Below are 72,089 nucleotides of genomic sequence, written 5' to 3'. Positions count from 1 at the left end.
CTCTGATCCAGCACTGCTTTTCTTGTGTCTTTAATTCTCTGGAGTGTACAACTTGCCCGTGACAGGAATTTCACATCAAGCAAGTCAATATGAAAAGGTTCCCACACTGAATATAAACTTTCAAAAAGCATTGATTGAGCATATTTCCATTTAAGTCACAGTGCATGAATGGATAGTCATAGTGTGAGCTCTGAAAACGTTTTTATGTGTGTGTGCCGATCATACAATCCCCAACTGCCATGGTATCTGAAAGATTCAGATCCAAAAAGAAATGTTTCCAAGCTGTTTCATTTTGGTTAGTAAAGTTCAAACTCATAGCTATGTTTTTTAAAAGATGTAATGCAAGCATGCTAATCATCATTATCAGCATCCACCCAGAATAATTTGTAATTTGTAATAGAGTGGCCTACAGATGTTATTAATAATGACTCATGTATTGCTGTTTCAGAAATTACGAGAATCACTGGATTCAAATTACAGGAAAAGAGATGTCACTTAAACATTACTGTAAAAGCTATTCAACATAGGTAGAATAGATTGCTGTGGAGGGTGGTGGACTCTTCCTCCTTTGGAGATCTTTAAGCAGAAGATGGATAGTCATGCCTTATTCCTATGTGGCAGGGGGTTGGATTACACAATGATGATGATGATGATGATGATGATGATGATGATGATTATGATTATTAGCACCCCTCCACCATCTCCCCGAAGAGACTTGGAGCAGCTCACAAAGCACTCCAAACTGCCGCACATACAATACACAATAAATAGATATTGAAACAATAATAACATGAGATCACAATCGCAAACACATCATAAAATTATCACATAAAATATTACAATTCATAAAACGCAGTGATGACTGCGGATAAAATTGGTTGTTTCCATTTCATGAACCAAGTGCCAAAGTGATGCCTAATCCTTAAAATCTACACAAGGTCAAGGGCTTGTTTAAATAGCCATGTTTTTAGACTGGATTGGAAAACTTGAAGAAAGGGGGGGGGGGGTAACCTAATTCCTCTACAGAGGGCATTTGAGAGCCAGAGGGCCACCACTGTGAAGGCCCCCTCTCTCGTCCCCACCAACCATACTTGGGATGGTGGTAGGACTGAGAGAAGAGCTTCCCTGGCAGATCTCGAAGATAAGTTGGACTCGAAGCAGATCTTCCAACTCGAAGATTCTGTGATTCTGTAAGTCTAATAAATAAATTAAATAAATATAAAAACTTACTGATAAATGTGTTGTTAAAAATCCCTTAAAAAAGGGATGAGCAAAGTGCAGCCTAAAGGCCACACACAGCTTTCAGGTATGCTTTTGTGACACCCATGATCAAAACATACACACACAACCAAAGAAGTTTGAACATCCAAAATTGATCTCTAGGTGGCATGGAAGACATTTTCACCATATTTAGAGCTCCCTTAAATTCCCGAGGAATCCAAATGAATGTTTTAATTATCTCAAAATGCCTCCTTAGCATCCCAGGAACACATCAAAACATATCTTCATGTTCCTTTTTGCTGGAGCTTGATAGAGAATTTTGTTTTGTTGTTACTGGAGCACTGTAATGCCCCCATAACCTCAAAGTATCCCAGTCTTTCCCCCCTGTGGTAAAAGACCAGAAGTATTCCCTGAATTTCTGGTGTGCTTTAGTTAAGGATTCCAGTTTATTCAGCAAATCCATTGCGATCTACACACATCAGCAGTGTTAACCTCATACTTCATTTCCACCTCTCACATGATCTTGCTGTTTAGAAGAACATAATTTTTAATATGTAAAATGGGAGCCAACAGCAATTGGCTCTGCCTGGAACTAGAGAACATAAACATAAGCTAATCTAATGTTTGTGATTCAACTCGGTTTCTCGTTTTCACAACCTGAAGTTCAATTCCCATCAATTCTGTACTGTTGCAAGTCATAAGAAAATGTGTATGGCTACTCATATGTATTTCATAATGCATGATAATGGACATATCCCTACCTATATTTTCCCCAAATATACAGTTTATTCTATACAATTTTTCTTAGAATATCCAATAATATTCATGTTTTGCACACTTTTCTGAATGCATGCATTATTATGCCTTTTTAAACTAGAGACTATTTTGCATAATTCTGAGAAAGTGTGTGTTTTTGTATACAAGTATATTCATTCTTACAGAAGGAGTGTTTGCAGTAACTTTGTATGATTTTTTTTAAAAAAAACTTGCATATATGATAGGTATGTAAGGATGAATTTCCATTACACTGTAATAAATAATGTAAAGGCACTCATGATATTTTTCAAGGGAGGATGCTTATAATGCATACATACAGGCATGTAGCCAGGGGGGGGCTCGGGGGGCTTCAGCCCCCCCCCCCCGAAATTCTCATGGTGGTTCGCGAAAAGGCCTTACTGGTGCATTATTTAAACTGTTATGTTTATTAATATCATGATTTGATCACCATTCTCAATATATCCCATATGTATGGGGGTATTGGGGTAATGATACAAAAGGTTTGCTAGGCTAGACCCTCTTTCACTCAGACTCAGCCCCCCCCCGAAACTCAGCCCCCCCCCCCGAAACCCCCCCTGAAAATTTTTTAGCCCCCCCCGAAACGAAATCCTGGCTACGGGCCTGCATACATATAATGCAAAATATGTTAGATAAATTCCATTGTAATGTGCACACACAACAAAAAAAGCATATACAATAATGCATAAATGCACACAAAATGCACTCAACTGTTTTTCCTACTTGTCCGATTTTGCCAAATTCACAGGGAGATGCAGAAACAGGCAAAATGCATATTCAGTTAGGAAACTGAGCAGAACTGAAATTGACAGATTTGCCCTTTCCTACTGTGTTCCTCCCAAATTGTTGGAGAATGAGTCACCCTACTGGAAAATATTTAGTGAACTCTTTTCTTTTTTGCTTCTCGAGGTAGACAGAGATTTAAAGAGATTGAGGAAATGAGAATGGTGTGGAAGATTTCAGGAGGCTATTTCTCCTCAGCTCTTTATTGCCCTTAGAGAGCCAAGAAAATTGTAGTGAATGCAGTGTGGAAGATGTACATCATCTGTTTCCCATCCTCAAACCCCTGAGTGCTTATTGGAAAAAGAAGTAAGGGCCATGTGTCAAGTCATGTCTGCTGCAGTGTCAAGTCAAATAAGGATCACGTTGACTAGGTTTTTTCTTTATCAATCTTACAAGTGGTAAGATGCACTATCTGATATGTTCACTTGCCAGTTGCCTGTGAAAACCCTGTAGAATCAAGGCTGCATCTTTTATTTCATGTCATCCTAGACAGATTTTTTTTAATTTAGGGAGAATTGCTCTATATAGAAAGCGGAATATCAAATTCAAGATCTGGTAACATAATATTAAAATTGCCATTTGAGTGCCCATCTCCCTATAAAGATACTGGCTTACCATGCTGCTGGAATCAATCTTTCAGAAATATTTGAAACAGCATATAAATGACAAAGTCTATGCATGCAGGAGCTTTCCGTCAGCTTTTTTCAAAACACTGAAGTAACTAGTTCCCATAAGCCATTCAAATCTAAACTGAGACAAATACAGAGCACTATTTCATAGCAAATCCCCTCCAGAATCTAATGTGCTATTGGTGTACTTCAGTCATTTTCAGCAACAGAGATAAACAAACCCAGTGTGCTCCAAATATTCATTCACAAACCCCAATCAACATGGCCAAGGATTGTGGGTTATAGGACTTATAGTTCAAAACCTCTGGTTGCTTAGTCTTGTTGTACTACATCTGCCTAGCTGGTTAGACAGAAGCTCCTATAGCAATAACCATTCTTGCACTGTTTTTAACTTTTTTTCTCTCTCTTTTTTCATATTGTAGTTTGTGTTTTGTTAATCTTTATTGGAAAATTAATAAAATGTCTAGAAAAAAAAAAAAGAAAAAATGGGCTAAACTAGCCTGAGTGCCCCAGGTTCCCTAAGGAGATTTTGCTTCTGGTATTTCTCATAGCCCAAATACAGCCTAGGGACAGATATTGCTTGGTATGCTGCCAACCAGAGCAGCCCACAATGGTTTTGCCAATGCCTCAAGTGACCATGGAATGTTTAGCCTGAACTAAGCCTCAGAAGCAGCATTTAAACTAATGGCAGCAATCTGCCAAGAATGTATAACATGTAGGTAATATCCATTTCTTTCTAAGCTTGAGATCTTCCTGGCATACTGTACCCAACATAATTTCTGAACTTTCTTACTTCACTCTTCCCCTATGCCTGCAGCCATTTTTCCCTTCCATCACAGGAACCTATGTCAGCATAATTAAGATGGAAAAGTGGATTTCAGCTTTTGAATACTTTGTACTACATCCGCCACCTTACAGTTAAGCTAAGGGCCAATTCACCAGCAATGTAGATATTGTAGGTATACATCTAAAGTCCTAGGGGTCCCCAGGGGCGCAGTGGGTTAAACCCTTGTGCCGGCAGGACAGAAAACCTACAGGTTGTAGGTTCGAATCTGGGAAGAGCACAGATGAGCTACCTCTCTAGCTCAGGGACATAAGAGAAGCTTCCCACAAGGATGGTAAAACATCAGAACATCCCAGCATCCCTTGGGCAATGTCCTTACAGACAGCCAATTTTCTCACACCAGAAGTGACTTGCAATTTCTCAAGTGGCTCCTGACATGGAAAAAAAATCTAAAGTCCTCTTAATTTACTCATTTATTTGGAGACTCACACCTCCATCAGTTCAACTTTCTTGCTATGAAAAATTACTCAGCAGCCACTGATGTAATGGTCCATGTTGCCTCGCAGGTGAGGAGACAGTCCCCATAAGCATAAACTCACAGAAAATCAACAACCTGTATTGATCCATATCAATCAATGACTGCCAGCAGTTTCTATCTACATCATGAACAGGCTCTTTGTAAAGCCATTGGTTCTTTTAAAAAAAAAATACTGAATTTTTAAGGGGAAAAGAAGAAAGAAAAGAGAGAGAGAGAAAGGGGAGGGGTAATGGGGGGTGTAGGAAAGTTTTACAGGTAGGAAAGAGGGAGGAGGGAAGAAGGGAAAGCTAACTATGGTTGAAAGGGTATGGAGATATCCCTACTGATGGTGATGGGAGTGGAGTGATTTATTGGTTCTTAACAACACATTTATGGCCAAGTCCAGGCTACATGTCAGTTTAGACAAACTCAGCCTCAGAGGAAACAAGAAAGCCTGGAAGGGACAGGAAGTAGATGATGGCAACATCTCTCCCATAAAGATACTCTGGCAGTTACACCCAGAGAAACCTAGTTTCACTATGAGTATGGTGGCAGCCATCCAATTCCATCTCACTTCTGCCACAACTGAAGGATAAAAAGAAGAAGGAAAATGTTACACACCATGGCAAGATACAGGAAGAACTGAGGTTGAAGCAGGCTAATTCTGGAACCACCTTGAGACAGCAGAAATGAGGTTTCATGCAAACTGTGATCACAATCTTCTCATACTGCTCAATTATAGTGCTATAATTCACTCCAACTATCCAGGTCTCATCCTGTGGCATCCTGGGATTTTCAATTTAGGAAGGAAATTCTCAGTCAGAAAACTTTAGTGCCTTACCAAATCCAAAATGTGATATTCCATAGGATGTGGTCGTGCCATTTAATGAGGAATCACAGCAGTATAGTCGTCTGATGTGCAAGGACTCAAGTTACACTGACCCAACCAACAACCTGTAGATCAGGAAGAAACTGAAGACATTTGGATGGCTAAGCAAAGTTTAAGAGACTGGATGATGTTCTTGAAGAAATTCTAAGCTAGAAGGATTTCATATGTTCTATATCTTGAACATGTGAGGTGCTTTGCTGTTATATGTAGAGTGCACAGACAAATATAAAGAGTAAGTAAGATCAAAAACATGTTTGCAAGTAAACACATTAGAAAGCTAGGTTTGGCTATGGGTTTCCATCAAGTGCCTATCAATGCTAAAGGTAAATGCTGCCGGGTTATTTTAATTGTGTCAGAAGCAACTTGAGAAACTGCAAGTCACTTCTGGTGTGAGAGAAAAGGCCATCTGCAGAGATGTTGCACAGAGAATGCCCATGAGAGAAGCCATGGGAGGCTTCTCTTATGTCCCTGCATGAGAAGCTAGAGCTTCCCTTCTCATGGATTCGAACCACTAATCTTCAGGTCAGCAGTTCAGCCGGCACAATGTTGCTGGTACATACTATATACATAACTGAATTGACCAGCTAATTCTTAGTCCTCCTCTATACTGGCTGATTAGTCTGAGGCCAACAGAAATACTCCACACTGCCCCCAATCTGCAGCAGCAGCAAGTCAAAGTCCAGATGAGTCAAGACTGCATCAGCCCCACTGAACTGACATCTTATCATCCATGTCACATTTGCTGCTCCTTGGCATTATAATAATAATAAAACTTTTTTACCCCGCCCTCTCTCCTCGGAGGAACTCAGGGTGGTTGCAGGACATTGCAGAGCCCCTGACATCAGCAAAGGAAACCATGCGAACAAGAAAAAGGAGGTGGGCAAACTCAAGAGCATCCCCCAACTTTTTCTAACAAAGAGACTATAAAAGACTTAACATGATTTACCCCACAATACTCTCCAGAACTTGCAGAATATCATGGGGACAGCCAGGAGTGACTGCACAGGGAGAACCAGTTATTTAAGCCCATGTAGTTGAGCCCTCTCCAGCAAAGGATCACCGCCTTGTTGTGGCGCTGGAGCTTGAGCACCTCAATGATGACATGAGCGAAACCGTGAAGGGCCACCCAAGACGGGACGGTCGTGGCAGAGAGGTCAGACCAAGCGTGATCCCTGGGGAAGGCAACGGCAAACCACCCCAGTATCCTTGCCAAGAAAACTAAATGGACCAGTACAACCAGAGATATGTCGGTATGCCATTAGATGGGACTCCCAGGTCGGAAGATGGCCAAAATGCTACTGGGGAGGAGTAGAGGATAAGTTCAACTAGCCCCAGATGTGATGACGCAGCTAGCTCAAAGCCGAAAGGAAGGCTAGCGGCCGACGGTACTGAAGGTGAACGACGAATCCGATGCTCTAAAGATCAACACACCATAGGAACCTGGAATGTAAGATCTATGAGCCAGGGCAAATTGGATGTTGTTATTGGTGAGATGTCAAGACTAAAGATAGACATTCTGGGAGTCAGCGAACTAAAATGGACTGGAATGGGCCACTTCACATCAGATGACCACCAGATCTACTACTGCAGACAAGAGGAACATCGAAGAAATGGAGTAGCCTTCATAATTAATAAGAAATTCGCTAAAGCAGTGCTTGGATACAACCCAAAAAATGACAGAATGATCTCAATTCGAGTGCAAGGAAAGCCTTTCAACATTACAGTGATCCAAATATACGCCCCAACCACAGCTGCTGAAGAAGCAGAAGTAGATCAGTTCTATGAGGATCTGCAGGAACTACTGGATAATACACCAAAAAGAGACATTATTTTCATTACAGGAGACTGGAATGCCAAGGTGGGAAGTCAAATGACAACTGGGATCAGAGGCAAGCATGGTCTGGGAGAACAAAATGAAGTGGGACGCAGGCTGATAGAATTTTGCCAGGAAAACTCGCTGTGTATAACAAACACTCTCTTCCAACAACCTAAAAGACGGCTGTACACATGGACTTCACCAGATGGTCAGCACCGAAATCAGATTGACTACATCCTTTGCAGCCAAAGGTGGCGGACATCCATCCAGTCGGTGAAAACAAGACCTGGGGCTGACTGTAGCTCAGATCACGAACTTCTTATTGCTCAATTTAAAATAAAACTGAAGAGATCAGGGAAAACACACAGACCAGTTAGATATGATCTCACTAACATTCCTAGCGAATATACAGTGGAAGTGAAGAACAGATTTGAAGGACTATATTTAGTAAACAGAGTCCCAGAAGAACTATGGACAGAAGTCCGCGACATTGTCCAGGAGGCGGCAACAAAGTACGTCCCAAAGAAAAAGAAAATGAAGAAGGCAAAATGGTTGTCTGCTGAGACACTGGAAGTAGCCCAAGAAAAGAGGAAAGCAAAAGGAAACAGTGATAAGGGGAGATGTGCCCAGTTAAATGCGCAATTCCAGAGGTTAGCCAGAAGAGATAAGGAACTATTTTTAAATAAGCAATGCATGGAAGTGGAAGAAGACAACAGAATAGGAAGGACAAGAGACCTCTTCCAGAAAATTAGAAACATTGGAGGTAAATTTCAGGCAAAAATTGGTATGATAAGAAACAAAGATGGCAGGGACCTAACAGAAGCTGAAGAGATCAAGAGAAGGTGGCGAGACTATACAGAAGATCTGTATAGGAAGGATAATAACATCGAGGATAGTTTTGACAGTGTGGTGAATGAATTAGAACCAGACATCCTGAGGAGTGAGGTTGAATGGGCCTTAAGAAGCATTGCTAACAACAAGGCAGCAGGAGACGACGGGATCCCAGCTGAACTGTTTAAAATCTTAAAAGATGATGCTGTCAAGGTGATGCATGCCATATGCCAGCAAATATGGAAAACACAAGAATGGCCATCAGACTGGAAAAAATCAACTTATATCCCCATACCAAAAAAGGGAAATGCGAAAGACTGCTCAAACTTCCGTACAGTGGCCCTTATTCCTCATGCCAGTAAGGTAATGCTTAAGATCCTGCAAGGAAGACTCCAGCAATACATGCAGCGAGAGTTGCCAGATGTTCAAGCTGGGTTTAGAAAAGGCAGAGGAACGAGAGACCAGATTGCCAATATCCGCTGGATAATGGAGAAAGGCAGGGAGTCTCAGAAAAACATCTATTTCTGCTTCATTGACTATTCTAAAGCCTTTGACTGTGTGGATCATAATAAATTGTGGCAAGTTCTTGGTGGGATGGGCATACCAAGCCACCTTGTCTCTCTCCTGAGGAATCTGTACAAGGACCAAGTAGCAACAGTCAGAACTGACCACAGAACAACAGACTGGTTCAAGATTGCGAAAGGCGTACGGCAAGGCTGCATCCTCTCACCCAACCTCTTTAACCTGTATGCAGAACACATCATGCGATGTGCGGGGCTTGATGAATGCAAGGCTGGGGTGAAAATTGCTGGAAGAAACATTAACAACCTCAGATATGCAGATGACACCACTCTGATGGCCGAAAGCGAGGAGGAGCTGAGGAGCCTTCTAATCAAGGTGAAAGAAGAAAGCGCAAAAGCTGGGTTGCAGCTAAACATAAAAAAAAACAAGATTATAGCAACAAGAATGATTGACAACTGGAAAATAGAGGGAGAAAATGTGGAGGCCGTGACAGACTTTGTATTTCTAGGCGCAAAGATTACTGCAGATGCAGACTGTAGCCAGGAAATCAGAAGACGCTTACTTCTTGGGAGGAGAGTAATGTCCAGTCTCGATAAAATAGTAAAGAGTAGAGACATCACACTGGCAACAAAGATCCGCCTAGTCAAAGCCATGGTATTCCCTGTAGTCACCTACGGATGTGAGAGCTGGACCTTAGGGAAGGCTGAGCGAAGGAAGATCGATGCTTTTGAGCTGTGGTGTTGGAGGAAAGTGCTGAGAGTGCCTTGGACTGCGAGAAGATCCAACCAGTCCATCCTCCAGGAAATAAAGCCCTAATGCTCATTGGAGGGAAGGATACTAGAGACAAAGTTGAAGTATTTTGGCCACATCATGAGGAGACAGGAAAGCCTAGAGAAGACAATTATGCTGGGGAAAGTGGAAGGCAAAAGGAAGAGGGGCCGACCAAGGGCAAGATGGATGGATGGCATCCTTGAAGTGACTGGACTGACCTTGAAGGAGCTGGGGGTGGTGACGGCCGACAGGGAGCTCTGGCGTGGGCTGGTCCATGAGGTCACGAAGAGTCGGAGGCGACTGAACAAATGAACAACAACAAGTTGAGCCCTTAGCCACTTTTTATAATACTTGGTATTCAGTAACATCAGAGTCAAACAAGATGCCTCTAAACAGAACTATTTTGACCAATTTGGCACAACTCCTTTTCTTTCTTTGTAATACAGAAAGCTGTTTTGAACATTATTAAACCACAATCCTACTGTCATTTATCATTATTAGAGCTGGATGCTGCACAAATGATTGAAACAATGAAAAATTGAAAAGCTCTTAACACTCAGCCCCAAGATTATTTCTAAGCTATTGAAGTATGCTGTGCAATCCGACACATGGTTAAGAACATGTCTTATTACAGGCTAGTATTTAGTACTCGTCTAGCATAGTATTTCCTACATACCTGACAATAACCCTCCGGAGTCTCAAGCAAATATCACTCAAAGTAAGTCCTGTCTGAAGATGGGAAATCTTTAGCTTTCTAAATGTTTTGGGTTACAACTTCTATAATCATTTACCATCAGCCATGCACTATAGAGCTGATAGGAGATTACACCAGCACATCTTGTCCTAACAGATTGTTTCAACTAGAGGGGTCCTAGATTGAAACCTTGAGCCTAAAATGTGGCACGTTCTCCTTTGAAAAATATCCTCAACTGAGTTTACTGAAGTTAATCTGGGACAGACAGAATAGACATCCATGAGAATGTAGACCAAATAATCCAGTACTGAGAGCGAAAGGTATGAAAGCATTTTTTATATCCCTGTCCCAGTATCCTGGATCCTTCTTTGACCAACAGACATTGAGACTGTCATGTTATGCTCTCTACAAACTCACCTCATCTAGACTTTTATCCAGGGTTTAATTTTCCATTTGCTACCAACCAGGATTTTTCTCTTCATATTTTTACCAACTAATAAGAATAATAACTATGTAGTGGCTTTTGACTGACAGCATTAGGAGATGTAGTGAGTTTTGCCTTTGCCACCAAGTAAATTGCTTTTTGAATCCCTGATAGCAACAAACAGCTGTTCGATGACAGAAAAGGTGAATATGTATTTAGACGCTTTGTTGGGTACTTGTACAGTTCTCACAGCTTTGAAATGGTAGATTGGTCATGCCTGTGCATGCTACTTTTATTTATTGGTTTCTGCATAATAATCCTTAGGAGTCCATCTTCTTTTGGCTTCATCCTGTAGAAAGCAGACTCTAGCACAGGACTTTCTATTGTTAATTATGAGAAATTGGAGTGCTGATCAAAGATAATATGGTAGAATTAATTGTTTCAGTTCTACTATTGGTGGTGAGATTATGATGGACCCCATCACGAAAAGCCTGTGATAGTCTCTACTTTTAGTATTTATTACTAGCTTAGTTTACAGCAGTAACATGTGTCAATGTCCAATACCAAATGAAGTCTGGACTAGGACTGGAAACATATACAGTCCCAGAAAAGAACAGAAGCTGTTGTCACTCAAACTGATACTATATCAAGATGTTACCTTTGTCTATTCTGTCTGTATTCAAACCAGATTATCACATTTCTAAGGAAAGGAGCAAACCAGGCTTCTTTTTTTCCTGAAATGTGGTCTTCTCTGAGGATCCTTCTACACTGCCATATAAAATCCAGATTATCTGCCTTTAACTGGATTATATGGCAGTGTAGACTCATATAATCCAGTTCAAAGAAGATAATGTGAATTATCTGATTTGATAATCCGGATTATATAGCAGTGTAGAAGGGGCCTCAGACTTTCATTTGAGAGCCATTCCCTTATCAATGCAAAGGTCCTTGACTATTTTGTTTGTGCCATCAAGATGATTTCATGGTAGACTTCCTGGGTGCCCCTTTAAGACATGTCCCCAGTTTAGTGCTGGAATTCTTATCTCTTATGAACACTGAAAATCCCTTATTTTTATTTTAAGGTAGTTGCTAAGAGGGTCTTTTAAACCAGCATTTCCCAACCCAACTCTCTCCAAATATCTTGGACTAGGAAAGTAAGCCAGTTTGGAATCTCATTAGAGTAAATGTAGGAGAACTAATATTAAGTATGATCTCCCCAATTTCTCTGGTGAGCAGTACATCCTAAACTTGAAACAAAAGAGAAAACCAACTGTGATAGAATTCAGCTCAAATTACATGTCTTAGCCTTCCAAGTGAAGCAGCTTCGCACTTTCCTGGGCCTTTCCAGAACAACGCTGACAGCAGCAGTAAGGGCTGAGCTAGGAATACTCCCAGTAAAAGCTCAAATTCTAATGAGACAGTTTAATTACTGGTCAAAAGTAAAGTCTATGGATCCCAGTAGACTTCCTTGCCTATGTCTAGAGGATCAAGTCCAGCATGACCAGAAGTCATCGTGGATGGCAGCTCTGAATAATGAGCTGGCTGGATTTGGTCTGCCTTTGCAATTTCTGGGTGTTCTGGGTCCAGGGGCAGGGCAAGTGCTCAAGCGGCGCATTAGGGATGTCTATGCACAGCTGGACCTAGAGAGCATAGGTAGGTCTTCAGCCACAAGGTTTTTAGCTTCCCACAAAAGGAAGAACCAGGAAAATAAGATTCTGACTTATCATCTTGTTTTTTACTCATGTTCTATTTTGAAATGGTCATATGACTGATCAAATAAATAAATATTATTATTGTTATTGTTATTATTATTATTATTATTATTATTATTATTATTATTACATGTCTTGAACTTCCTTTTCTGTGTGCCCAAAGGAGAGGATTTATTCATGATGTAAGTGTGGGTTTTTTTCCCATGTCTGTTTCAAAAAACACAAGATCTCCAGACTGGGAAGGCAATGATTTCTTCCCCTTCCTAGCTCTCAGCTAAACTGAGAAATTCTCCAGTTAGTTATGCTGCAAAAGCAGCAAGACAGGAAGTCTGCAGAATAATCAATTAGTGATATAAGCTATTACACACATATACATACATGACATTTCTGTCATGATAGTCCTGGTATGTGGACTCTTGCAGCCTGGCTTTTATTCTCCCTGTAAACTATGTATCTTCTGATTGTTTTTGTCAGTGCTCTAAAATTAATAACTGAAGTAACCATCTTCTCTCATTGTCCGCATATCAATAAGTGTCTGATCGATAAAGAACATCTTTCAAAAACACCTAGAAGTGAAAAATGAGAAGTGTAGAGCCTGTTGATGGGTGGAAGAAAATGATGACTTCAAGTCTTCAGCGCAGTGTTTAAAAATAAGACAAATCTTATTTCAAATGTCCTTTGGCAATAAAGGAATTATGCCAGCACAAATCATAACTCTTTTTGTATACATCGCTGGGAATGACAACTGAGGGGTGAGACATACCACCTTGATTCTAAGCCTTTCCCAGGTCTCTGACAGGCAAGAATTCAACAGCTGATTATTAATATTAGGAATACTTTCATGCTAATAGTATCCTAGATCCTTTTTTGAGCATTCTGTCCACCAATGTGATTACAGGAAACGAATAAGAAATTAATTTCCAAATCAAAAATCCATTGCAAGCCAAGTATGTTTTTCATTTGTATGACCAGAGCTGGAAATACAAAAGCGATTCTACCAGTTTACCTTGCTCAGGGCCCTCCAGATTTGTTGGACTACAACTCCCATTATGTCTGTCCAGCAAAACTATAATGGTTCATCTCAAGGGCATCATGCTGGAAAAGACTGGATGAATGCATGACCTCTAGAAACTGACCTTTCCCTTTTCTGTGGCTAAAGAGCACTGATAATACATGCTATCATAGACAATTTGCTTCCTTTGAATAGTGCCCTCAAATCAATTTATTGGAGGGTGACCAGTAGTCTTCTATCTCATCCATTTCTTATGGTTAGGATTTTCAAGGCTGCATCACGTTGTGCATATAAACATATACAGTTAAATGAACAAAAGGGCAGCATTTCAATAACTCCCAGCAGAGTCGTACTTATTCAGAGCGTTTATTGGTGGAGAGAAAAGTATTGCTCCCCAGTGAGCCATTCATCTATGCTGAAAACAAAAGAAGGAGGAGGGAGAGATATCTGTTGGCCCATCGGATCACAGGGAAAATAAATACAGCTAGTCCTGGGGGATTCCCTCAAGAGTGGTCTCTTCAGCCCAGTGTAAATTATTCCAGGTCAGCTAAGTGCAGTTTTGAGCCATCACAGTAATGGACAGGATAATTGTGACCCTGCCCTTCTTGCTGAAGGCATAATTGATTTATCCCAGGCTTTTCACTGACACCCTCACCACTCTCCTCTGCTTTATTGAAACAAATCACGCAAGTAGTTGTCTATTTGTCGGTGTTGTGGGCAGAGCACATGGCAGGGGGTGAATGGTGTCACATGAGGACAAGGGGCAGTCTGTGAAGCAGGATGATAGTTTCGGAATGCCAAATGAGATAGGGGAAGGGAGACCAGACTAGAATAAGGGTGGCAAACGTGATGCTTGAGATCTTTCTTGGTGGCTGAGGTAAAACTGGAGACTGAACTTAATTTTGGAGCAGCAGAGAGACAGCAAAAAACAAGTTGTTCCCAGAAGACATCACAGCTCTGTTTCACCATTGCCTCACCACCAGCTACTTTCAGTGGGACAATGAATTCTACGAACAGAAAGATGGAGTAGTTATGGGGAGCTCTCTCAGCCCAGTCATAGCTAATTTCTACACTGAACACTTTGAAAAACAAGCCCTGGAAACAGCAACAAAAAAAAAAGCCCATGATATGGTTCAGATGTGTGGATGACACCTTCACTATTTGGAGCCATGGAGAAGAAGAACTCAACAGGTTCCTGGACCATCTTAACAGCATCCACCCAAACATCCAATTCACCATGGAAAAAGAAAATGAAGGAAGACTGCCTTTTCTAGATGTCCTAGTCATCGGTAAACCAGATCAACAATTGGGTCACACCGTTTACAAAAAACCCACACACAGAGATAGATATCTACATAAAAACTCCAACCATCACCCAAGTCAAAAAAGAAGCACCGTTAAAACCTTGGCAGACCATGCAAAAAAAATCTGTGAAGCCCACCTCCTCCAAGATGAATTGAACCACCTAAACTGGGCTCTACAGGCCAATGGATACTCCACCTCAGACATCAAAAGAGCTGCAAAACTGAGAATTTATTTATTTATTTATTTCGCGCATTTCTATCCTGCCCTTCTCAACCCCCGAGGGGGGACTCAGGGCGGCTTACAAAAGACACAATTTGATGCCAACAACAGACAATAAAATAAAACATGTATCAACAGCAATCATAAACAATTAAAACAATCAAATTATACATCACAATCAATAAAAACCAATCTAGAACAAGCCACGAGAGTCAAGACAAAGACCCACCCAGAGGAAAAGTGTTCTTGCCATACATCAAGGGAACCACTGACCGCATAGGGAAGCTGATGAGGAAACACAACATACAAACAATCTACAAACCCACCAAGAAAATCCAACAAATGCTACGTTCAGCAAAGGACAAGAGGGATCCTCTCACCTCTGCAGGAGTCTACCGTATACCATGCAGCTGTGGACAAGTCTACATAGGGACCACCAAACGCAGCGCCCAAACACGGATCAAGGAACATGAAAGGCACTGCAGACTACTTCAACCAGAGAAGTCAGCCATAGCAGAGCACCTGATGAACCAACCTGGACACAGCATATTATTTGAGAACCCAGAAATGCTGGACCACACCAACAACCACCATGTCAGACTACACAGAGAAGCCATTGAAATCTACAAGCATGTGGACAATTTCAACAGAAAGGAAGAAACCATGAAAATGAACAACATCTGGCTACCAGTATTTAAAAACTCAAAAATTAAAACAGCAAAACAGCAGAGGGAAAATAATCAGGGACATCTAATCACCTCTCAACAAAAGATTGCTCCAGGCACTGCCAGGCCATCAAATGCTAATCAAGGTGGTCAGTTGAAACATTCACACTTAGCTCCAGAAGACAAGAGTCCTTTGTCCCACCCTGGTCTTTCCACAGATATATAAACCCATTTTCCTAGTTCCAACAGACCTCACTACCTCTGAGGATGCTTGCCATAGGTGCAGGCAAAACGTCAGGATATAATGCTTCTGGAACATGGCCATATAGCCCGAAAAAACCTACAACAACCCATCTTGAAAATGGGTCCCAAGCATGGAGTTTATGTATGTTTTATATACACCTCGTGTACATAACCTGAAGGTAATTTTATGCACAATTTTAATACTTTTGTGCATGGAACAAAGTTTGTGTACATGAAACCATCAGAAAGTGAAAGTGTCATTGTTTCAGCCACCCATGTGGACAATTTTCATATTTTGAAGTATTTTGGATTTGAGAATTTTGGATTAAGGATGTTCAGCTTTTACCTGTGTGTGTTCACATGTCCACCATGCATATGCACATCTCAATACAGCACTGGAATCCCTTTATCCAACCCCTTCTCAGCCCCAGTTATTATCTTCCTATGGTGTTTCTTTTCTCCATTACAAACTTTCCCAGAAGCCATTGTTTGGCAGGAGGCTGAAAAGCAGCTCTCACCTGCCACAGCAGCTGTGTTTAAACAAAAGAAGGTAGAAAGAAATCATGTCCCCATTTAGCAGTTGGGAGAACTCTGTAGGTGTGGGAGGAGGTTGCTGAATTCAAATAATATATTACCCTAGAAAGTCTATAGAGCAACATAAACAATACTGACAAGGTCTCCTTTGTATGCTGCATTTTCATTCAGGAAACAAAAAATAGCCTAGTGTGCTCCATTGCTTTGGTTGTCCATGACCTCAAAGACTAAAAGAACATTTTTTTTCTTTTATAGATAAAGTTGAAACTTTCTTTTTTAGACACCAGAAAGGAAGAGAGGGATGTAATTGTATTTAATCAACATATACCACCACAAAAGAGAGAATCAAATTGGGCTCTTCTCATTTCATGCATATATTTACAAGATATACCCGAAGAAGTGGAGTAGCATTGTGAGAGATATGAAGGGAATACCAGCTAATGAGGGAAAAGAGTTTATTTCCTTTGCTACTTCTCTATTCCAGGGGCTCATTCACACTGCACAATTATAGTGCTATAATTTCACTTTAACTGCCATGGTTCCATCCTATGAAATCCTTGGGGAGGGACGATTGCTTGATAGGTTTCTGGAAGAGAATTTGAAGTAGCTCTTCCTAAACAACAAATCCAAGGATTGCCCAGGATGGAACACTGATGACAATTCTTGAAAGCCATTGGGCTCAGCGAATATTTGCAATGATAAATAAGTATGCATCAGAACAGAGTCATATCCTCCATCATTTCACAGATGAAAACCAGAACACATGTGGCCAAGCAACATCTGAGTGTAGTGAAGACAGCAAGAATGTGAAAGGACAGACAAGTTGCTTTTGTTTGCTCCTACTGGGGAGAATAAGATTCTCCTTCTTTCTGTCCTCTTCCTCAATTGAATTAATTGAGGTGAAGCTACTTCTGCCCTTTGATCCCAGGTTGTACCGATAGAAGTGTGCCAAGGGGAAAATTGGGAGAAAAAGAAAGAACTTGACATATTTTACAAGCAGTTGAAAAAGTATGATGTGAATTAGTACTGAATTAATCAGGACTGTTCCTGCCCAATAGGAACATATGGAGCAGGGGTCCACAAACTTTTTAAACAGAGGGCCAGGTGACAGTCCCTCAAACTGTTGGAGGGCCGGATTATAATTTTGAAAAAAAAACCATGAATGAATTTCTATGCACACTGCACACATCTTATTTGTAGTGCAAAAAAGACTTTAAAACAATACACTAATTAAAATGAAGAATGATTTCAATAAATATATGTCTATTAGTATTTCAATGGGAAGTGTGGGCCTACTTTTGGCTGATGAGATAGGATTTTTGTTGTTGTTGTTGTTGTGTGCTTTCAAGTCATTTCAGACTTAGGTTGACCTTGAGCAAGGGCCAGGTAAATTACCTTGATTGGCTGTATTCAGCCCCTGGGCCTTAGTTTGAGGACCCCTGATATGAAGGATATGCTGACAGCTGCAAACTGGTGATTCCAGGTGTTTTGCCCTATAACTCTAACTTGTAGAATTCTTGCTATTGGGGATTGGTAGGAGCTAAAGTCCAAAATGTGTAGAAGATACTTGCTTGGTGAATGCAACTGGAACCTCATACTGAGGGGCATATTGGATATTATTCTGAATTCCATGTAGATATGGAAAAGGTCGAGCACTCCTTTCTCCTTGTCACCAGCACTGTTCCTGTGCTCCAAACTGCAGTTTCCCAAGTTGGACTGGCCCTGCCTGTATTCAAAGCAGATTTGTAACATAAGGAAAAATCAGCAACCTTTGAATCTGTTGTTACTGATCTTCTAACTATTAGTTATGGGCAGAAGAACTTCACTTATGGCTTAAGAGACAAAATAATGTTAGGTTAGGTTGGTTTGGGGTTTTGTGCACCTTGATTTGCATAGGGGTAGTAGTATGTTTACTTTCTCTCAATCAATCAGCAAAGTGATTTTGGTACCCCCTGTGTCAAGACAATTTTACCTCTGGTTTGCCCTTCAAATAATTTATATATACATTCTAAAAATAAGAGTCTGATTTCCCACTTAGCACTGTGTATTCACTGGAAAAAATATGTCCACACATAAAGGTTGCCAACCTGACGGTGAAATATACAGGGGGGTGGTCTTTACAGAAGTTGGGTACTCAGTTCCATCTTCTGCAATGCCTTCAGAAATACCCACCCACCCAATTCACTATTGGCCTCTTCTCACAGCCTTTACAGTGCTGATGGATAGTGAAAGGAATTGATGAAGCATCTAACTTTGTCTCCTTAGCTGGGTTCAAACTGATGACAGCATTTACTAAGACCTTCAGAGAAGGCAATGAGTCTTGGCAGAAGAGATCTTCAGTCTACATCTGGCTAAGGACTTCATCACATGCAATAAAATCAGTGTTGAGTGTTGAGGGCAAACCACCCAAAAAAATGGTTTCTTAACATTGATGCCTTAACTCTGCTGTAGTTGAAGAGTATGAGTGCAAACAATCCCAGAAAAAGTGGTTTCTTAAGACTGGTGCTGAAGTTGAAAGGTATGAGGGCAAACGACAGGGAGTATACAGTGGGAGGAGACATATGTCTCCTGTGTGATGGCAAATAAAATGGATAAATATTAAAGAAAGTGGAAGAAAGAATTAGGTGTGATGGGAGTAGGAAAATTTCAAAACAGGGCATGGCGAAGCTTAAGTGGAAACCAAATATTTACTTCATTTTACTTATACCATGGGATGAAGTCCTAGGAGAGCATAGCAATATATTACTTGAGTACCCTTTTACTCTCTATCAACAATCAAATGGTGGTGGTAAATTATCATTGCAAGATGGTACATCTTCTAGGTGCTGACTGGGAAGCTGTGGTGGCACTTTGTATGTGAAACTATCATGCTGCAATGTATAATATGAGCAAAGAGAAAGAAAGTAAGACTGGGAATATATATATATGCTATAGAAATCAAGGGGTCTTTTCACACCACACAATTATAGCACTATGATTCCAGGTTTTAGGGGGTGTTAACAGTTTATTAGAGTTATGGTACATAACAGAACAATAGATCATAGCAGATATCATCAAGTAACAATAACTTTTATATATACATGCATTAGTCAAACAAACAGTTATCTCTGACACTGCATGCATATTAAAGTCAGTAACTTAAAATACATCATTTATTCTTGCTATTTCTACATGTAAAGTTGTTACTTCAAATTGTTTTCCACTATTTTCAGTCTATGCTTTCTTCTCATTTAATTTTTTCTTAATATAAGAGTTCACCATAAAATTCAAACAACACACAACATATTACAGACCATACACCACCCCAAAACCTATCCCTCACAAAATGAAACCTCTTCCCCACACATGTGCCCCTTCACCATGACTTCTAACACTGAAGCATTATGAAGCCTTTAAGACAATTTATCTATCCTTCTTCATAGGTGAAGGTAAAGGTCTGACTCTGGGGTGTGGTGCTCATCTCCATTTCTAAGCCGAAGAGCCAGCGTTGTCCATAGACACCTCCAAGGTCATGTGGCTGGCATGACTGCACGGAGCGCCGTTACCTTCCCGCCGGAGCGGTACCTATTGATCTACTAACATTTGCATGTTTTTGAACTGCTAGGTTGACAGAAGCTAGAACTGACAGCGGAAGCTCACGCCGCTCCCCGGAATCGAACCTGTGACCTTTCAGTCAACAAGCTCATCAGCTCAGCACTTTAACCCATTGCACCACCGGGCCATTGCTTTAACCCACTGCGCCATTCTTCATAGTAATCCTAAATTCCTAATGGTGCTCTTCTGTGTCACTGACTCTCCACTCAGATATGCCATGGCCAACTTCCACTTTTCCAAAAAGTCCTCAATACTTTTGTTCCTCCTATTATTGGTTGGTTTGGCCATTAGCATATATTCCCACATTCCAGTTTAAATGCTATTGATGTTTTCTATGGAATTGGGGAGGGGTAGTGGTTTGATTAGCCACTAGTGTAGAATCATAGTGCTACAAATGTGTATTGTGAAAAGGCCCAAGATCTGTTTGTTGGGAAAACTTGTCCTCTAGCCCCAGATTAATGCTTCCTCCCATATCCCACCCCTAACAAACAGTGGGACAAGGCTGGAACTGGGATTCCTATAGTAGCTAGCATCATCAACTCCTTCTGTAATCCAAGAAGCAAATTATGATAACTAATATGCTCAGCCACCAGCCTGCCAAACAACATGCTCAAAGGTTAATTAACACTAATGACTCCAGATACAGTGTCTTTCAAGGCACCCATGCCCCCCTTCTTTTGTTTAACAGCATGGAGAGTAAAACCAATTAATTAAGGCTGCCTTGCTACAATGAAGCAAGGACCCAACAACTTGTTTCACCTTGATAATGAATTTGTTGCCTTGCTAATGGCAGAATATCTTGGAGATTACAGGTTTGATTTTGTCAGGGGCAAACAGGCTAAGGTCCCTCTTTTGGTTTCAAACATTTAAGAACAGGCGCCAATAAAGAGCTCTTGAAATATTTTTATTTACAGTTTTTGTATGCTTAGTATTGGAAGAGCAACTCACACATCTCCTCTGAATTTGTATCATCAGCTGACTCCAGTTTTACTCAGGTTAGGTACCTTTTTCAGATATAGTTGCAAGATTTCAAATGCTAATCCATGTGGTAGGAATAACCTTCTCAGAGTAATCTATCAAGTTAGGAAGGAGGATTCAGCCCAACTTTATGGATGTTTTAACCCACATATTCCTTTGCGGCTTCATGTTCTCCACTGTTTCATGGTGCTACTTTCTATTGATTGGAATGGGTTTTCAAATAGTCAATGGAGATCCACTGTCTACTTGGTACCAAGGTTTGCACAGAAAAAAACTTAAAAATTATGAACAAAGGGGCTGTTCCAAAGGGGAGGAATCAGCCGTGGTGTTTAAACTTTCTCCTTCACATTTGCACTTCTTTCTGTAAGGGCACATCATTCTGTAAGATATTGCAGTTTAGTGAGACTCAATGCCCTCTGCCTAAACTATAAATCCCAAGATTCTATATGAGGTTGCCATGACAGTTTAAGTGACATATAGCACTACAAAAGTATAATGTAATAGAATGATAAGTTACATTCTCTACCACTATTTGCTTTCTGTTCAGCACAGTCAAGGCATTGCTGTTAAAATGCCACTAAATTGTTCAGTTCTTGCTCTGTTGGGGAAGCTTTCATTATTGCCTTCCTCTCATTATAATTTTTCATTTGTTATTACGACATATTATCGAAAGAAAATTAGAAGAAACCTGTAATTAAAGTGTTCCCATGGAGATCAGAAACTCGGTAATTTATCAGTAATTTATCATTAATGACCCAGCTATGCTAAACAGGAAGCAATTAGAACCAGCAAAATTCAAACGGATATTTATAAAAGAACACTAGTCCTGATTGGCTGGCAATCAGGATTGGAACTCATCAAGTCTAAAACAACATGACAAGCCAGTACAGAAAATTGGGCATAGTATTCAACAGGCTGGAAGTAGTACTATCTAGACCAGAGGTCCCCAGACTAAGGGCCACGGGCTGGATACAACCCTCCAAAGTCATTTCCCTGCCTCCCCCCTACACTTTAGAGTAAGGACCACATCAGACAGGCAAAATTGCCCGTTCTATGACAATTTGACCTCACTTCAGGCATGGAGCCTTCCAGATCCCATCACACGATGTCAATCTACTTTCAGTGGGCTCCATGCCTGAAATAAGTTCGAACTGTCCTAATAGGAAGTGCCTGAAAATGGGAGGCTTCCTGTGTTGCATAGAGAACAGCGGAGGAGGGGGGGGGGGGGAACCAGGCAACGACACTTCACCCCAAGGGGGATGAGGTAGTAACAATGTGTGTAATGTGGGGTGATGGGTGACAGGTTCCCCACACCCCACATCAGATCCTTGGTGAATCCCCCTGCTATCACCCAGATCAGTGACCTCAATGTGATGAGGGCCTCAGGGTTGCCTTAAGTCTGAAACGACTTGAAAGCACACAACAACAACAACAACAACAACAACAACAACAACAACAACCCTAATTAACAACTATCTCGTCAGCCAAAAGCAGGCCCACACTACCCATTGAAATACTGGTAAGCTTATGTTGGTTAAAATTGTTCTTCATTTTAAATATCATATGGTTCTTTCATGTTTTTTGTACTACTAATAATATATTTCCAGTGTGCATAGAAATTCATTCATGCTTTTTTCAGACAACAGTCTGAAGGACCATGAACTGGCCAACCCTGTGCTTAAAATATTTGAGGACCCCTGTATCAGATGGGTAAGGGAAAAAGATGGCAAATCCAAACTAAAATGCCAATAACTTGGAGAAGTTAAGTTTAAAAACTCCAACTCACCACCACCACAATTTTGTGGATCATAGTTCAGCAAAATAACATTCTCAAGCTCTTTGCCCCTGTTCTGTGTACATACCCTTACCTGAGAAGGGACGCTACTGAAATCAAGGGGTGCTTTTTTCATATTTTAAGGACTACAGGATTTCTTACACTCTCACTCCTTCTCTGCAGCTTTTGATGCTTACTGTGGTTATTGATAACATTTAGATTGAAATACGATGGAGGATAGTTACTTTGCCAGAAGAAGTTTCTCTTTAAAATGTGCCCAGAAAGATGAGGATAGGGGAGGAGCCCTGACACATGACTCCACAAACAGGGCAAGAATGCCCCTGCATGGAAAGCATTTGTGGCGGAGGAAAACAAGCCACTCTTAGGACATGGCTCAGATTCTGGAGAAGTACTGGATTTGATTTTGAAAGTGACTGTAAAATAGCCTCTTGCTTCTCAAATGACATTAGAGCTCCTTGCTGTAGGTGATACCTAATAGTACTGCCAGCTGTTTCAAACCAAAAGATTAAGAAGAGGCAGAAGCAGCAGAGAAGAGGGGGGAGCTGAAAGCAAGAGGGAACGCGTGCAGTGTCTAACGGGTGTGATAACAAATTCACTGACACAGGGAACTGTCTTTTTTCCTGACACTGCCAATTCCTTAATGATACTGACTTTAAGGGCCCCGGAGGGATAGGAACTTTGACTCTATGCGCATAAACACACACATACACACGCACTCCCTTTGCTGCAATAGAATTGCTTTATTTAAAGCTATGTTGGGTATCTTTAAATATTAAAGGCTGAGCAATAATGCATGATGTTAGTTTAGATTGAATATGAAGAAGCCACCCATTTCCCAGAACCCACGTTCACCAAAGGCTGATAGTTAAATAAGTAAGCATTTCTTATCAGAACATGAGGAGAGGGCAGGAAGGACCAAATGGTTGGTTCAGCTCTTTGTTTGCTTTGAGTATGCCAAATGCTTCTTTTTTTAAGTAGATGTCACTTTCTTCAGAATTACAGAATAATTCTGTAATTCTATACACCCACAGAACTATAGCACTAGTATTCCAGTTTAACTGCCATCCCACCCTATGGAATCTGGGGTTGTAGTTTTTCAGGCTCTAGAACAGGCATGGGCAAACTAGGGGCCCTTCCATACAGCTCTATATCCCAGAATATCAAGGCGGAAAATCCCACAATATCTGCTTTGTACTGGGTTATGAGTCCACACTAAGATAATGTGAGATTTTCTGCCTTGATATTCTGGGATATAGGGCTGTGTGGAAGGACCCTAAGGCCCGGGGGCCATATGCAGGCCCCAGGTTGCTTACCTTGGGCCCTCCTCATTTATCTTGTCCTTTTGGCATAATGACAGAGTGGTGCACAGCAGCTGAGAGCCCTCATGAGCACTCTCAGCCACTGTGTCTCTCGCCCTTCTCCTGGCATAAGGACAGTGTGAGCAGCCCATCCTTATGCCAGGAGGACAGCTCAAGAAAGGCACATGGTGGTTAAGAGCCCTCCAGAGCACTCTCAGCCACTGTCTGTCTCATCTTCCTCCTGGCATAATATCAAGGGGACAGCCCAAAGATCAGGGGAGGAGGATTGGGGCACTTGACCCATGTCCCGCCTTCCAGCAAAAGGGTGGGGAAAGCAGCCCTGTTCTTATGCTGTGAGGACAACCTGAGGATGACCCATGCCCCACACTCTTCCTGGCTCTACCCCTTGCAAGCCTGCCTCACCCAGATTGCAAACAGCCTCACTCCCTCCCACCTGGCCCTCCCAGCTGGGCCCACAATGTGGCCCCAAGACAAAAATTTTGTCTAGGCCTGCTCTAGGGTGAGAATTTATTTGTAGTTTTTGAGCCTCTAGACTAGAGTGAGAATTCTAAATTCCTCTTCCTAAAAATACAATTCCCAGAATTTCATAGGATAGGATAATGGTAGTTAAGATAGAATAATAATGCTAGAGCTCTGTAATGTGAGCCTCAAGGTAAGGCTGTTTTCTTGATTCCTGTTTTAGATAAGGGGGAGAGCTTCAAACTGATTCTATAGCTCTAAAATCACAAAATGATCCTTGATCCTTCTATATAATGAATTCCTCCAAATATTTACCACCTGTGTTTGGGAACTAGAAACATCCCCTGTGTGTTTCTGATCCAGGACAGTCTGCTCTGCCCAATAAAGCCTCGTTCTCTGAAGAGTAGTATACAGGTCTCAAGTTGCTGGACCTTCTCTTCTGATAGGGCAACCAACTTGCACTTACTGCAAGTGTAGCTACAAACATCCTCCAGCAGAAACACAAACATATCACAGCTATTAAGTGAGCAGCAGCACTTCCCTTGCCAACCGTATTCAGTTGTCCTTAAAAGGTACTGCAAAAAAAACTTTGGACCTCGCCTTCAAAACTCTCCTGTGCTTGTTCACCGAGATCCAGAGATTGGGTCTGAAGCTATATAAAGCTAAATAAAGAGTTAGTAACTTAGATATGTGTGATTAATTTTCTTCCCTTCTCTGTAGTTGTGCTAAATGAGGATGCCCAAAATTTTCTGACACAACTAAAGCCTCAGTAGAATTCTACTGAGCCTCTGTTTAAGATCTGTCAGCACTTCTCAGTCCTTGTTCCCCATCTTGCATCTAATTTTGGAGAGCTAAATCTGTACAGAATATTCACTCCTATTCTTTCTTAGTGATGCTTGGTAAGCTTTCTTTTTGTTTCTTTTAGTTTCTTTTAAAATGCTAGACAAGCAGAAATAGCAGCAGAAGTTCTCTGGTCACCTTGAAGATGGCTCTGGATGCTCACGCACATTTTTTTTGCCAGTGAATTCACAACTTTTGGACAAGGACAGAGTGTACTAAAGAGGGAATCCTTAAGTCCTGCTGTGTGAAAGTTTATTTAAAATGTTTGTCATTCTGTGCTTGCAATTTATTATTGAGCATCATCCAAGCTATCTCTGCTGTGGCAGTTGAGACAAATTATAACAACAGTTCCATAAATTAGTCACTTGAAATGTTTGCTGACACTGCTTTCAGGTCTTTGGAAAATTGTAATATTGTTTTGTGGCCTACTTTAAGAATGGCCATTTTGCTGGGCCATTAACAAGTGTGATCATCTCCTTTCTGACACATTATATTACAGTCTTAAGAGAGTTTTTAGGAACCCACAATGGTGGTGACAGACACAGTCCTACATGTCCAAGAAGCTGTCTTGTTGTTGTTGTTGTTGTTGTTGTTGTTGTTGTGTGCCTTCAAGTAATTTCCAACTTATAGTAACACTGAGATAAATATATCATAAGGTTGTTGTTGGGGTTCTTTTGCAAGATTTGTTCAGAGAGAGTTTGATATTGCCTTTCTCTGAGGCAGAGAAAGTAAGATTTATTCATGACTGATCGCCCAGTGGGTTTGCATGGCCAAGCAGGGATTCAAATTCTGGTCTCAAAATCATAGTCCAATACTCAGATTACTAACAATGCATTGCAATAGGTAATTTCCCACAATTCTTTTCAGCTTTTATATCATTGCAGGCATTTTGGGTGGTGTGATGTGTTTGCACTAAATTTGTATCTCAGCAAATATAAAAAACTACAGATTCAATTTTGGCAAATTTCCTACTGGCAAAAAAGGATATTACTTTCAACAAGGGTCAGAAGTTACCTAATGGGGCACTATATTCCCACTTTTGCCCAACCAAAGGGTTCTGAAGTGGTGCTCAAAGTTCAGCACAGCCAGGGCAATGAGGCAAAACCTGCCCCTTGAGACTGCATAGCACAATATGAGGTACCATCTCAAACCCCTCCCTATCATTGGCAGTGAACGGTGACTATCTTGGATTGCAAATCTGGACTGTCACAAAAGGTCAGAAAATTGTCCCTTATTTATTTCAATAGGTTTGTTGTTTTATTTTCCAGAAGGAAAAAGATATGTACCTGTGATTTTTCTGCTTGAGATACTTAAATACCTGCTATTTCTAGATAACTGTTGACCTTCACTTTAGGAGTGGAGGGAGGGAGGGCTTTGTGTTCTGCTCAGTAATAGAGACAGTGGAATGTTTCATGCAGAAATACTTTAGCTATCCAAGAATGGTTAAGGCTGGCTCCTTGGGTGCTAAGAAAATATTTTTAAAGCCATCATTTTTTAAAAAAACTGCACATATTTGCATGAAACTTGGATGTGTTGATTTCTGTGGGTAGATAAAAAATGCAGAAATTATTGAAATTAAAAAAGAAGTGGAATACTTACTAGAGAAGAGATAAAACAAATAATATACCCTCCAACTGTCCTGATTCGCCTGGGATGATCATGCCACTTTTGCAGATTATGTTATAATATACCAGTTTCATTCTCTGTCTACAACTTTCCCCTTTTCTCCTTTTATTTCACTTTCTGCAAGCTGATGCCCCTTCTGCACTGCATATGAAATCCAGGTTATCTGCTTTGAACTGGATTGTATAGCAGTGTAGACTCGGTTCAAAGGAGTTAATGTAGATTATATGGCAGTGTAGAAGGGGTCTGAGTTCTAGGTTCAAGATAGTTTGCAATCAATTAACTCAGTAGGAAGAAGGACAAAAATAGGCTAAAAGTGTGTGCTTTCTAGTAGGCTCAGGCAAAAACAGACTTCTGCAGTCTCTCCTAACTTGTGTGTTCTTTCTCATTAATAACTTTTGCCATGTTGCCCACATTGTGATGTTACTTAGCTACATGTATCCCAGTTTTCATCAGTGAAATGTTGGAGAGTATATAACCAGGGGACATATGAGTTGAGTGATTGTGTTGGGCAAACGCTGGGTGTTCAATGCCTCTGTTCTTTTATTTCCTTTTAGCAGTGGTATAGTGGTCAGGTTTGATGTGTATCTGTACAGTCCTTACATTGACATGCCCAAGAGAGTCCAAAAATGTAACTTTCAGCCCTTGAAGGAGCTGGGAGTGGCCACAGTCGACAGGGAGCTCTGACATGGGCTGGTCCATGAGGTCATGAAGAGTCAGAAGCGACTGAACAAATAAACAACAAAAGATAAACCTTGTGTACACAGGATGAAAATACTCAAACATATTTAGGATTACAGGTGTAGTTAGTGATAATACATATTTTTAGGGAAAAACTGTTTTCCCTCCATGTACTGAGGGAACTGCAGCTAAAATCAGAATGTCAATGGAAGGTGGCACATAGTCACTGTTTATAAAATTGCCATAGGCTTCAACCCTGTGATCCCTGGTTCCACTACAGCAATTTCTTCAAACCATGGATTGATCCATTTTTAAAAAAAAAAAAAAAAACAGGACTATCCTCCATAATGTAGGACACCTAACTCTCCAGACTGGTCCTGCCAGATATGTGACCTCCTCCACAGTTCTGACATTTGTACAGGCCAGATCTAGTAAGATTTCCATCTAGCTATCTCTAAAATTCCTGCTACAGCCTAATGCCTTCATTCAAAATTATAACAAAAGCTAGTATTGTAATGAAAGGAGGTGTGTTTGTGTGTGAACAGTCTGCTTAGAAAGAATCTCCTTAGGGTTGTCATAAGACTTTGTCAAATGCATGCTTTTCATACTAGTTGACTTACATAACAAAGCATTATATGTCTATATTGCATGTTTGTTCAAATCTTGAGTGCTCCACAGAAGACATGAAAACTTAATCTTTATAAACACTTCATTTTGTAAAGATTCTCAAGAAAAACCGATCCGCCTTCTACACTAAAAGTGTCCATTCGTATTTTGCGTATGAAAGAAACAAAATTCCTCCCCTCCTTTGTGCTCATGGTGTTTATTCTTTTTCCAAATCTCTACATTTCAACTTTACAAAGTCATCATGCTGATATTTATAAAATATGTACAGAAGATTGCCATAGCAGTCATCCCAGCCTTTATACTCTGTTGGGCTCATAAACCAAAAGTCACCACAAAAAAGATACTCCTTCTGCCTTGGGAGGGATAAGGATAGGAGAGGGGTGTGAAGCTTGCTGATTCAAGGTCTGCAAGCAAATATTTACAGGTTCCAAGACCAAACATTATCTGTAGATCCATTTTGAAAATATAGAGTCTGCTGCAAGACTCAGATTCTCTCAGAAGTTCATGTGTTATTATGATTGATAAGGGATATGTACATTGACTTCCATAGTCCATACATTTAGCAAGAATGCACAACTCAGAGGGCTTTTCTATTCACGGATGCTTATGAAGGAGTGACAGGGCCAGTGATAGATGGGATTCACTCCACGTTTTATTGGTACAAGAGAATGCCTTTGAAAGAATTAAAAAGTTAAATCTTGTGGAAGTTCGGAAATACAGAGAATATATGCTAGAAAGAGGGGCAAGAATTCAGTCTTTTCATGATTTGCATGCAGTGGTCTAATCCTAATTGTTGATCCCAGCTAAAGCAGACTGATTTGAACCAACTGCAGAATGGTAAATTAATAGTTATCTGCTAAATCACATTGCTTCAAAAAGCACACTCTAGGTGGGACTAGTTATTTGATTTAGGCCAGCATGTCACTTTAAGAGTTTTCAAAGTACAAAAAACATAGACTGGACACTTTTGTGGCAAGAACTCTGTGCACTGTATGTCTGTTTCCCACTGAGAATACAGAAAGGAAGTGGGTTTCTTTGCTCACACTTGCCAACCACATCCAAGAACCATAGTTACTCACGCCAGCAGCATAACCAAGATAAGATGGTATCATATGCAAAGACCATGCATTAGTACTGTTTCACTCTTTTTTGACTTAAGGGTCAAAATAGTCATTAATGTGAAGGGCATTCTTGTGATTAACATGTTTTCCTCCAACAATATAATTTACTCAGAAATACCAAACTTATAGGTGTACTCTCAAATGGCCAGCCACAAAAAAGCTCACGGAATATAGGTGAGTAAAATCACATGCCATGACAAACTGACATTTGACGCCAGTTGATGGAGCACATCTTCTATACATGCTAAGATTTGATTCTGAATGCTGTCTTTGCACTTTGGTTACAGATTTTGCTTACAAGCCAAAAGCAACTTTCCAGAAACAGAATGTGAATCTATTGGGATAAATAACAACACCCATGCCTAGGATTTCAACAGGACATCATTTACCCAGTGTTTTGTTTTATTTTAATGTGTGTGGTGTGGAGAGGGATTCTCCACTGTGTTGAAATTGAGGGGCGTTAAAATCAAAGCCAGCTTTTAAGCTGAATGCCATCATTTCCTTAGTTGTAAAACCCGTTGAAGGGTAAAAAATGGTTTTTGGCTGTGATTTCATTGCTTCCCTGATGCTTTTTCAGTTCTATTGTGAAGTGACAAAAGGGAAATCTGAAGTCCAAAGTATTCCTGCATCACTTCTGTCTAAAGAGGGCTGTCGTCTTCCAGCCCATTTTAGAAGAGAAATGGGAAGGTGTGCTGAACAGGGTTGGAAGTACAGCTGAAACAGTGCATATTACCAAAAGGTTCTTGATAAAAGAGCATTATGCATAGGAGGCCATCTGCTAGCTATGTAGAAGTATAATGCTTTCACTAGCTATCCATACTAATGCATTCATATTTCTGTCAAAACACATCCATTCATGCGCAGAGGTATGATGGAAACAGACTCACTGAAAGCAAGCTGTCTTTTTAAAAAAATCTTATTTGCACCCCCAGCACTGATCTACAATTTCCTTATTGTTATTCAGATGTGCTTCACATGTCCTGCTAACAACTTTTCCCAGTATCAAAACTTCAACCCTGTGTGGTCCTTGGAACATCTAATGGCCTGTATATAAGATTGCTGGTTCCCTGTGTCATCTTTGAAACAGATGTCATGTCTTGAGTTTGGCCTCACACATTTATAACTTTTGAGTTAAAAGAAAACAGATATATGCAAAATGGAAAGCACATAAATAGTTTGACCCCAGCCTTGACAATCACCAGCATCCAGCAACCTAAAGGACGTTTTATTTCTTTCTCTTTTTTTTACATGTACAAATGAGCAGACAGGGTTTTTACCTCCCTCTGTATAACAGGGTTCTCTTGACAAAAGTAATTGCCCAAGTAGAAAGAGTGAATGAGTTGACAGACCTGTCACCATTGTACTGATATGCAGAGCATCTCATATGCCCATGATGGACATCATGACTTCTGTAGATCTGGGGGGAAGACAGATGTATCTATTTGTCCAAAGGAATGTTTGCACAAAGGCTTATGAACATGTGTCAGCTATTACAGAGGGAGATTACATACATTGTTTGTATAGCTAGATATCTGGAAAGGGGAATGCTACACTGAGCACATCTGTGTGTGTGTGGCATTCAACATTTGTGCATATAGGAATGACTGAATGAGAAATCTTATGGATCAGACGCCCTTTGAATGAGCCCGTTTCTATTTCTTGGCCCAGTATCTGACACCGAAAGTCAAACTGTCCGTAGCCTATGCAGGTGACACTTGGCTGGAAGAGACAGAAGATACCTCAGTCTTGCTCTGGGAAACAGAAGATGAAACATCTTCATCTCCAAAGGGATTCTTGCCACAGCAGATTGTGGTAATCATGCAATTACGGAACTGGAAAGAGAAAGAGGGAGAAAATACGCTCTGAAGCAATTGATGCAAATTCCACAGCCAAGGAAGCTCAGCTCTTAGCTCTCTGCTTTAGTACAAAACACATGCCTCATTGGGCTGTCATCTATAGACATATTAACCTTCATCTGAAAGATGTGATTGCTGAGAAGCAACTCTGATGGCCAAGATGACATTCCAAATTACTCTAAACAGGAGATTAGTGTAGACGTTCCCATCCAATTGGACACTGGACTTGATTAGCAAAAATTACTGTTGGCTGACACAAAGATTTATCAGCAGAACCATATTGATATTCTAAACTATGGCTGCAGAAAGCTGCAAATTAGGACTGGGGTACATTCTAGAGCTAGCGTGATGTTGCAATAAAGGAATCTGCCAGGTTTGATTTCATAGAGCTGGAATCTAAAAGGAATTTTTCTTAGCCTAATTCAGGGGGAGAAATCTCACCTGTTTGTTCATGAGGACATAGATGATGGGATTATAGAGGGAGGAACTCTTTGAGAAGAAGGCAGGCACTGACATGAGTGTAGCAGAAAAGTCTGCCCCTTTATTAGTAAAGATCCAGAATGCTACTACTGCATAGGGGGTCCAGGCAAGGAGGAATCCCAACACCATCAAAATCACCATGCGAGTAACTTCTCTCTCTGCCTTCTGAGTGCTGGCAGATTCTTGCTGCTGAGCAGCTGCCTAGGGAGACAAGAGACAAGAGAGGCTTGAGCAACTTCTCTCAAGCCTAATAGCTCTGGGGTGATTTATACCAGTATGTTACCATCACAATGAAACAGAGCTGAGCTGTTGCTGTCATCACTTGTCATTATATTCTGCATAGCTAGGAATTTTTATCACCAGAAGAAAACAGTAGGCTTTTTGGCAAGTACGTATAAGCTGGTCCCTGTATTTTCTACTCCATTCATGGAAAAGCAAATATTGCAACTGATCTCAAATTCAGCCACCACTCCACCCCAATTTCCATTTGCCTGGCCTGATAAAACATTATAGTTAAAACAAGTGCATTGCAGCCAGGAAGGCCAACTTGTCCTCTAAGTATGGGGGAGTCATCAAAGAAATTTCATTTCAGTGGTATCTTAATAGAATATGGTTCATTGCACTTGAGGGGAAAAAACTAGTCATTTTCCTATGAGGAGAGGAGAAATAGAGGAGGAGGAAACCTCGTAGTGAATTGTTAACTGTTTAATGTATTTTCAAAAACTGAATGTGAAGACAGACCTCCAACTGGTCAAATGGATTTTTACCATAAAATATATTAATATATATATATAAATTTGTTGGGGGCATCCAACGAGGAAACAAAACTCAAAAACCCCCCAACGAAACTTAACCAAAATTCCCATGCCCATAACACAACCCACAAGGTACAAACATATCTACTCAAAATGAAAAACAACACAACAACACACTCACAAAACGGCAAAACAACTGAGCATGCGCATTGGCGCCCAGTCGCAAGTTCCCTGGCGCGCGCACATGGCCTTCCGGCCAACGTTCCCTCTGCGGAAACCATGCCCACCCCAAGCCCCGCCGCGCCGCTTCCCACACACACACACACCCTGCCGCACACACACACGCAACCCCACGCTCCATCACTCCCCCCGCCGCCGCACGCACACACGCAACCCCACTCCCCCCGCCGCCACACACACACACACGCAACCCCACGCTCCATCACTCCCCCCACCGCTGCACACACACGCAACCCCACTCCCCCCGCCACCGCACACACACACGCAACCCCACTCCCCCCGCCGCCGCACACACACACGCAACCCCATGCTCCATGACTCCCCTCGCTGCTGCACACACATACGCAACCCCACGCTCCATCACTCCCCTGCCCCAATCTTACCTTCTTTTACTTCACGCCACCTCCAAACCCCACCCCGCCCCTTCCCGCCCTGTCAAAATCTAGGAAAGACAGGAAGGAAGGAAAGAAGGAAGAAAGAGAAAGGGAGGTAAAGAAAAAGGGGGAAGGAAGGAAAGTTAGAGGAAGAAGAAAAGGAAAGAAAAGGAAAGATGGAAGGAAAGAAAAGAGAGACAGCAGAAGAGAACGAAAAAGGGGGAAGGAAGGAAAGAGATAGAGAAAGAAGAGGAGAAGGAAAGATGGGAAGGAAGGAAGGAAGGAAGGAAGGAAGGAAGGAAGGAAGGAAGGAAGGAAGGAAGGATGGAGGGAGGGAAAGAAGGAGGGAAAGAGGGAAGATTGGCCACAGCAACACGTGGCGGGTAAAGGTTGTTATTTCTATTATTATGATGATGCTATTGTTCCTATGAGACCCTTTTAGGGGGAATGGGAGAGGTGTCAGGTCCCGGAGGCAATGCATTGCATTATTGTTATTGTTATGATGGTGGTGAAATAAAAGGAAATAAAAAGTGAAAGAAGGAAGCAAACAGGGAGGGAAGAAAGGCAAAGGAAGAAAGGGGGAGGGAATGAAGGAAAGAGAGAAGGATGAAACCAAGTAGTGAAAGAAGGAAAGAAAGAAAGAGGTAGAGAAGGAAGAAAGGAGAGAAAGGGGGAGGAAAAGGGGGAAGGAATAGGTAGGGACCTCTCTTTCATAATAGTCCAGATATCTACCTCAACTTTGATAAGTTTTACTATAGGCCACAGCAACGCGTGGCAGGGCACAGCTAGTATATTATAAAAATAGAGGAACTAATAATAGACAGTATATATGGAAAGGCAAAGAACTAGGTACGTATCATTTGTAGGTGATTTCATAAAGTATATATAGTCATCCCTTCACATTTGCTGGCATCAGGGGCATATAATGTTAATAATGTGGGGGGGGGGGGGGTAGGGATGGATTTGTGTTGTGTTAATTCTAAAAAAATAAAAATTATTAAAATATGGGGAAAGAGCATACAGAACACCAATAAAACATAGGTGCTAATAGGAATAAAATTATGCCTTGATCCACTTGTGGAAGGGGAAAGCCCATCACACATACAAAAATGTAGCTAGAGTTCTGTGTGTGTACACTTCTGGAACACGGCCATACAGCCCGGAAAACTCACAGCAACCCAGTGATTCCGTCCATGAACGCCTTCAACAATTCATAGTCTAATATATACTTCATTCAACAATTCATTTGTCCAACCTCACCCTCAGCCCCCATGCCTTGAGTTCATGGAAAGATATACTACCTCTCGAACTTTGCATATGAGTCGCCCATAGGAAAAGAAGATGACGACCACAGGGATAACAAAGTGGATGACAAACATATAAAGAACGTAGGACTCATTGTGGTAATCAGGATTGTGAGTGTAATAGTCAGGACCACAGGAACATTGCATCCCCTCAGGTATATACCTGCCAAGCAAAAGAGCACATTTGTAGTTATACATTAGATATTTTTATTTTATATAAAAGTATCTGGTTCAAGATAAACATTGTTGGCTAAGGACCTAGCACATGGCAAATGAATAATGAGGTGCTATCAAAATTCACCCAACACACATTGTTCAGTTGAATCTGTACAATATTTCCCTAGTGAAACATCAGGGAGGGAGGCAGGGAGGGAAAGAGCATTCTGGACCACATTTACTAAGGCCAAGAGAACAACCGTGTTTATCTCATGGTTGCTTCCTAGACATGTACACATTCATAAAACCTGCCCTTGTAGACTTCATTCCTTTATGTGGACTTCATCCCATGCTATTACGAAAGCACTGGGGATCGTAGCTTTACCCTTTAGCTTTGCAATGCCCTATTTGGAAATTAAACAAATGATTTTCCTACCCCCATCACGCATTTTCTGCCATTCTGTTTTCTTTACAAATTATCTGTTTGCCTTCCCGTCACATAGGAGATATATTTATCCTCCCACGGACTCTTCCCCCATTGTCTCCTTTTCTCTTTGTGAGCAAAGTTGACAGAAAAAAAAATACTGTTCCTTCCTCCACAGTCCCAAATTGGTAAAGGTAGAAGAAAGGAATCAATACTGCCCATCTCGGTTCCTCCCTCCAGCACAACGTCGTCATACTATTTACAAGCAGATAAGAGAGATTCCCATCACATGTGAAATTTGCCTGTTTTCCCCATCTCTATGCAAGGAATTGATCAATCTGTAACTATTTCTAAAGTATGTAGAAATGCAGCGTTTATTGTGTGCGATAAAGTCCTATGTCCATGCACCATTCTATTTTTGTTTATTTAAAAGGTGACATCCATTCCATTTTTGTTTTTCACTCAAAGACATTCATGGTTTTACACATGTATGCATTGTTTACATTAATTTCTTTCCCCCATTGACTAACATGCTTAAATAAGGCCTTTCAAAACAGATGAAATGTGTGCATTTTTCTATGCATGCTTCTGAAATGTGGGCATTGGTTCTGAATATCAACATGTAGATTCCAGAATGCCAAATTATTCCAATCCCCAAACAATCTGGAAAATTATCCCAATAGCCAAAATGTCAGTTGTAATGGATTCCTAACACATTTTGACACTTTCCTCATATTATTGTTCCTCCAGAATGTAGAAAAGTGCTGCTTTGTGAAAATAGTCACTTCCTGTCAGATAACATACTTACCATTCACCCTAAAGTAAAAAAAATGTTTGTAGTGGAATCTTTAATGCAATATTTTTAAAATAAATTGTTTATTTAACTAATTAAAACTTTTGATTACTACCCCCCCCCCCAAATCAATCAGGCAAAAATCATATAATTAGTCACAAAAACTGAAGGTGATATCAAGACATCTTTTTCTAAACTGACATGTTAGGATACATGCAATAAACATTTTATTGTCTTAGGAATATGATTTTCACCTCTCATGCACATCATGTTCCTCTCAAGCATAAGTCATATGATTAATTGATCCACACTTCTTTTAACTATTATACGTTGCAGTATAACTACTATATTTCTTGGGAGGACAGCAATGACCAATCTCAATAAAATAGTTAAGAGTAGAGACATCACATTGGCAATGCAGATCCACATAGTTAAAACAATGGTATTCCCCATAGTAATCTATGGATGTGAAAGCGTTTTTGAACAGTGGTGTTGAAGGAAAATTTTGAGTGCGCCTTGGACCACGAGAAGATCAAACCAGTGCATACTCCAGGAAATAATGCCCAAGTGCTCACTGGAGGGAAGGATATTAGAGGTAAAGATGAAGTACTTTGGCCACATAATGAGAAGACAGGAAAGCTTGGAGAAGACAATTATGCTGGGGAAAATTGAAAGAAAAAGGAAGAGGGACTGACCAAGGGCACGATGGATGGATGTTATCCTTGAAGTGACTGGCTTGACCTTGAAAGAGCTGGGGGTGGCAAAGCCGACAGGGAGATCTGGTGTGGGCTGGTCCATGAGGTCACAAAGAGTCGGAAGTGACTGACTGAATGAATAAACAACAACAAACTTTGCAGCCTCAGTAGAAATTCTTCACCTAAGTGAATACTCTGTTGTTAAAGCAAAAGATCAGCCAGTAGTTTCCTCAGAGATCTGATGTGTCCTAGTACCAATGTCACAGAGACAATACCATGGCCAGCATGTAGATTTACCTAGAAGGAGGCAGCAAATGAACTGAGCATCTTTGCTGTTTGCTGGCATGTTGCACTTGGATGTGTAACAGCAGTTTGTTGTGACACTTGCTACTTCCCACAGGGAACTAACAATTTACTGTAATCACTGTGCACAGCTGAGCGTGTGGCTGGACTTGTCAGACACCTGCTCATAGCAAGCTGGGAGAAGCAACAGGGATTACTTGCATCCTCCAGGGTACCTCTGAACTCTAAAATACAAGTAGGCAATCTGTCACTTTTCAGGTGCATTGAGTGACAATGTCCATCATCTTTGACCATCTGAACCTGGATGGGATCAATTGTGTTTATAGTCCAAAACATCTGGAAGGCATCAGGTTTTTCTCTACTGCTCTAAATAGTCTTGTAGTTGCTCCTAATGAAGTGAAAATGGGAGAAGAATATAAATAAAGTTTGATTCCAAATGCCCATTTATGGAGATTTCACGTCTATATCCTTCATGAAGAAAAATGTTACACTAGATATTTCTTATAATGACTTAAGTAGGAACTATGGCTGGGTCTGTTTGTTTTTTTAAATTAATTACTAGGCAGAGTGAGGGAGTTGATTTTCTTCAGGACTGCAGAGGCAAGAAGACTTAATCTTTCACTTCTCAGGCATAATCCTGATTAAAATCTCCCCCAGAGACAATTAACCTTGAAGGGGGGGGAGCTCCCATTACTTCTAATAGGAGCATTTTTTCTGGGGATAACTGTTGTGCCAGTGGAACAATTTTCCAAAGTATTCTGACAGGTGAGAAAGCTGAAATCTCTCCTCCTTGTGTGCTATGGTCCCATTAAAATGGGTGTCAAATTCATTTTCACCAAAGACCTCATCAGCCTTATGGCTGTAGCCCTCCGCCTGTGGAACTCACTTCCCAACGAGGTAAGATCGGCTTCATCCCTCCTGTCTCTTAGGAAGAAATTGAAGTTGTGGTTCTGGGACCAGGCTTTTGGACAGCAGGCATAAATAGCACTTTAGATATGGAATTTGAGTGGAATGGTGATACTGCGGTTAATACTGTTTTTATTGTTTTAATTAATGTTCTATTTATTGTATTAATTGTTGTTATATTGCTTTGCTATATGTAATGGCATCAAATGGTGCCAAATGAAAGCCATTCTGAGTCCCCCTTTGGGGGTTGAGAAGGACAGGGTAGAAATGTTGGAAATAAATAAATCAAATAAATTATGGTTGTCTTCAAAGGGCCATTTCTAATTGTAAGACTATAAATGTAATCAGAGGCGCCCCTAGGTAATTTTCAATGGTAAGCAAACAGTACTTTGCGCCCCCCCCCCCCCCCCCCCAACCAATCACTGATATGTATTTTCTGTTCATCGTGGGAATTCTGTGTGCCATATTTGGTTCAATTCCATCATTGGTGGAGTTCAGAATGCTCTTTGATTGTAGGTGAACTATACATCCCAGTAACTACAACTTGCATATGTCAAGGTCTATTTCACCCCAAGAGTGCCTCAAGAGCACCCCTGGGCAAAATCAACTATACTGCAAATGCTTACTTTGCATAATGGGTTGAGCCGCCCCTGAATGTAATTATATTGCCCTGGCATTGAAAGCCTCATAGGCCACATGAAATGATGTGGCGGGCCAGATTCAGGACACGGCCCTTGTGTTTGACATGTGTGCATTGGAACTGCTCTCTTTTTCTCTGCAATAGGCAATTAAATTTTTAAAAGCTCAAACATAATTATGAATCATGCCCTACAGCATGGGATGTAAATTATGTTGTCCATAAGTGCAGTCCTTTGTAGCTGCTAGACATCCTTGCTCCCTGATATGTGAAACATTTTGAAGATTGGTGGAAAGTGATGAAAGTGATGCTTATCAAAAGGAAGTAGCATTTGACTTACTGGATGAAAAGGTATAGCTGCTTCTCTGCAAGTGGGATGATTGGCACTTGAATTCATTTGGATTTGTCTTAAAGAATGAGTTCAAAGATTAGGGAATGACTACGAAGGCTGTCTAATAATTCAATGAACTTTTTTAAATGTGGGAAACCAAGATGTTAGTCAGATTTATGTGAATGGTTTTGTTAGACATGATATCAGTCTTCTGCTGTTACGGAGCTTAAAGTGCATACCTCCTGTCACCGCTATCTGAAGTTTCTCCACTATCACTTTCAAATCAGATCTATTCCCCTACAAAGAGACAAAATTCAAAATGAAGTTGACACCCTGCATTTGGCATTGACACAGCTCAAATTTCCCAACAAAAATTTTAATTGGAAGCATCAGATGGTCTTCAGGCTCTGTTTCCATGTGCTTCGGAAACAGAGCCCCACAGTAGTCCCATGGAGGCCATCACATGATGCAAGGGCACTTCCAGTGGGCCTCCATGTTCAAAAAAGTTCTCACAACTCATTACTTACTGTTTACTGTCTTTCTTGACTTTTTAAAGAATACTGCAGTTTCTTAACATTTGTGGGGGTTAGAGGAGCAAGGTCTCGATGAAAGCGGAAAAATGAATATAAATAACAATAATCAATGCTATTTTTTAACCTGAGAGAACACTTATCCAGACACTTCTAGATCCTCCAACACAATCATATGATTAACATCCACTGGAAGTTAACCATAGAATCACACTGGAAGACCAGAAAATGCCTAAGAAAGCCCTTCTCTAGGAATTGCTAAATCTTCTAGCGTAATTCTATGGTCAACTTTCCAGCAAAGTTGACAATAGGACCACATTGAGGAGCATAGAAAATGCCTAGAAAGAAATTATTTTTCAGTCACAGATAAGTCAGCAGCAGATGAGGCAGCAAATATAGCCATTGCGAATAATCAAATCTGTGAATGTTTAACCTGCAAATGGGGAGCACAACTCTATTATCTTTAAAAATACACTTAATAGGTCCTAACCCCTCCCCAAAAATGACACTCAGTGTTTTAATAGCAGCAAGTAAACATTAATAAGTACACCAAAAAGACAGTAATAGCATTACAAGCTGCTACAATCCTTTTAACAAAAAGCAGTTATTATGCCCCCATTCTCCCCAAAAAAGAGATCTATTATTTCTAAGCTCTCACACAAAACCGCAGCATAACTTTACTTATCTTAAGCCACCACCTGGGCTCTCAACTAGTGAGCATAAAGACTATGAAAAGGGGGGTAATTATAAGGTGAATTAGAAACAAAGCTTTTGAAGCCTAGCTGCAGAAGCCTAGTGTCAAGGACTCACTTGAGGCATTTGTAACTCTACGTATAATAATAGCAATGCATGCCAGGCACTTACATACCCTTATTTTTCACTTGTCTGTACAGAAGAAGCCAGTTGTACTCAATAGAGTTAAAACTCAGAGGAAATTACCACTGTAAGCCTGCATGCAGATTTACTACAGATGGGGGGATTTTCAGAAATGGCTACCAGTGGTGTATTTTCAAGGATTATCATTGACTAGTGATATCTGAGATCTAAAAAACTACAGAATTATTCTAGTATTATTCATAGTCTGAGAGAAATTAGAGATTTCATCTCTTGAACAGAGGGTTCCAATGTCAGATGGGAAACTGCTCCAGAAATCAATGTTCCAGAGGAGTTTGTAAAAAAAGCACAAATATTTATTCTTCACATGTGGGGATGGGGAGTCAAAACTCTCATTAGATATGCCGAGATCAAGTCGTTTTCTGTATCTTGGATCATGTGTAGGAGAAAACATTTTCAGTGTGAACAAGTGTGACAGCTGTGAGCACTCTTGTCAGCTTGGGTCTTGAATCTGGCAAGATAAACAAGTGCAGTGTGGAACATTTTGATGTTGAAAGGATATGTATGGGCAGAACAGACAGTCCTCTGTGGCAAACGTATTCTTGTGGGCCTTCAAGTAGTTTCCAGATTATAGCAACCCTAAAATGAGCCTATCACCTTAGCAAGATTGGTTTTGGGGTGGGGGGAAGGAGGCTTTGCCTTCCTCTAAAACTGACAAGGGAATGACTTGTCAGTTTCCAGTTCCCGGCGAAGATCATCTACCAAGGCGACCAAGGCTGTCTCAGTCCCAGGGGTTTCTGGTAGACACCGATTATCTAGATCCGGCACAGTCTGGTTTTAGGCGGGGACATGGAACTGAGACAGCCTTGGTCGCCTTGGTAGTTGATCTTCGCCGGGAACTGGACAGGGGGAGTGTGTCCCTGTTGGTTCTGCTGGACCTCTCAGCGGTCTTCGATACTGTTGACCACGGTATCCTTCTGGGACACCTCGTAGACATGGGACTTGGGGGTACTGCTTTGCAGTGTCTCTGGTCCTTTCTCGAGGGACGGTCCCAGAAGGTGTTACTGAGTGACACCTGTTCGACCCCACAACCATTGTTGTGTGGAGTCCCACAGGGTTCAATTCTGTCCCCGATGTTGTTTAACATCTACACGAAGCCGCTGGGGGAGATCATCCGGAGTTTCAGAATGAGATGCTATCTCTATGTAGATGATATCCAAATCTGTCACTCCTTCTCATCTGTCACTAAGGAAGCTGTCCAGACTCTGAACCGGTGCTTGGCTGCTGTGTCAGACAGGATGAGAGCTAACAAATTGAAACTGAATCCATACAAGACAGAGGTCCTACTGGTCAGTCACAAGGCCAAACAGGGCATAGGGTTACAGCTTGTGTTAGATGGGGTTACACTCCTCCTGAAGACGCAGATTCGCAGCTTGGGAGTGATCCTGGACTCATCGCTGAGCCTGGAACCCCAGGTCTCAGCGGTGGCCGGGAGAGCTTTTACACAATTAAAACTTGTGCGCCAGCTGTGCCCGTACCTTGGGAAGTCTGATCTGGCCACAGTGGTCCATGCTCTTGTTACATCCCGAATAGATTACTGCAACATGCTCTACGTGGGGTTGTCTTTGAAGACTGTTCGGAAACTTCAACTAGTCCAGCGGGCGGCAGCTAGACTTCTCACTGGAGCATCATACAGAGAGCATACCACCTCTCTGTTATGTCAGCTCCACTGGCTGCCGATTCAGTTCCGAGAACAATTCAAAGTGCTGGTCTTGACCTATGAAATCCTATACGGCACTGGCCCAGCGTACCTGTCCGAATGTATCTCCTTCTACATCCCGCCTAGGAATTTAAGATCTTCTGGAGGGGCCCTGCTCTCGGCCCCGCCCATGTCACAAATGAGATTGGTGGGGACAAGGGACAGGGCCTTCTTGGTGGTGGCCCCCTGCCAGTGGAATTCACTCCCTGGGGAAATTAGATCATCGTCATCCCTCCTCTCTTTCAGAAGGAAATTAAAATCATGGATATGGGACCAAGCCTTTGGGTAATCTGGCAGACTGACAATGGACAATGATGACTAAAGCTTTGGAAATGGACTATGATAAACGGAATGAATTTATTAATTACAGACTTGACAAAATGATGGCCACCAGGCTGGCTTTTTATTGTATTTTTATTGTATGAATGTAATGTTTTAATTGTTATAATTATTGTTACTATGTATTTTATTGAATGAATTGTAGGCATCAACGTATGCTGATTGGAAGCCGCCCTGAGTCCCCCTTAGGGGGTTGAGAAGGGCGGGGTAGAAGTACCCGGAATAAATAAATAATAAATAAATAAATAAACATGACTTGCCCATGATAACCCAGTGGGTTTCCATAACTGAGCAGGGATTCAAACCCTGGTCTTCAGAGTCATGGTCCAATGCTCAAACCATTACACCAGGCTGACTCTCTGTGAGAGAGAGACATTCAAATATCTAAGGGGATTTCATCGAGAAGAGGGAGTTCTTTTCTGCTTCTTCAGAGGCTAGAATTCAAACAAATTCATTCAAATTCCAAGAAAGGAGATGCCATCTAAATATTAAGAACTACTTGACTATAAGAGGTATTCAACAGTGGAACAGAGTTCTTTGGAGAGTAGTGGACTCTCCCTTCTTTGGAGATTTTTAAACAGAGATTTTTCAGGAGTTCTTAAATTGTTTATGGCAATGGGTGCCACATCCAATATGGATACTCTCAGATTCCCTTACCCACAGTGGAAGCCCAATGATTTCAAAATTGTTCAGCATTTAGAAAACTACCTCATGCCCATTGCTGATAAACAGGCTCTTTCAATTTTGTTCAACTGAAGCTTGTTTTGTGATGCCAACTCATGTGTGTGTGTGTGTGTGTGTGTTTGTGCATGTGCATGCAAGCATGCCTAAAATAGTTGCCCTCTGTATGCTCATACATGCATACACAAATGTGCCTTGGGCTCTCTAAAGGAGAAAGCAGCTGTTAAATGGAGCACAGCAGGTGGAACATGGCACCAGACAATTGCAATACAAGCAGACTGCATTTCCACTAAACTCACCACTTAGTACTGGGAATCTTTCCCACACCCTACTCTTTTGCTTATTAGGTTGCTCTTCTCAGACTTAACTGCAAATCATGAGCTCAGAAGGGTCAAGGTGAGCTGTAACAAACTTGTAGGACACCTATGTCAGGCCCCATTTTGCTCTGGTCCACAATATATGAATGAATATGTCCCAAAATCAAGATTCAATCTTTGGTCACGATCCATTAATTTAATAGAAAGTTACCAGTGGAGATTGGTAACTCCCAAATAACTGAGCAGCCAATCCACTTCAGATAGTTTTCCAAACTTTACAGGAGCTGTGCAAGGTACTGAACCTATCTGTGAGATTGGAATCAAAATTTTGGATAGGTCCTTTAAAGTCTGATGTGAAGATGTGAGTGTCTCAAGCTGTCGCTCTTTGGCATGAATGACAAATGCATAGGATTGTGCTGCTCCTGGTTAAAAACAGATAAAGGGCAGTTCCACTAACCCGGGCACAATCAGAATTCTTAAACCCGGTTGCACCTGGGTTAAAGTTCTCACACTTCCCCCTATACCTGCAGTTTCCAGGAGGGTGTCCAGATGCTCTCTCATAACCTTCCAGGAGGCAGGACTATACTCAAACCCTCCTCAAAACACCTTAAAAATGGGGGGGGGGGGGAGAGAGAGAGAGAGAGAGAGTAAAATAACTTGCCCGGCCACCGTTAAACTGCTACCGGAGCTCTCCTGGCATATAGAAATTATCCAGCAGGAAGAAAATCACTCCTGCCCCCCCCCCTTCTCCTGGCACATCATTCCTATGCACCGGGAGATATCCAGTAGCAGTTTGATGGTAGCCACGTAAGTTATTTTACACACACACCCATTTTAAGAGGTTTCGAGGAGGGGATGTGAGCCCTCTCAGATATTCCAGGCCGATTCAGCCCAGAAAATGCAAGAAGGCTGTGTGGATGGCCTCCTCTGAAGTCCCAGAATTTCCGAGGGGGTGGTCCAGACAGCAGCCATACTGGGTTCAACCCAAGACTTTCAGAAAGACCCAGGTGGTTCCAGTATTAAATTACTTTGGGACAAACCAGGGGTTTCATGCTTTGTCCCAGATGCATTAGTTTTACATGGGGTATCATTTGGACACCCAAAAATCCTGGAGGGCATGAGTTTTAGGTGTTGTCTGGATGTGCCCAAAGTTTTATTTTTGTTGTCACTGGTTACACTATAGACAATGATTGTTACTGCAACCAGAAATGCTTCTATTATTCCCAAGAACAGAAGCTACATGGAAATAGTAAAATGCTGGAAGCATCAGCTAATGGGGTAGTCATATCAGTGGGTTCCAAGACTTTTTGGCAAGGGAATTTGTAGTTCCCATCTGTGTTAGAATGTTTGCAAAATCTGTTATGTAACACATTCCAATTTACTAATTATTAGGCAAATACACAAAAACTATACACACAGTCTGCATACACAGTCACTCCAGAACCGAGGCCAAATGCCTTTCCTGTCTGCTGTTGTACAGCACATGGGGATGGCACCAAAAAAGACAGTGCAGCCGGGAGTCTGTGCTGGTGTCTATAAATACAGGTTTTCTTACCTGGACCAACCAAAGAGAGGTGGAGCTGCACAGGAGAAGGACATGACCCAAGTAAAAGCAATACCCATCAAGGCATGGGTGGCAGAGAAGCGGAAGTTGCCCATAGGTTTACAGACCACAATATACCGTTCTATGGCTAGAACAACCAGGGACCAGAGAGCAACCTGACCTGCAAGTAGTAAGGGTGAGAGGGAAAAAACACAAACAAAGCCATGTAATACAAATTGAGTTTGACATTAAATATATTTCTCTATAACAGCTTTTTCTAACACTTGTTTTCTTTTTCTTTCTTTTTTCTAGTCCTCAGATCTTGTTGAGGTGCAGGTCCCATTATCTCAGCTACAATAACTAGTTGACCGAGATTTGTGTAGACTATAGTCCAACAATAACTAAAGATACAGAGTTAGTAACAGAGTGATTCATGAAGCAATGCTTAATCCAAGACATTTAAGATGGTAGAAAAGCACAGTGTGCTTGTTTTGGATATGGTGAGCAGTCAGAAGGTATGACATTGTCTCTGCTAAACTCACATTCATCAAAGAGATATTCAACCGAGATGCCTGGTGATGTAAAAACTACTAACACCTGTTCATGACCCTGATGAAATGTCAACAACATGACAAGTGTTATGATCTTTTGGTTGTATACTTGAGCATCTAGGCCTATTAATCTCTTTATCAGTAGTACTCAAAACTCAGAGGATTATCTAGTGCCTAGCCTAGACCATAAGCTTGTAAGTGCCCAGTGCATGTCATCTCCCAGTGATAAGTTAAGTATGCAGAGATTCATGTCAGAAAAGCAGCTATTTATTTTCATTCTATGGTTTGACTTTTTCACTTCTTATTTGAAATATAACATGATTTTTCATAGACAGTATTCTGATTCAGACCATTAAACAAAACTGTTACCTAATGGACCACTGCCATGCTGCAGGGGTGTTTTCCCCTTCCCTGCTGTAAAATGGACTTATAGGATTTCATGTTACATAAAATGAACATATGCATGCCTTGTGTTTTGCTTAGTCTCATCCATTTTGCTTTTGTCATCCATTTCTGCCAGGGACTTCCCATCATCACTTGGAACATTCTCTTCATGGAGAGAATGATCATTTATTTTCATTTATATATACAGGTATCTTGTTTATTTTAAAGTAATATTAAATTATACGAGGCTGGCCTGGTGCATACCAGGGATCACTGAAACATTGCAACAGCATATCAATGAGAGTTTTGACACTTTCTTAACCCAAAGTGCATAACTTGTTCCAAAAATCTACCCTAATTCTGTACTGCTAAATAGAAGTGTTTTCATTTCCAAATGAGGTTATGGCTGATTCAGCTCCACTGCACCAGTACATTCCATTTTGCTTTCACCTTTGGCATTGTAATTTTTCTCCCAACCAAATCCCTGCTAACAGACATAACTTGCATCGCAGATAACATATATCCATTCCTCAAGCTTGACTAGTTGAGGATAGTTTTCTAATTATATGGAATGGTTAGGATTGCTTATACAATAAGAGATACTGATCCTGCATTTAAAATAAGTATTTTAAAAAGGGATGCACACTTTGTTTTAATCACAGTTTTATTTATAGTACTCAGGATCCAGATTCTGCTTTGGCATTACAATTTAGTAAATCTTGGCCCTGGAAAAGGCAGTTAGTTGCCTTTGCCTTGAAATCTTGCATTCTTCCCAAAAAAGAAAGCCAACTATTCCGTCAGCATATTCCAGTCTTGCAATCATGTCTGCTTGCTGAGTCAGTAGGTGGTTAGTATTGTTGTGCAGTGTCTCAAGTGTGCTCTAGTGACTGTGTGAAGGAAACAGCTAAAACCCTCAAAATGATAAATAAAATCTCCCCAATTTAGATAATGTATAATTTTTTTTCTTCATTACTAGAATCTCTGAGTCACTTCTGAAAACTCTCAGGGCCCTTCCACACAGGCATATAAGCCATAATATCAAGGCAGAAATCCCACAATATCTGCTTTAAACTGGATTATCTGAGTCCACACTGCCATATATTCCAGTTCAAAGCAGAAAATGTGCAATTTTATTCAGCTGTGTGGGGTCTCACCAGCTTTTTAACTGGTCTCAGTCTCCTTTCTTAAATCTAGCATAGAAGAACTTTTCTGTATGGCAGAGGTAGGGAACGCCAGACTCCAAAACTGAAGGCAGTTCTCCAGGCGTCCTCCTAAACCAGGCTCTGAGATTCTGCACAACACTTCTACAGTGTTCCAATGCCACCTCCATTCTAAAATGGCATTTTTGGGCTCAGCCTGTTGCCAGATATGGCCTTTGAGACAGGGATGGAAAGAATATTCCAAAATATTTGCATAAATATGGATTTTTACATACTTTTTTGTGCAGAAAATTGTGTTTTCATTCACAGAATACAGTACTAATACCCCATACCTGGGTATCCATTGGAATATATTCCTTAGATTTTGCAGAAAATGCCTACAGTTGACACATTTTGTAAGTAGATTAATGAAACTGCAGATACCGATCCCGCAAATATTAAGATCAGACTCTATGTTGTTTTTTGTACCAAAAACCAAGTGTATTTTCATGTCAAACAAGTCCTGAACTATCAATAGTTTTTTGAAACCTATCTCCACTGGTGAGGCAACAGCCATGTTGTAACTTTATCCACCTTGTCCTGTACACCTCCGGTGCAATAAGGGTCTTTGGACGATAATAAAATGTTGTTGTTATTGTCCTGGCCACAATCTGTTCAGGGTTAAAATTGCAGGAACCACAACCCATAACCAACCTGGCAACCCTAATATAGCTAGAAATATGTTCAGGCTAGACATGAGATACACAAGTATGTTATAGGCTTGCCCGGGACACCGCTTTGGGACAATTAAAATTTATTTATTTACTTTATTTCTATACCGCTTTTCTCAGCCCTTAGGCAACTCAAAGCGGTTTACACAACAATGCAAAATATCACAAAGCAGTATAATGCAATTAAAACAGATTATAACATCAACAATTAACAACAGTATAACAATCATAACGCCTCAACAATAAAATCAGAATCCACTCTCATTATCCATTGTTCCGTATTCCTATGTTCAATTTCACTGTTCAGTCAAACGCTTGTTCAAATAGCCAGGTTTTCACCTTCCTCCAAAACGCCAACAGCGAGGGGGCCAATCTGATTCCACAGCCGAGGGGCCACCACTGAGAAGGCCCTGTCTCTCGTCCCCGCCAGGCGCGCCTGCGATGCAGGCAGGACCGAGAGCAGGGCCTCCCCAGACGATCTTAGTGTCCTGGTCGGTTCATAGGAGGAGATGCGTTCGGAGAGGTAAGTAGGGCCAGAACCGTTTAGGGCTTTATAGGCTAATGCCAGCACTTTGAATTGTGCCTGGTAGCAAACTGGCAGCCTATTATATATCTGTTTTGTAGGTTTGTGCCCCATAAAACCTTGGTTAGGAGGATTAAAAATCCTTTCTAACCCAATAGATTTGTCCCTTAACCTTCCAAATAGGTATCATATGAGTATTGCATCTTTTCTCCCACGGGGTAAATAGCAACTTGTGTGAGAAGGGCAGTTTTAGTTGAAAACACCATATAAAGGGTTTAAAACCTCCTCCCAAGCTATCCTGTCTGTCTGAATGTCTTTCCAGGCCAATGCTGGGGTCCATTTTTTGTTTTTTAAATAAACACTAGAGACTCTGACCTTTTTTTTTTTTTTTTTGGTCATGTCAGGAGCAACTTGAGAAACTGCAAGTCGCTTCTGGTGTGAGAGAATTGGCCGTCTGCAAGGACGTTGCCCACGGGACGCCTGGATGTTTTGATGTTTTACCATCCTTGTGGGAGGCTCCTCTCATGTCCCCACATGATGAGATGGAGGGAGTTCATCCGCACTCTCCCGGATTCAAACCTGCGACCTGTTGGTCTTCAGTCCTGCTGGCACAGGGGTTTAACCCACTGCACCACTGTGAATTTACCATATTATGTCTACTGGCAATTTGAGAAGATGCTCTTCAAATATGCCATAACACAGAATGTAAGTGCACCTGCAAGCTTTTTAGCTCCCCATGATGCCAGTCACCCAGCAGCCTCGGAAAAGGTATCAAGAATTTCCCATATTGTGCCCTGAATCTGTTCACTCATGTTATTGTTGATTTTGCCATACTCTGTCATTCCTGCTGTTTTGCTCCCAGTATCTCTGCCATTAAGTTTCCCTTCTTAAGCAATGGGATCTACATCTGGCATGTCCCTTGAAACTTAATTCAACATGGAATATTTTCCCCTCCTACCTTGAATTGAATTGATTTGTGTCCAAAACACCAAAAGGCAAATGCATTAATTCTTTATAGAACCATGTCTACCTGATGTTTAGCTATGGAGTACTTATAAAAGTAACACATTTGTTAAGACATGCTATTATTATTGCATTTCCTGTTGTTAGAACATGTTTATATTATTGCATTTACATTTGTCAGGACATATTCGTATTTTGCTTCAGTTTTGCACCAATGTGGATTAAGCACATTTTACACAACTCAATGAAATCAACAACTCTTCTCAAAGATACTTGGATGTGTCACATCCTCTCAGTTTTAGAAGAAGGAAAAGGTCTAAACAAATCTTGCTAAGAAAACCTGATGATAGGAGTGTCTTAGGCTCACTGTAAATCAGGAATTATTTGAAGATATACAATATCACTAAGAAAAGCACTATTACTAATTTTCTGAAAGGAAAATTTTGGAAAAAAGACACAGTTGAAAGCAGTGGGGAATCTTTCTGGAAAAGTGTTCATAATTTACTAGCAAAGAAAACAAGGAGTAACATAGTCATATCTCAGAGCTTGGAAAAGGTGTGTTTTTCACACCAGTCCCAAAATCCCCTGGCCAGCATGGAAGATTCTAGAACATATCATTCAAAAGAAACTTTTCAACAACTTCATAGCACGGGGCTTACTACTACAGCCCTAGTTTACCTACGGAGCAGAGGAATTTCTGGCAGGGCTCCATGGGTAAACCTGCATAGAACCAGTGTATGCTTCCCATCTTGCACCAAAGATGGTGCAAGAGGCTTCCCATCTTGCACCAAAAGCAATGGGGGGAAGCGTGCTCTAGACGCTCCCCCCCCCCCCCATGAGATTTGCTTAATGGTAAGCTGGGTGATGCAGTACATGAGGCAACAATGAGTGGCAATCCCGGAGGCTCAAGTGAAGAGGTGTTAATACTGTTCTTCATAGTCATATGGATGAGAAAAAACCAGGGCAGACTCAATCCTTCATTGGGTGTGGATCTAAGGAGCTGTGTTCTACATAAATGTTTCCTATTCCCATTACAAGCATCCATACAGCTGTTTTTAGAGTACTTTTTTTTTATTTGGAAGGACGATACTGCACCAGATGTGTCCTTTCAAAGGCCCATTTGGAGACATGTCCAGCAGAATAAGAAGTGACATTTCTCATCTAGTTATGCATTAGGTGAAAAGTGAGGAAAATGAGTAGTACATACAATCCTTCTAAAACAGAGGGAATAACAATGCAGACACACCTCATAATGTAGTAAGGAAAAAGGTTTTAATTTATCAGTGACAATTTTTTTCACCTCAATAGTTCCCTATTGTCCATCCATTCTGAACATTGAGAACTGCAGATAGTTCATGGTATCCATATAGAAAATGTGTGTGTGTGCATATAAACACCTTGTGTGCTAGAAATAATGGAGATTTCCGTACCCTTCAACACCCCTCTATTCTGCCTTGGTCAGACTACACCTAGAATACTGTGTCTAATTCTGGGCACCGCAACTAGAAGGAAATGTTGACAAACTGGAATGTGTCCAGAGGAGGGTGATTAAAAAGATCAAGGGTCTGGAGAACAAGCCCTATGATGAACAGCTTAAAGAGCTGGGCAGGTGAAGCCTGCAGAAGAGAAGGCTAAGAGGAGACATAATGTCCATTTATAAATATGTGAGGGGAAGTCATAGAGAGGATGGAGCTTGTTCTCTGATGTCCTGGAAACCAGTGCCAAAGAGACACCACTGTCATTTTCTTGCCCATGCATTCAAAACGGTCAGAATTGGAATTGTGGCAGAGAGAGTTAAGGGTGTTGATGCTTCCTTTAGATACTCTTGGGATGGATTAAGCTTTTTCTACTCTGCTTAGAAAGGGGGATTGTTCTTTTTTTGGATAAGAATTAAAGTACAGTATTACACTGATCTGTAGATGAGTCAATCCAACATTTTAGATTGATTTTTTATTAAGATTTCTAAACTTACGTATGTATGCAGTAATTATTTCATTAAGATCCTGGAGACCATTCCATGTATCCAAAGAGCATTTCATTTGTCTTTGACTTTGGAAAATGGAACAAATTCTGCTAATGGAGAAGCAAAGATTCAGCTTTACTGTATTCTCAGCCAAAGACGAGGCTTCATTCAGAAATAGTATCTTTAAAACTTGTAACATAGAGTAACATCTCCAAAACAACATTTCATGGCATCTCAAAGAAAAAGATTTAACTTAAAACAATTTGGTTTTATGCTATTGTAACAAAAGTCTAGTATCAGCATATGATAGCATTCTTATTTATGAGTTTTTGGGTGCTGAGATTTGCTTCTGGGCTACCCTTCTTTCCACTGAATACACTAAACACTTTAGCAAAATGTTCCTTCAACATAGGAAAGATTTAGGAAATACAATGTTTCCTGTTAGTCCCCCAGAAACAATAGGTTTTGTTTTACTACAAACAAGAATGTTGTGATTTGCTGAAAATGCTGGACTCAAGACACAAAATGTCCTTTCTCAAGTTTTCCATGGTATCAGAAATAATCTGCTGCAGATATAACAAAACTGCTACAAATATGAAAGACCATGTGAAAGTCCACTGCAGGAACACACAGTTTCTATGTAGCTATTTAGCAACATTTGAACAACAATTTCATTTAAGCAACCTAAATGTATAATGTAGACCAGTGGTTACCAACCTTTGGTCTTCCACAGTTCCTACCAGCTGGTAAACTGGCTGGGATTTCTGGGAGTTGAAATCCAAAACAACTGGAGAATCAAAGGATGGGAATCACTGATGTAGACAAACATTTCTTTTGGTGCAGAGTGTTAGTTTTAGTTAAAGAAGAAGAAGAAACCTTATATTTTTGTGAGCTTCAACACTAGTGCTTGAAATCACAATAATAAATAAATGGATGCACATTTTTGGCATTGTGATCAAATGAAGTTATTTATGTGTGAATGTTTGGGAGATGGTACTGTTTTAACAGTAGTTATAGTGTTTAGCTAGCATCATTGAGATAGCTGTAAATGACCTTCAGGTACCATCTTTCAGCCCCACCTAACTAGGGTTCTTCTGAAAGCTGCTTGAAGGAAACATGGGGTTTAAATGAAATAAATCAGTAGTGAGCAAGTTAATACCATCCAGATGTTGGGTCACAACTCCCTTCAGCCCTAGATAACACAATGAATAGTACAATATTATGCACCATACAGTCCATCAATACTTGGGTACAAGTTGCCCATCTTTGTACTAAACTAATAAGTTCCTGTCTTAATAATACATGGCTGGATTTCTTTTTTGCGCCTTATGTAATATCAACATGACGACATTACATTTATATAGGTTGAAGGACTTCAGAAAAATATTGTGGAGCCACAAGAATGGATCTACCCTTCTTCAGAACTACTGGAAGCTACTTGAGATGTATGACAAGGAATGCCAGGATACACAGGACAAGCAGACACCCACACTGCTTCTGCTGCCTACTGCTAGGCTAAATGTGGGCCACAGTTTCCTTCTAATGATGCTAACGAATTTCTTTGTAGATCTTACCTCCCAGCGTTGCAAAGAAGCCCTCAATGGCACATCCGATGGGACCAAAAACAAAGTAGCCATTCCAGGCTGTGTAGAAGGTGACGGTGAAGCCAAAACAGGCCATGAAGAGGTCCGCTACTGCCAGGTTAACAAGGATATAGTTGAGAGGTTGCCGTAGCTTCTTGTGTTTGAAGGTCACAAGTAAGGTGAGGATGTTGATGGGCAGACCGGTGGAAATGAGAAAGAAGATGTAGCAGCACACAATTTTGTACTTCCAGGGATCAGCTAGGTAATACTGAGGATATTCAAAGGGGCTACGCACCAGCCCTGTTTTATTGGAGAATGGCACATAGAAATTGATGCCTTCCGTTCCATTCATGTTTTTTCTTATTTAATTAACTACAACAGTGTCGTTATTCTTCTTGTTATTATTTTCTAAGCCAATGAGATTTGAGCTTCCTTCACCCCCCACCCAACCTTAATTATTCTCCTAAAAATGCTTAATAAAACAGCAAATCCCCTAAGGGAATGCAGAGCTGGTGCGTCTGCCCTCATCTATGATCTGGGGCTGGCGGAGCCGGGATCCAAGGGGGTTTTTTATACCCTCTGCCCTGTTCAGCTGGAAGAGAGGGAGGAGGAGGATGGGGAGGGAAGGATTAGGGTCTAGGCTAACTTTATATGACAAGGGCAATGGGATTGAGAGGGGCTGATGCTTTAAGCATCCTTTAAGCAGCTAGTTGGCCCCAAAACCTGCTCTAAGGCGTATTAGTTTCTATTAAGTGTTTAATATCATTTGAGAAGTTTGGTGTATTTAGAAATGTGGGAGGTTGGTAGGTCATTAATTTAACTAAAGATTTTAGGAAATGAAGAAAATAACATGCTGTGGCTTCCTAGTTAACAACAAATCAGCAAATTATTTATGGCTCTTCATAAGTGCTTGAGTCTACACATGCACGGCTACAGCAAAAATAAAATCCTAATACATTGCATCCTTAGGTTTGCAGAAAGAACTGTGTGAATAGCTATTCAAATGGATGCATGTATACAACCAAATAGTTGCAATTGAAAGGGTGCTGGTATTGGGACTTAACAATGAGCTGTGCATTGGACTGGGACATTCCCATTCCACAATGCACCTTAGCCAAGAACTTCAGTAAGACACGTCAATGTCCTCCTAGCATTACCCAACTGCAAATAGCAATCGTCACAGGGCTATTGTGAGGAGAAGAGTGGGGAGGAGAAGAATAATGAAAATGACCTTGAATTAATTTAATGAATGAACAGGAAACATTACAAAATTGTAAGAAAGCAATCCTATACCCACTAACCCAGATTGGGCCTAAAAGAAAGTAGCTCTGATTAATATACAGTCTAAAGGGAACAGGGTTTCCCATTAAAACACTGGATTCAGGCCCGTAGCCAGGATTTTGATTCGGGGGGGGGGGGGGGCTGAGTTTGATTGGGGGGGGCTGACTCTGAGTGAAAGAGGGTTTACCCTAGCAAACCTTTTGTATCGTTACCCCAATACCCCCCATGCTTTTGAGATATATTGAGCATGGTGATCAGATCATATGAATAAACATTACAGTTAAAATAATGTACCAGTAAGGCCTTTTCACAGACCACCATGAGAATTTCGGGGGGGGGGGGGGATGAAGCCCCCAATGCCCCCCCCCCCCCCCCGGCTACATGCCTGACTGGATTTATTATCTGCATAGCAGTTCTCGATCTATGAAAAGTGTAACTGATGGCACAGCCAGGTCTACACAAGATTCAGCTTAATAAAGTCTCCAGATTTTTAAAAGTTAAAATGTATTCCAAAAGCAATGATTGAATAGCTCATTAAAACAGGAGATTTCCTTTGCTTTCTTTGAGTTGTCCTCCTACATTTAACCATTAATGTTGATCTTTATTGACACAATGCATTATGGTTGCATACTGAGGAAATGCACCACTCCTTCCCCAGGATGAAACTATTTCTTTCATCGCTTCTGCAGCATTCTACACGTTGCTGGACTACAGACCCCAACAATCAGAATATGGATATGATATGGAATTCTGGGAACTGCAGCACAATGTCCTCTGGGGTGTTGCCCTATTCCCACCTACACTTAACATTAATGCTGAAGTAGCATATCTACCATCTTTGCAATATTGTTTCCATTTCCATCATTTAAAAGTTCATTTTGTTTACTATTTTAATTTGTCATGGTCAGATGAGACCCAAAGTGGTGGTGTTGACTGGAAGACAAGGATTCAAATCCACATTATGCCATAGAAACCCATTACTTTTTGGGTGTGAGGGGTCACAATGGCAATACTCTTTTGAATAAATCTTGCCAAAAAAATCGAAAGATAGGGTTGCCATAGATCAGAGTCAACTTGAAGGCACATAACAAAAATCATAACAGAGATGTCTTCACAGCTCCCATGATCAACAGCACTATGCTGGCACTTTATTTGGAATGATGAAAACAAATTTAACCACTCAGCAGGAATTAGGCAAAAGGTTTCCTAGGACCCAATAGAAAGGCTGTTACTGCAACCATCATCATCACAATAAACACAAGAATAATATTCTGCTAAGTAAAAGGTGGAGATTCCAAAAAAAGAAAGAGACAGAAAAGGAATAGGGAAGGAAAGCCACATTCTTTTGGCAGAGATTCAGTAGCCATCTTTCAGGAATGCTATAGTTGTGTATTCCTGCATGACAAGGGATTGAACTAGATGCCCTTGTGGTCCCTTACAAAACTAGGATTCCATGTTTCTGTCACTGATCACGACCTAGAAGTCCATACCCTCCAAAATTTCACAAATAAAAATCAGGACATGAGTTGTCAATAACATCAAAGTATCATCAACATGGCAAAAGGTCTTAATGAAAAATAGACAAACTAGGAGAAGCTGCAACAGTTTGCTTTTGTCTGAATCTACAGAGAAGGGCAAGATTCTGCCCCACTTTGCTCCCTTTCTCCCTGCTGAGTTAATTGAGGCCAATCTACTTTTGCACTTTGAAATCAGATTGCATCAATTGAAGTAAGTTGAGGACAAATGGAAAAAGTGAGAGGAAGAGAGAGTGACCAGAACAGCTGGAAAATGGGACAACAGAGGATCAGCTGACATTGTTCTTGCCAAATCAGGACAGTTGAAGGATATCAGTCTAAATTCCTCAACCATGTTTATTCTTCAACCTCTCCTTTCCCCCTTACATTCTCTTTAAAATGTGGTTAAATTTAAATATTCAAAACATTTAATTCATGACCCCATCAGTGCTCTGATTCCTGAGTACAAACATAACCTAAAATATTGTCTTACATTTTAGATGTGTTCACAGAAGAGAAACAGATTCCTAAAGTATCATAACAGAAGAATATGACTCTACATTCTCTACAAACAAAACAAGTTAAACATATAAAGAGGGGACATTTCAGGGGGAAATGTGGTATCTGATGATTTTAAAAGCAGAATTGATTTGGGAAATTGAAAATAGGATAGTACAGTGTTTGGAGTGTTGGAAGACCAGAGTCCAAAATTCCATTCAGCCACAGAAACCCACTGGGTAACCTTGAGCAAGAAGCACTTCCTCAGTCTGCAAGGAAGAAAAGTGCAAAAACCTCCTGAACAAATTCTGCAAAAAAAAAAAAAAAACACTCTACACATGATATGTTCACAATGTCAGCAATGACTTGAGGCAAACAACTACAATAACAGCAACTGATTTGGGCAAACATAAAGGCATTTAAAAAATATTTGACTCTTTCTTAAAACTATATGTCAGCAATTTTTTTATAAAAAATGGAAGGAAACACTGAGATTTACTTCTAATTCACATATCATACACAACCACAATCAACAGACTCATGTCACAATAAACTGAATTCTAGCATCCAAGAAATTTGACTTTAGTTATAGTAAAAAAAATTCCTAGTCTCAAAAGACCTTCTGAATTAATTTATAACTTTTATATTAAAACAGACTAGTACAGCCATTTCATTGAATAATTTCTTGGTTTCTTCCAATTGGAGGGGAGATGCTAGCCCCTTTTTGTAGTCCAGGTTTCCTTGTGACCTACTTTAGCATTTCACAAAGTGTAGCTGGCAAGGAGTCAACTATTTTCTTATTGGGGATCTGCTTTGCACTTAATAATCTTATGCTTTTCTGCTTAGTGTAATACGCTAGCCCAATTTAGCAGAAGTCACATCTTGGACGGAGGACTTTCAGAAGTATGTCAGAGATGGGCCATCTTACAGATGTGTCCTTAGCTTCAAGCAAGGGGCAATAACGCTAAGATGAAAGCCAAGCTAGTTGTAGCTTTTGAGGTATAAGACTTCATTTTTGGCTCTGCAGTCTGTGGCATTGTCATTTCGTTTCCATATAGGCCTTACAGAGAATGATAACTGTTCTTCTCTCCATGAAAAGATGTATCCTATTGTATCTAAGTTGTTAAGAATGACTTCTTATTTTCATCAGACAAAACGAAAATAGGGTGACCACTTTGGCCTAGCTGGAAAAAAGAGGAAGTGCAAAAGATGATTTAAATTTCTGTAATAATTTATATGTTGAATAACAAATGTAGAAGTAACAGGTATACATTAAACAGAAATGCAATTCTTCTTATCATAGTGGGAAAAACTTACTACATATCCTATGGGCCTGCTCAATCTGTGACCCTGTTTCTAACTGTGGGTAATGTCTACTGGCACACGTTTGTAATCTTTAGACCAGACTCAGATTGGGCAGCTCTTCAAATAGAGGAGCCATTCAAATAGGCAACTGTTCTTGTACAGGAAGCCACATGGCCACACTGAGGTATGTGGAGCATTCACCAAGTCAGACCTTTGGCAGCAATACTTGAACTAAAACTCAGAAACTTCACTTCTGTTATCCCCTTCCCATGATGGGATTCTAGGGCACCCTTTGTTGAAGTGCAATAACCATTATTTCCAGGGCTATGTCCCAGCAGGTTGGTCTCATACCAGAATGAAAATAATGTCCCAGCAGAAGTAGAACTCCATCCAGGATTTCACCCAATAAAGAAGGTCAATGAGGTTCTCTAGGAAGGCCCCCGGCTGCAATTCACCTTTCCTGCACTACTGTGGCTCCTCACCCATCCCCGTCCCAGGAAGTGAGACGACAATCCGTCTCACAGCTTTGCAGGGATTGGGGTTGTTAAGGAGGCTCTTTAGCTTCTAAAACCATCTTGACAATTTGCCATTGGATGTACAAGAAAGAAAGCTTTTCAATGGCACTACGTGTTCTGCGCCCTCTTCTAACTGTTGTGCAGTTCTACAAATGTTATCACTCCTTCTCTGAGCACTTTCAGGATCTCTTCAAGAGGTTGTAGTTGTGGACTTTAGTGGTGTTCCTAAAGTTTGTGTAACCCCCTATGGGCCTCTTTACATACTGAACAAACTGCAATTCTGCAGCTAAAATACCAGAAAATTTGACAAAATCAGCAACTATGAAAAACCAGCAGCAATGAAAACAACAATGCTTGTTTTTGCACAGGCAGATGAATGAAACCATGTGATTTGAAGTATCATTGCCATGAGATAATAACGACAGCTCTGAGTAATGTGCATGTATATTAAGAGGTTCAAAAAACCAAAGCAAAAAGTTTTAGCCTTGGAGATATATTGATCTAGGACATGTAAAATTGGTTTAGAAAAAAATGTGTTTGTGGTGATATCTTACAAAAAGTTATTTTTACACTGCACAAAAATTTTAAAATCATTTTAACTATAGTCTTTGGAAACAGCTGTCACGAACCCTCCAGAAACTATGCTTTATGGAGAGATTACTTCGGGAACTGGGTTTATTTATTTTTGAGAGGTGAAGATTGAACAGCCATCTTTAGATATCTGAAGACTGCCATGGAGAAGTAAGAGCAAGTTTGTTTTCTGCTGCTCCAGAAACTCAAACATGAACCAATGAATTCAAATTACAAGAAAAGAGATTCCACTTAAACATTAGAAGGTAATGTACTCTGGAGTTTTTTAAACAGATGTTAAATGGGTTTCTTACAGGATAGATTCCTGAATGGCAGAATCATAGAATTATAGTGTTAGAAGAGACCACATGGGCCATCTAGTCCAACACACTTCCATGCAGGAAAAGCACCCCTGACAGGGGGTTTAAATGCCTCCAACCTCTGTTTAAATGCCTCCAATGCCTCTACCAAATTCCAAGGCAGAGAGTTCCACTATTGAACAGCTCTTACAGTCAGGAAGTTCTTCTGAATGTTCAGGTAGAATCTCCTTTCCTGTAATTTGAAACCATTGTTCCAAGTCCTAGTTTCCAGGGCAGCAGAAACAAGCCTTCTCCCTCTTCCTTATGAAGTTGGACTAGATGACTCTCTTGCAACCCTTTCCACATCTCAGATTCTATCACTCATTTGCCATCTGCTCTTGTTTTATTTCCAGTTTCTGCATGTTTCTTTCTCTCTCTATCACCTACATACAAAATATTAATCTTTGTATTAGGCAAAACACAAAGAGTATCTGGATATCAAAAGTATGTCCTCTCACATCCCTTTAATATTCCCCAACTGGATCTGGGGAATACAGGGAATTGACAGGTCTCACATCTGATCTTATATAGGTTCTCCATTTTGTCTAGAATTATGACTTCCTTAAAATCTGGTTGAGGGAAAATCTGGCAGCAACTTTAATTAGTATTATAGCAGGGTGATAGTCACAAAACCGTGACTGATCAGACTACCATGTCTACAGGTGCATCTGCACTGTTGAATTAATGCAGTTTGACACCACTTTAACTGCCATGGCTCAATGCTATGGAGACATGGGAGATGGAGTTTGATGGGGCATTAGAATTTTTTGACACAAAAGGCTAAAGGCCTCTTAAAACTACAGCTCTAAAGAATCCATGGCAGTTAAAGTGTCCAACTGCATTGCTTCTACAGTTTAGATGCACCCCGTGTCTGTTTCAGAACCTCAGAATCCAAACCATATTCTTTTAACATCCTCTTTTCCCAAAGTGCTAAATGATACAAGTAAAAAATAAGGGGGGGGGGAGGGAGACAGGAGATGCTCTATAAAATACGTATATATGTGTTGCAAAGCTAGGATTCCCTCCATCTCAAGGGCTTCATTTCTTCTTGCTATTTCAGTCTGCCCCACAAAAGCTGAGTAAATTCACATCTGTGCAATTGAAAGGAAAGAAACAGATGCAATTAACCCTGGCAAGCCTTTCTGGGCTCTCTAACTCAATGGCAGGATTTTAGCTACAAACCGATCACAGTTTAACACAGAAAAATGATAGCATTTTCAAACAGACTAAAGAGACTCACTTTTTTATGTCAGCATGTTTCCTTTCTGTGTTGTTGCTCATCAGGAGTATCTGTAATGGGAATTTATGCCACCAGCATCCATAGAAATCCAATTTAGTCCCATAATTTGTGGCTTTAGGCTGTCACTGATGGATTGCATCAGATATTCACAGCCCCATAAGAAGCTAATAAACATGGGAGTTTTTAAAAAAAATGAGCCCCAACAATTCCCATCTGATAAACTAGGATTTCAAAAAAAAGAAGAAGAAGAAGAGGAAGAGAAGTAACAGGGAAGAGGGACCCATGTATATATTCAACCAATCTTTTGGCTCTATATTGTGGGTATATAAAATAGAGAGAGAGAAATCATCAGTGTTAAAGGGCCTAGATGTATTTTATATATTTCCCAAAGCTGGTGTCAGCATTGGTGAAACAGGAGATCGTGCTAAATCAGGACCTTATCACCTTATCGCTGATACTCTTTGCATCTGAATCCCTATGGGATTGTGTGTGTGTGCGTGCGCGCGCGCGTGTGTCAGGAGTGGCTTGAGAAACTGCAAGTCACTTCTGGTGTGAGAGATTTGGCCGTCTATAAGGTTGTTGCCCAGGGGATGCCTGGATGTTTTGATGCTTTTCCATCCTTGTGGGAGGATTCTCTCATGTCCCCACATGGAAATCTGGAGCTGACAGAGGAAGCTCATCTACACTCTCCTCGGATTCGAACCTCTGACCTGTCAGTCTTCAGTCCTGCCGACACAAGGGTTTAATCCATTGCATCACCTGGGGCTCCATCCCTTTGGTATTATCACATGATGCACTGTTGCTTTTATATGCAACCTGTAAGGACTCACATGCAAAGAGTATGCATCCAGTAGCTTTTGAAAGACGGGTTGGAAAGCGTCTTCACCTGTCCTTTTTCTTTCTGGGTGCATAAGAGGTATAGCTTTTGCTGTGTGATCACACCCATAGGAAGCGAGATGACAGTAGGAGACATTGCAGTGAGATGGAAGAGGGATGAAAGAGAAACTGGAATTGCACAATGTTAATGCTTTTTGAGAAAGGTGTAATGTTTGAATAGGGCTAGGAAGATATGGAGTTCTGCAAGATCCCCTCCCCCCCCCCCAAATGGAAGGAAGACAGTGGCATAGGCACATAATATGTAGCACTGCTTATCATTTGGATTGGGAGGAGACATCTGTCTGCCATTTGATGAGTCAAAGCATGTTATTTTATTTGATATTGGAAGAAGTGTGATCTAGTTCATCTGTATCCAGTCCTTAAAAAGCATGGGTTGTCTATAGGAAAAGCTGATTCCCATTTTGAGTGTGATAAAATCCTAAGAAAACAGGAATGTGGCAGCTTTCACATGGCAGTTATGACAATAATAAAACAGCCAATACAAGAGGCAATACATTTGAAGGTTCTGGTCACACTCCCAGAAATCCCATAGAAATGAATAACAAATTAGCATAGACTGGAAAAGTAAATTTTATGGAACTGCAACTCCCAGCTCATGAGATATTCTGAGCATGGCTCAGAGTGGATTAATAAACTAACAACTCAGTTACACAATACCTATACCTTTGTAGGATGCCTTTATCAATCCTATCTCCCTCTTGGGGATGTTCGCTGCTCCAAGTACTTTCAGCATTAGTTTAGAGCCACATCAAAAATAAAGTAAGACCTGAGCTGAAATGGGATTCTTCTTTAGTCAATTCTATTCTAGTGGTGTGCACCTGCCTACAACAGGTAAGGTAAACAGCAGCTGCCTCCAGAATTCCTTAATGAACATGGGTGAAGGGTAAAACATAGAGAAAGGGGTAAAATAGATAGGATGACTCCCCAGCTGTCCCTAAATTGTTTTGAAAACCATAGATCTATACACGTGGCCACTTACATGTAAGTCACAAGCAGAAGCTAGTGAAAGAAAACATCACCCCTTGATGAAGTTTGAAAGAATCCTTCAAGTGGTCTTACTTATTTATTCTGGGATTTTTTTGAACTGCTTATTTGATTTGAAATGTGCATATTGTTGGTTGTGGATAAAAAGCCTGCTGAAACATATTGAATTGATCTTGTTTGTAGTGCAGGGACTTATCCCCATTCTTTCCATGTTATTTCTACCATTGCACCCATATTTTCTGCTAAAAAAGTAACACCCAGAAACACAACTACTTGTTAGTGGTGGTATACTTGTACAAAACAATGCTTATATGACTTTTGCATTTCACTGAAAGCAAAAGGGTTAACAATGCAATTGCATACACATATTTACACATATTTACTCTATTTTCAATAGAGCTTATGTTAGGGGTGTTACTGTGGAGGATGGCAAAATTGCAGTATTGCCCCCCAATAAGAATTCAGCCCACTCGTTGAGTCCCCAGATGTCTAGCTTTGGAGTATGGAAAAAGGAATATAGTTAGGCTCCATGGCAGAAGCTCAACAAGGATGAAGCCAGCTTCATTTTCTTTGGAAATGAATTCTACAGTTGGATTGCTGCTGCATCACATATACCTGCAACAGAAACACTAACCTAATCTCTCAGGGTAATGGGACACAATAGGATCTGTGTGAAAGATGTCAAATTCTAGGTAGCCTCATATGTAACATGGTGCCAAGCTGCTTGGCAGGAGGCAATATATAGATATACCAACTGTGTGATATATCTACACTACACAGTAATATCAATGTGATTTTTATAACTCCATTGTATGGCATCCAAGGAAATGATATGAGAATTATCTGCTAATGAGTTGGGGGGGGGGGGAGATACACACCAGAGCTCTCTGGAAAATCTTGGGATTTGTGATTTTGGCAAAATTACAAATCCAAAGATTCCATAGGATGGTGCTATAACAATGAAAGTTGTATCCAATGTGCAATTGCCGTGTAGTCAGGGATGACACTATGGGAAGTGGGCAAAATGTGGGCATTATCCTTCCCTAATAAGAATTCTACTCCCTCAAAATGATTTTTTCCTTTTGTCCCCTAATTTCTAGCATTGCAATAGTTTCTAACTTCAGTTGAGTATATAGAAATATTGTTTAGGCTTCCAACAAGAGTTATATGTGTGAATTATTTTTCAATGACTCCTTCTCTGCAATGTAAGAAATTTGGGAGCTGAACTAAATTTTCATTTGATGGTGTAGAATTCTTATTGGGAAAAAATGTCCTCAACAACCTCCTGGCTTACTTCCAGCTGCATGAACAAAGAATTTCAGTTTTATACATCCACACATGACCTATGTGCTATAGGATCAGAAGCAAAGCTGGTGAGTTCTTCTCAAGGAGGCAAAATTACCCTTCTCTTCAGCACTTCTTCCATTAAATTGAACCCCAAAATGCTATAAAGGAGTATATTCCCTGTTATCGTGGCGTGCTTTATTGCTGCTGTGCAAATACAGTAAGCAGAAAACCAAATCTTAGGCAATTTTGGTTTTCAAACTCTGGAAGCAATAGAAAAACATAAATGCCCTCCCCACTAAAATGAGTTTGTTTATCAGGGGTGAGCAAATGTGGATTCTTGGCTGAACAGCTCTCTCAGGGGAAAAGGAAAGAATACAACTGGCAGAGGTTTTCCTATGCAGACAGCATGCTCTCTAACTGTCCCAATTAAGCAGGGATGGTCCATTTTTAGCTCCTTTCTAAATGTCCCAGTTTTTCACTCCTCTCATCTTATTTTCTCCTTAGCTTACAATCACTTCTCTAATATTTACAGTTTTGAATTTTGCAGATTTGATTGTTCACAGATTTAATTAAAAATGGTCTCCCTGGGAATCCCTAGGTCCTCCAGTGTAACTTTATGGTCAATTTTGTTCATTCATGCCAGATAACCTGAAGATTTGAAGAGAGCACGCCTCTCTAGAAATCTCTAGGTCCTTTGGTGGAAGTATATGGTTTGCTTCTGGCAAATATTAACCATAGAGTTCTTCTGGAAGACCTAGAAATCCCTAGAGAGGTGTTCTCTCAACTAAAAAATAGCCATTTTGTAATTTGCAGTTCTTCACTTTATGCCCCCAACCCGAGCAAATGTGGCGGTCTGATTGTACTTCAGTTACAGAAAACCGAGTTCAAACTGGAGAAGTAGTAAGCATTCAGTTAATTCAGCCAAACGAAGAGGAGAGAACGGGATAGAATCTTATCCTTCCCAATGGACTCAGCCCAAGGCAAACTGCTGCCACCTTTCTTAACTTGTGTGTTCTCCTTCATTAATAACTTTTGCCATATAGACCATGCTCTGATGCTGTTTGCCCAAATGTACCATATTTTCATCTGCGAAATCGCAGAAGGTAAGGACAGAATTAGGACTAGCATCAAGACTAGGCATAAGAAGACATCTCCCAATTATTATTATTATTATTATTATTATTATTATTATTATTATTATTAAACTTTATTTGTACCCCGCTAGCATCTCCCAAAGGACTCGATGCGGCTTACAAAGGCCAAGGCCTCAAAACACAACACAACAGTACACTCAAAGCAAATTAAAACAATTAAAGCAGTATTAAAACAACAAAACCAATAAAAAATACATCAACAAGATAAAACTGGGCCAGGCCAGAGTAAAGGGTACAGAATTAAAAAGTGCTGATGTGACAGGTGATGTTATAGGGCAAGTGCAGTGTGCAGAGTGGGCCAGTCTTAAATTCTAATAAAGTGCTTCTGGGACTTGGTATTGGAGATTTCCTAGTCGGGGAAGGCACATCGGAACAGCCAAGGCCCAAGGCCCTTACTACTTCGGTGGTCTCTCAGTCAAGCCAAAATTGTTGTTATTTATTTGTTCAGTCACTTCCAATTCTCCGTGAGATCATGGACCAGCCCACGGCAGAGCTCCCTGTTGGCCGCGGCTACGCCCAGCTCCTTCAGAGTCAAGCCAGTTACTTCAAGGATACGATCCATCCATCTTGCCCTTGGTCAGCCCCTCTTCCTTTTTCCTTCCATTTTCCCAAGCATCATTGTCTTCCCCAAGCTTTCCTGCCTTCTCATGATGTGGCTGAAGTAATTCATCTTTGTCTCTACTATCCTTCCCTCCAATGAGCAATAAGGCTTTTTTTCCTGAAGTATGGAGTGGTTGAACCTTCTTGCGATCCAAGGCACTCTCATAATTTTCCTCGAATACCACAGTTCAAAAGCATCTATTTCCTTCACTCAGTCTTCCTTATGGTCCAGCTCTCACATCCGTAGGCTACTACGAGGAATACCATTGCTTTAACTGTGTGGATCTTCGTTGCCAGTGTGATGTTTCTACTCTTCAATATTTTATCAAGATTGGTCATTGCTCTCCTCCCAAGAAGTAAAATCTTCTGATTTCCTGATTTTCCTGATTTCCAAATAGAAGTTGAAAATATAAGATAAATAAAAGAAAATAATTCCATGTAAGGCACACATGCCAAATGTAAGACCAAATTCTAGAATGGATTAGAATTCTAGGGCACACACCTTTCACAGCATCCTCTACCAAAAATAGATGCACCCACATGCACTCTGGAGGTTAGGGGCTTTTTTTGTATATTTTAAGGCTATTTTAGACCCAGAAGAGATTTTTTTTAAAACAGACCTAAGGAAGAGAGTGAGGGAGATAGAAGAAAAAAGCAGTGGGAATGGTGATGTATGAGCAGCAAAGAAGGGGTGCCCAATGTGGGTGGAAGTAGAGATGGGGGAACAAGCACTGGAGCTCCAGAAGATGGATGGGATGAAGTGAAAGGATTTGTTCTCCCTTCATACCCTGAATTTTGGTACTGTGTATCAGAAGCGTTTCCACTGCAGAGTGGCATACCAAATGATCCCACTGTGAAATCTCTGAGACACTGTGCTTCAGTGATGTAATCAAATATAATTTGCCCTACTTATATTTCAGCAAGTCAGATGTTCTTGTTCACTTTGAGATCATCAGACAGCTCTTTCTGGGCTTTTGTTTCATGCCCAACAGATTTGGCACAGAACATAATATGCAAAATAATAACCAATTTTCTACAAAGCATGCCAATACAAAGTCATTTCATCTGCATTGTGTATGCAAAAATATCCCTACCTCACTTCTTTTTCATTTGCATCTCTTTCATCATCATCCATCACTTTCAAAAGTAATGCAATATTTTCCACACACACACACACACACACACACACACATATATATATATCCCTATACCACCAAGGGCAATAGCTCCTTCCCATTCAGCTGCAACTTTCACTGAAACAAGGCAAACCTCTATCACAAAGACACTGCCCTTTTGGAATTGGGACAATTTTGAACCAATACATTTCTCCATCTCTACTGCTCCCACACAAAAATAAAAACATGTAACTTCTTCTTTATAACAGAACAGATGTTCTTTGTGGCAATTTCTTCGCAAAAGCCACCACAGCAATAATTTTCAGTACACTATTGAAAAATCTCCCTCACCACACAGAGCTATCCATTACATAAAATACAATACTGTACATTTCTGGAAACTCCTCCAGAGGAATGACTTGAAGGCTCCATTAAGGTGACACCATTTTGTCCCATGAATCTAACATTGCACCCTCCAGTATTTCACAACTGAAAACAGGGAAGAAAATGTAACCCTCCAATTCTCTTGCCAAGGATGACTTCGGAAATCTTGCCTTTTCCACTGCTGAAGACCATAAATAGCTGGCTGTATGTCTCTTCCATATACTTGTTTGTTACACTTATTGATTTGTTTGTTTGTTTATTGCATTTATACCCCGTCTTTCTCTTGAGATGGGATCCACAGCAGATAGCCCACCTTTTAGGCATCTTGGAACTCAAGACAGTACAACACTGCATGAGATTCTGTGCTGCTCAGGACTCATCTGGAGTATTGCATTCAGTTTTGGGGACTTTGTTTTAAGAAGGATATAAACAAGTTGGAGCACATTCAGACAAGAAGCACAGAGAAGGTGATAAGAAGAACAGAGAACAAAGCATCTGAGGAAAGGTGGAAGGCGCTGAGGGTGACATGATCTTATTTTTTCAATATCTCAAGCACTGTCACAGAGAGAAGGGGCAGGTTTGTTCTCTGCTGTCCCAGAGGGTGGGACCAGGTCTAATCCTTTTAAGTTACAAGAGAATGAATTGAATATTAGAAAGAACTTGTTGACAAATAGAATGGTTCAGCAATGGAAACAATTGCTTAGAGAGATTTCCTTCTCTCTCTTAAAAGAGGTTGGGCAGCTACCTGCTGGAGGCACTTTAGCTGGAGATCCTGCATTGAGCAAAGAGTTGGAATGATAACTCATAAAGCTTCCCCCAACTCTATAATCCTATGAGTCTACATGAGAGTCCCAGTCTACACCTCCTGAGCTTTAGCAAGGAGGATACACAATGAGTTTCAAAGTTATGCCCTGTATCAGACTTCCCCAGCAGTGATTTGAACTCTATTAATGTGATTGGTTCCTTTGGCATAAGAAATACTAGAAAATTATCCTTAAATAGAGTATTGAAAGTTTAAATTGTCTCTCAGCAGTGATGTGGATGAAATAGGGGAGTGTAGCAGTGCACAGCATAGCATTCATAACAGAGTATCTGAGCTAGAGACACTGGCCATCTGATGATTTAGGGTATAAAACTACACAGTTTTTTAGCAGTAAGCCCCATTGAGTTGGGGGGGGGGCAATCAAACCCAATAAAAATAGGAAGCCCATGAGACTTGGGAGAGCAATGGCCACATGTATCCTTTGGACTGAAATTTCCACATGCCTTGTTTAAAATCAAAGGAACCAAACAAAAAGACTGACAATTCTTACAATAATAATGATAGCTAGTGATCAGATCAGGCCATTTGAGGAGGACAAAGCCAAACTAACTGTTCCAAAGTAACTTTTAATAGCATTGTGTGCATACCTATACTAAAGAAGCCTCCAGTGAATTCAATGGGATGTATTCCCTGATGAGTGCATAGAACTGCATCCTATACTAACAGTCAACAGCCTTGGACTTGTTGGAGCACATTGGTAAAGTTCTCCAGCCAAAAGAAGACCTTTTCCTATTCCTGTTTCCTGTTACTATCCTTCCTATCCTTTCCTTCTTTTGCAGCTCCTTCCTTTGTCATCTCCTATTATATACATTTTCAATGTATGTTAATGGGTGCTTTAACAGGCTTATGGTCCGGCTTAGGCTCAGATAATCCCCTGAATCTTGATTACTTTTGATAAAGAGATTAATAGATCCAGATGCTTATACAAACAATCAAAGGACAGTAATACTTGCATTTTAAAACATCACCTTTTGGTTATGCAAACCAGTTTTCTGCCAGATCCAAATGTGTTAGTTGCTTGTTTGCTTCCCTTAGCCCTTGATCGTTTTTTTTTTCTTTGCAGGCATCTGCACAATGTAAGATGGATACAAACCTTTAAGTAGAGCTCTCCCTCTAATCTGTGGCATATGCCAAGTTTCAGTGCCCTGATCCCATAACTCTTTAAGCTCTAGGCACCCTCCCTCACCCAAGGATGAGAGATGGAAAAAGTCAACGTCATATAGGTACAGAAACTAGGTTGTTCCAAAAGTTTCATGAACACTAAGCAAGGCTGGTGAGGCTGCCAGGAATGACAGGAGGCCAAGAGGTAGGAGGAATATATTTATCATCTCACATGCTGATCCTTTTACCATGGTTGGAAAGGACAGAGAACTAGGACACGCTTCACAAAACACTGAAGAATCAGGCCATACCAAAAGACAAATGTATCCTATAGACAAAGTCTTCTTTTGAGACTACATACTGCTGAATGCCAAAGTCCTATAGCGATTACTAGTTTCAGATGTATTAACAGTAATCTTCAAAGGGCTTTTAACAAATTCATGACACATTGATTTGTTGAATATTTCTTAAAAGTCATCAGAGCCAGCGGCCATTTGTTCATGTCAGTGAACTCCATATATTAACCATGCATTATGAGAAGATGCTCTGCTTTCTTTTGCTCATCCTGAGTCAGCTGTCAATCCCTTTCCTTTCATGAAATGGCCTCAAGAGCCTTGTTTGTTGGTGACAATTTTGGCAATTTCTAAAATGCCACCCTTAATATGTGGAGTCAGATTTAAGCGATGAAATTCAAATCGGAACATTAAAATGCTATCCTTAAATAGCTATCTTTGGAATCAATTAGAATTTCATCATTTCTTTGCAGTGAGTCATATATATCTGACCCGTGATCACAAGGAGAGAGCTGTTTATACAACCCTGACTTTCTAAGATTCACTGGTACGATTCATTCCACATACATCCTTTTATTGTGCAGCAAAAAAGAAAAATCCATGGGAAGAGTTATAGTGCAATTTATATAGTGTTTATTTGAAAATAAGATCCATTGTGTTTAATGGGGCTTACTCTCCATTCAGTGTATTTGAAGTTTTAGCCTTCGTGTTTTATTGTACAAATCAAGACACACAAATCAAATGCTGGACTGTAGCTTCCATTTCAGTGGGACACAAAATCTGTTTTGGGTTTTACTGTAAACTTTAAAGGGGCTATTCAAGGCACTGAATCAATTTCAAGGATAAAGTTCAACACCTAGAACAGATCATAGAATCATAGAATCATAGAATCATAGAATCATAGAATCAAAGAGTTGGAAGAGACCTCATGGGCCATCCAGTCCAACCCCCTGCCAAGAAGCAGGAATATTGCATTCAAATCACCCCTGACAAATGGCCATCCAGCCTCTGTTTAAAAGCTTCCAAAGAAGGAGCCTCCACCACATTCCGGGGCAGAGAGTTCCACTGCTGAACGGCTCTCACAGTCAGGAAGTTCTTCCTCATGTTCAGATGGAATCTCCTCTCTTGTAGTTTGAAGCCATTGTTCCGCGTCCTAGTCTCCAAGGAAGCAGAAAACAAGCTTGCTCCCTCCTCCCTGTGGCTTCCTCTCACATATTTATACATGGCTATCATATCTCCTCTCAGCCTTCTCTTCTTCAGGCTAAACATGCCCAGTTCCCTAAGCCGCTCCTCATAGGGCTTGTTCTCCAGACCCTTGATCATTTTAGTCGCCCTCCTCTGGACACATTCCAGCTTGTCAATATCTCTCTTGAATTGTGGCGCCCAGAATTGGACACAATATTCCAGGTGTGGTCTAACCAGAGCAGAATAGAGGGGTAGCATTACTTCCTTAGATCTAGACACTATGCTCCTATTGATGCAGGCCAAAATCCCATTGGCTTTTTTTGCCGCCACGTCACATTGTTGGCTCATGTTTAACTTGTTGTCCACGAGGACTCCAAGATCTTTTTCACACGTACTGCTCTCGAGCCAGGCGTCACCCATTCTGTATCTTTGCATTTCGTTTTTTCTGCCAAAGTGGAGTATTTTGCATTTGTCACTGTTGAACTTCATTTTGTTAGTTTTGGCCCATCTCTCTAATCTGTCAAGATCGTTTTGAATTCTGCTCCTGTCCTCTGGACTATTGGCTATCCCTCCCAATTTGGTGTCGTCTGCAAACTTGATGATCATGCCTTCTAGCCCTTCATCTAAGTCATTAATAAAGATGTTGAACAGGACCGGGCCCAGGACGGAACCCTGCGGCACTCCACTTGTCACTTCTTTCCAAGATGAAGAGGAAGCATTAGTGAGCACTCTCTGTGTTCGTCCACTTAACCAATTCCAGATCCACCTCACCGTAGTTTTGCCTAGCCCACATTGGACTAGTTTCCTTGCCAGAAGGTCATGGGGGACCTTGTCGAAGGCCTTACTGAAATCCAGGTACGCTACATCCACGGCATTCCCTGCATCTACCCAGCTTGTAGCTCTATCGAAGAAAGAGATCAGATTAGTCTGACATGACTTGTTTTTGATAAATCCATGTTGACTATTAGCGATGACTGCTTTTGTTTCTAAGTGTTTGCAGACCACTTCCTTAACAATCTTTTCCAGAATCTTGCCTGGTATCGACGTGAGGCTGACCGGACGGTAGTTGTTTGGGTCATCCTTTTTTCCCTTCTTGAAGATTGGGACCACATTGGCCCTCCTCCAATCTGCTGGAACTTCTCCCGTTCTCCAAGAACTCTCGAAGATGGTTGCCAATGGTTCCGAAATGACTTCCGCTAGTTCCTTCAATACTCTGGGGTGTAGTTGATCTGGCCCTGGGGACTTGAACTCATTAAGAGCGGCCAGGTATTCCTGAACGACTTCTTTCCCAATTTGGGGTTGGATGTCCTCCAAACCCTCATCCACTCCATCTTGCTGAGGTTGAAGACTCTCTTTTTGTGAGAAGACCGAGGCAAAGAAGGCATTAAGTAGTTCTGCCTTTTCCCTATCCCCTGTCATCATTGCCCCATCTTCTCCTCGAAGAGGTCCTATCGCCTCCTTGTTTTTCCTTTTTCTACTGACATAAGAATAGAAGCCCTTTTTATTGTTTTTAATGTCCCTGGCAAGTCTGAGCTCGTTTTTTGCTTTAGCCTTGCGGACCTTTTCCCTACAGGTGTTGGCTATTTGTTTGAATTCTTCTTTGGTGATTTCTCCCTTTTTCCACTTCTTGTGCATGTCTCTTTTGTGTCTTAGCACAGTTAGAAGTTCTTTGGACATCCATTCTGGCTTCTTTGCACTTGTCCTATTTTTTCTCTTTGTTGGCACAGTTTGCAATTGCGCCTTGAGTATTTCACTCTTGAGAAATTCCCATCCATCCGTAACTCCCTTGTCTTTTAGTATCTGTGTCCACGGAATGCTGCTCAGCGTTTCCTTCATTTTTTGGAAATCAGCTCTCCTAAAGTCCAAAATGCGGGTTTGACTTGTCTTAGTTTCGGCCTTCCTTTGTACCTCAAATTGCAGGAGCACATGGTCACTTGCCCCTAAGGATCCTACCACTTCGACCGCATCGATCAGGTCCTCCGCATTTGTTAAGATGAGATCAAGAGTAGTCAATCCCCTTGTTGCTTCTTCTACCTTCTGGACCATGAAATTGTCTGCAAGGCAAGCGAGAAATTTGTTGGACCTTGTACTCTTGGCCGAGTTTGTTTTCCAGCAAATATCGGGATAGTTGAAATCGCCCATGACTACTACATCTCTTCTCTGTGCCTGTTTGGTCAACTGTTGGCAGAAGACTTCATCAAGTTCTTCCTCCTGGCTTGGGGGTCTGTAGTAGACGCCTACAACGACATCTTTTTGAGTCCCAGTTCCCTTGATTCTTATCCAGATGATTTCAAGCTGGTTTCCCAGATTGCTGTCTTGAATTTCTTCTGCAGCATAAGAGTTTTTGACATATAAGGCTACTCCGCCTCCTCTCCCCTTTGTTCGGTTTCTGTGAAAGAGGTTATACCCCTCGATATCTACATTCCAGCGATAGGAGTCATCCCACCAGGTTTCAGTGATCCCTATGATATCATATTTGTGGTGTTG

At 40.8% G+C, this 72,089-nt stretch overlaps 1 protein-coding gene across 1 annotated transcript; it reads right to left on the bottom strand.

Annotated features, from left to right (window-relative positions):
- Nucleotides 1–28,459: 28,459 nt before the first annotated feature.
- On the bottom strand, nt 28,460–53,058 carry LOC132773706 (green-sensitive opsin). Its single transcript, XM_060773127.2, has 5 exons — nt 52,489–53,058; nt 44,673–44,841; nt 34,410–34,575; nt 31,701–31,940; nt 28,460–31,235 (listed from the first exon to the last, which is right to left on the bottom strand). Exons 1-5 carry the CDS (start codon nt 52,847–52,849, stop codon nt 31,104–31,106), a joined length of 1,068 nt encoding a protein of 355 aa, XP_060629110.1. The 5' UTR covers nt 52,850–53,058; the 3' UTR covers nt 28,460–31,103.
- Nucleotides 53,059–72,089: the final 19,031 nt, after the last annotated feature.

Source organism: Anolis sagrei, chromosome 4 (assembly GCF_037176765.1).
Source record: "Anolis sagrei isolate rAnoSag1 chromosome 4, rAnoSag1.mat, whole genome shotgun sequence".
Lineage (NCBI taxonomy): Eukaryota > Metazoa > Chordata > Lepidosauria > Squamata > Dactyloidae > Anolis > Anolis sagrei.
Note: the sequence above shows the minus strand (reverse complement) of the source record. Positions and strands in the feature narration are given on the sequence as shown.

Coding starts and splice junctions, on each gene's coding strand:
- LOC132773706 (XM_060773127.2), bottom strand. CDS start 52,849: ATGAATGGAACGGAAGGCATCAATTTCTATGTGCCATTCTCCAATAAA. Junction 44,842..52,488: donor CTTCTTTGCAACGCTGGGAG/GTAAGATCTACA, acceptor TACTACTTGCAG/GTCAGGTTGCTCTCTGGTCC. Junction 34,576..44,672: donor CCTCTCTTTGGTTGGTCCAG/GTAAGAAAACCT, acceptor TTTGCTTGGCAG/GTATATACCTGAGGGGATGC.